This window comes from Apodemus sylvaticus, chromosome 3 (assembly GCF_947179515.1).
Source record: "Apodemus sylvaticus chromosome 3, mApoSyl1.1, whole genome shotgun sequence".
NCBI classification, from domain to species: Eukaryota; Metazoa; Chordata; class Mammalia; order Rodentia; family Muridae; genus Apodemus; species Apodemus sylvaticus.
Window position 1 is genome coordinate 128,446,945 of NC_067474.1, and position 72,089 is coordinate 128,519,033.

Sequence of the window (72,089 nt, forward strand, 5' to 3'; positions counted from 1 at the left end):
TCGGAGCTCCGGGCCAACACATGTCTCACGCAGGAGACAGAGGGGTCAACCCTGAAGCTCAAAAGCTAGGGGTTTATATAGGAAAAGTCGAGGGGGTTTCACGCGCTTTTACATGATCGGTTAATTAATACACTGAAGAATTGGCACACAATTACATCGGCAGGTAGTACGTGCAGGAAGGCACATCAGCAATGTAGGAGAACAGGGAGGCTTATCTTTTGAGGGCCTGGTTAACCTTAAACTACATCAAAGAGGAGAGGGAGATGGAGTCCAGATGGCTCATGACTCAGTGGAGGTTGCTTAGGCAGTTTCCTTATCTTTATGGCCGGTTAGTTCCTGGAATGTTTTAACAACCTTGAAAGGACCATCCTGCTATTCTAACAACCTTGAGAGGGCCAGCCCACCTGGACTTGTCTGGGCTTGCCTGGGCTTGTCTTCAGCCTGTTACTGGTCTGGACCATGGATTCTGTGAGGTTTTAACTTCTTTCTATTTCTAACTTCCTTCATCCTCAATTTCTACATAATGGTGTTACTTCTAGAGTACTTAATCAATTATTACAAATAAATAGAACTCATTTCTAATTTTACAAATTTAAAATATGTGCATGTGATTAATGATACATTTTTAGGCATTCTAGTTGCAACCACTCTAACAGAAAAAGCAACTAAAAATGCTACATTTGTTTTCTATGCTTACATAGTCATTGCCTACATTAATGTCTATGCTTGCTGTTCCAACTGAAATTAAAACAGACAATGGAACTCGATATTTATTACAGTCATTAAACATTGAGATGTGTTTGACAATTTAATTGTTTATAATCCTCAAGGATGAGGTAATGTGGAAATTTTAAAATAATATTTTCTTAAAAAACAAAAAGGAGGAAATTATATCCCCGTGCGTATCATTTAAATTATGCTCCTATGTTTTTAAGAAAAGTTTAAAATTTGGATGCCAGGAGCTCCTTGCTACATGTCTGTAGAATCCTATAACTAGGTGAGATGGAAGAATCCACTTATTGGCATGGCATGATCCTGATCAGGTATGAAATATGGGGAAGAAGGTATGTTTGTGGGTTTTTTCCCACCAAATGCTGCAGAAGCATGCTAGCTGCCAGATACTGGGGTGGCATGCTGAAGATAATGCTGACTGTGGGCTTGCTGAGTGCCCTGACTGTTGGTTTCTGCGCAACTGTCCTGTCTGCTCGCCACGCTCGCTGAGGCGCATGCCGCACCGCATGCACAGGGATGCGGTGGAGCTGTGAGCCGCAATGAGACACACCAGGCCAAACAGTTCCACGTGGGGCTTTATTTAAGATAGGGAAGGGGTAGTGGGGTGGGAAGGAAGGAGAGAAAGAGGGAAGAGGGAAGAGAAAAGAGAAAAGAGAAAAGAGGAAGAAGCGCTGCCCAGTTATATACCAGTGGTGACGTAATTACAGGTAAAGGTAGGCTATGGAATTCTGGGTAAACAGCAGCTGTTGCCTTGGCAACAGACCTATACATTGTCTTGACTGTCGCTTGTATGGCATCACAAGCTTTGCAGGCCTCGGGTACCTACACTGACAATGGTGACCTTACTTGCCTATGTCCCAGATTAGACAAACTGCCTTGCTTCAAGCTTTTAGACCTTGTGGGACAGAAGATGGAGACTGGTAAACTTAGAAAAATCAATCTAAAGAGGAGTTATAACAACTCTTCTCTTTCCTTTAATGTGATCAGCTGACTCAATCATAGACTGGTCTAGAAATAAATCCAATATTGGAGATTGCAATTATGAAGATGGCTAATATTCATCTTCAGCCAGCTGAGTTAATTTAAAATATAGTCTCCACTCCTCCTGAGAAGTAACAGCTTATCTCTTGATTCACAAAGCTACCTCCCCCACCCCAGAGGTCAGGCTTTGAGTTTGAAAGTCACTAATTTGCAACAGAATAGGATACCTTGGGGACATCTGCGGACAAGTTAATCCTGTTCCACTTTTAACTCTTGACCTTGTTTGTTAAGCAGACTGGCTGTCTCAACCCAGGCTCACAAGGATTGTGTCTGTTAAGGACACTTGCCCAGCCCGTGGCTTCAAATCCTTTGCAAGTTGATCTCCTTTCAGGAGCCACATAGAATTCAGATCTATGTGTGTCTGTTGCAAGCAGACATGGGCACTAGTGAGAGGTGCAAGGCAAAGCACTGCAGGGGGAGAACTATGTTTTCTGTCTCTGAGTTCCCAGGAAGCACATGTGATTGCATAGAGGTTGCCATCGAGATGCTGTCCTTAAAATAATAACAAGGAAGCCTAAAACCTCTCCTCCACAAAAAAACTCCATAAAATATTTGAGAGGAATCAAGGTCACTGTTTCCTTTTCCTGGTTAAGGCCCACCGTCTTTTGATGGATGCTTATCCACTTGTCTGCTACCTCATCTTCAAACTAACAAGAAGGGAGGAGATGTATAGAGCCATATTGGGTTGTCATGCCACCTAGTAGGAACTTGACAGCTTCTGTTCAAGGGACTCAGTTCAGTGTGGCTGCAGGCAATTACACTACCTGTCTGTTTCTGTACTGATACCATTCTGTTTTTATCCCTAGTGCTATGTAGTACAGCTTGTGGTAAGGGATGGTAATGCTGCCAAAAGTTTTCTTATTGTTGAGAATAGTTCTTGCTATCCTGGGTCTTTTGTGGTTGTTATACCAGATGAATTTCAAAATTGGTACTTTTTTAAGATTTATTTTATTATATGTAAGTACACTGTAGCTATCTTCAGACTCTCCAGAAGAGGGAGTCAGATCTTGTTAGTTATAGTTATGAGCCACCATGTGGTGGCTGGGATTTGAACTCAGGACCTTCGGAAGAGCAGTCGGCATTCTGAACTGCTGAGCCATCTCTCCAGAGAGCCAAATAACCCTATTAAAAAATGGGGTACATCACTAAACAAAGAATTTTCCCCTGAGGAATATTTAATGGCTGAGAAACACACCTAAAGATATGTTCAACATCCTTAGTCATCAGAGAAATGCAAATCAAAACAACCCTGAGATTTTACCTCACATCAGTCAGAATGGCTAAGAACAAAAACCCAGGAGAAAACAGGTGCTGGTGAGGATGTGGAAAAAGAGGCACACTCCTCCACTGCTGGTGGGGTTGCAAGCTGATACAACCTCTCTGGAAATTAGTCTGGTGGTTCCTCAGAAAACTGGGCATAATACTACCAGAGGACCCTGCTATACCACTCCTGGGCATATACCCAGAGGATTCCCCAGCATGTAATAAGGGTACATGCTCCACTATGTCCATAGCAGCCCTATTTATAATAGCTAGAAGCTAGAAAGAACCCAGAGGTCCCTCAATGAGGAATGGATACAGAAAATGTGGTATATTTACACTATGGAGTACTTACTATTCAGCTATTAAAAACAATGAATTCATGAAATTCTTAGGCAAATGGGTAAAACTGGAAAATGTCATTCTGAGTGAGGTGACCCAATCACAAAATAACGCACATGGTATGCACTCACTGATAAGTGGATATTAGCCTAGAAGCTCAGAATACCCATGAAACAATTCACATATCAAATGATTCCCAAGAAGAAGGAAGGAGAGGCCCTAGTCCTGGAAAGGCTCAGTGCAGGAGTGTAGGGGAATAACAACTGGGAAAAGGGAAGGGGTGATTGGGGGAGGGAAGAGGGCTTATGGGACTTTCAGGGAGGGGGAATCCAGGAAAGAGGATATCATTTGAAATGTAAATAAAAATATATCGAATAAAAAAAAGAAAATTGGTCATTCTCAATCTGTGAAGAATTTAGTTGGAGTTTTTTTTTTCGATATAATTTATTTACATTTCAAATGATTTCCCCTTTTCTAGCCCCCCACTCCCCAAAAGTCCCGTAAGCCCACTTCTCTTCCCCTGTCCTCCCGCCCACCCCTTCCCACTTCCCCGTTCTGATTTTGCAGAATATTGCTTCACTGAGTCTTTCCAGAACCAGGGGCCACTCCTCCTTTCTTCTTGTACCTCATTTGATGTGTGGATTATGTTTTGGGTATTCCAGTTTTCGAGGTTAATATCCACTTATTAGTGAGTGCATACCATGATTCACCTTTTGGGTTACCTCATTTAGTATGATGTTCTCTAGCTCCATCCATTTGCCTAAGAATTTCATGAATTCATTGTTTCTAATGGCTGAATAGTACTCCATTGTGTAGATATACCACATTTTTTGCATCCACTCTTCTGTTGAGGGATACCTGGGTTCTTTCCAGCATCTGGCAATTATAAATAGGGCTGCTATGAACATAGTAGAGCATGTATTCTTATTACATGGTGGGGAATCCTCTGGGTATATGCCCAGGAGTGGTATAGCAGGATCTTCTGGAAGTGAGGTGCCCAGTTTTCGGAGGAACCGCCAGACTGATTTCCAAAGTGGTTGTACCAATTTGCAACCCCACCAGCAGTGGAGGAGTGTTTCTCTTTCTCCACACCCTCTCCAACACCTGCTGTCTCCTGAATTTTTAATCTTAGCCATTCTGACTGGTGTAAGATGATATCTCAGGGTTGTTTTGATTTGCATTTCCCTAATGACTAATGAAGTTGAGCATTTTTTAAGATGCTTCTCCACCATCTGAAGTTCTTCAGGTGAGAAATCTTTGTTTAACTCTGTACCCCATTTTTAATAGGGTTGTTTGGTTTTCTGGAGTCTAACTTCTTGAGTTCTTTATATATATTGGATATTAGCCCTCTATCTGATGTAGGATTGGTGAAGATCTTTTCCCAATGTGTTGGTTGCCGATTTGTCCTCTTGATGGTGTCCGTTGCCTTACAGAAACTTTGTAATTTTATGAGGTCCCATTTGTCAATTCTTGATCTTAGAGCATACGCTATTGGTGTTCTGTTCAGAAACTTTCTCCCTGTACTGATGTCCTCAAGGGTCTTCCCCAGTTTCTTTTCTATTAGCTTCAGAGTGTCTGGCTTTATGTGGAGGTCCTTGATCCAATAGTTGGAGTTTTGATAAATATTCCTTTGAAACAGTAGATTGCTTTGGGTAAGATGGCCATTTTTGCTATGTTAATCCTGCAGATCCATGAGCATGAGAGATCTTTCCATCTTCTGAGGTCTTCCCCAATTTCTTTTTTCAGACACTTGAAGTTCTTGCCATATAGATTTTTCACTTGCTTGCTTAGAGTCACACGAAGATATTTTATATTACTTGTGAGAGAAGTGAAGGGTGTTGTTTCCCTATTTTATTTCTCAGTCCATTTATCTTTTGATTAGAAGTGGCTACTGATTTCTTTGAGATAATTTTATATCCAGCCATGTTGCTGAAATTATTTATCAGCTGTAGGAGTTCTCTGGTGGAATGTTTGGCTCACATAGCATCTATCATATCATATGCAAATAGTAATATTTTTAATTCTTCCTTTCCCATTTGTATCCCTTTGCCCTCCTTTTGTTGTCTAATTGCTCTGCCTAGAACTTCAAGTACAATATTGAATAGATAGGGAGAGATTAGGTAATCTTGTCTGATCTCTGATTTTAGTAAAATTGCTTCAGGTTTATCTCCATTTAGTTTGATGTTGGCTATTGGTTTGCTGTATATTGCTTTTATTATGTTAAAGAATGAGCCTTGGTTTCTTGATCTTTACATGGCTTTTTACATGAAGGAGTACTATATTTTGTCAAGATTTTTAACAGCTAATGAGACGATCATGTGAGTTTGTTTATATAGTGGATTATGTTGATGCATTTCTCTATATTTAACCATTTCTGCATTCCTGAGATGAAGCCTAACTTGAATACAGTGAATGATAGTTTTGATGTGTTCTTGGATTAGGCTTGCAAGAATTTTGTGGTGTATTTTTTGCATCAATATTTATAAGGGAAATTGGTCTGAATCCCTCTTTCTTTTCTGGATCTTTGTGTGGTTTATGTATCAGAGAAACTGTGGCTTCATTGAATGTATTAGGTAGTGTTCCTTCTGTTTATATTTTGTGAAATAGCTTGAAGAGTATTAGTATTAAGTCTTCTTTGAAGGTCTGATAGAATTCTGAAAGAAAACTATCTGGTCCTGGGCTTTTTTTGTTTGTTTGTTTGTTTGTTTGTTTGGGGATTTTAATTACTGTTTCTATTCCTTTAGGGGTTATGGGGATATTTAGATTGTTTATCTGATCCAGATTTAACTTTGATACCTGGTTTCCATTTAGAAAATCATCTATTTTATCTAGATTTTTCATTTCATTGAGTATAGACTTTTGTAGCAGAATCTGGTATTTTTTAACTTTTTCAGTTTCTGTCATGTCTCCACTTTTATTTCTGTTTTTGTTCATTTGGATTTTTTTCTGCGCCCTCAGGTTAGTGTGGCTAAGCATTTATCTATCTTGTTGATTTTCTCAAATAATCAGCTCCTGGTTTTGATGATATTTTTATACTTCTGCTTATTTCTACCTGTTTGATTTCAGCTCTAAATGTATTTCTAGCTATCTACTCCTCTTGAGTGTATTTGCTTCTTTTTGTTCTAGAGCTTTCAAATGTGCTGTTAGGCTGGTAGTGTTTGCTCTCTGCAGTTACTTTATGGAGGCACTCAGCTATTAGTTTTCCTCTTAGCACTGCTTTCATTGTGTCCCAGAAGTTTGAGCATGTTGTGTCTTCCTTTTCATTAAATTCTAAAACGCCATTAGTTTTCCTCTTTATTTCTTCCCTGACCAAGGTATAGAAAAAGCAATTCTCAAATTTATTTGGAATAACAATACCAAAATTGAAAAAACTATTTTTAAAAATGAGAGAATTTCCAGGGGAATATGGTCCATGACCTCAAGCTGTACTATGGTGCAATAGGGATAAAAACAGAATGATGTTGGTACAGAAACAGACAGGTAGATCAATGGAATAAAATTGAAGACCCAGAATTAAACACACATATACACACACCAATGATCAGCTGACCTTTGATAAAGAAGCCAAACCCATGCAGTGGGAAATAAAAGTGTATTAAATAAATCATGCTGGTTCAAGTGGCAGTTAGCATGTAGAAGAATGCAAATTGATCCATCCTATCTCCCTATACAAAGCTCAAGTCCAAGTAGATCAAGGACCTCCACATAAAACCAGATATGCTGAAGCTGAATCTAATAGAACAGACAATGGGGAAGAATCTTGAACATATTGGCAAAAGGGAAAATTTGCTGAATAGAACACCAATGGCTCAGGCTCTAAGATCAACTACTGACAAATGGGATTTCATAGCATTGAAAAGCTTCTGTAAGGCAAAGGGCACAGTCAAGAGGACAAAATGCCAACCGACAGATTGAAAAATGATCTTTACCAACCTTATATCTGATAGAGGGCTAATATTCAGTATACACACACACACACACACACACACACACACTGACACAGACATGCACACATACTCACACATGTTATACTCCATAGAAACAAATAGCCCTATTTTAAAAAATGGGGTACAGAGCTAAATAAAGAATTCCCAATTGAGGAATACCAAATGGCTGAGAAGCACCTAAACATTTGTTCAACATCCTTAGTTATCAGAGAAATACAAATCAAAACAACCCTGAGATTCTACCTCACAGCATTCAGAATGACTAAGATCAAATACTCTGGTGACAGCAGATTCTGGCTAGGATATAGAGAAAGAGGAACACTCCTCTGTTTCTGGTGGAATTACACACTAGTCCAGCCACTCTGAAAACAGATCTGGAGGATCCTCAAATCTGAAGGCCCTGCTATACCACTCCTAGGCATATATCTAAGCAATACTCCAATGTATAACAAGGACATGCACTCTACTATGTTCATAGCAGCCTTATTCTAACAACCAGAAGATGGAAGCAACGTAGGTATCCCTCAACTGAATAATGGATATAGAAAATGTGGATTTATACAATAGAGTACCTCTCAGCTATTAAAAACAATGACTTCATGAATTAGCAGGCAAATGGATGAAACTAGAAAATACCAAAAGACACAAAAGAACATACATGGCATGTACTCACTGATAAGTGGATATTAGCCCAAAAGCTCAGAATGCCCACGATATATCTCACAGATCATATGAAGCTTAAGGAGAAGGAAAAACCAATCTGTATATGCTTCAATCCTACTTAGAAGTGGGGGAAATATAATCATGTATGTTGTGGGAATATTATAAAAAAAGAGTGGCTAATTCCTGTGCTACATCAAGCTACTCTCTGCCTATGCAGGAGGGCTAGGCATACCCTAGCGAGAAATGGCTGGCCTTTTCTTATCTCCTGGAGACTCTCTGACTCAGGGCCCCAAAATCTCTCCACTGAGCTCACTAGGTTCTCACTGGAGGGTCTCTACCACACAAGCCACATGGAATGACTACCCACCTTGAGGTTAGCTGTAGCAATACCTAGTAACCCAGTAAATTGACATTCTAGAAGCTTGTAATTAATCAGTCAGATTTATATATCTATGAATTCTCAGTGTACAAATTGCTCACACAATAAATTCAGGGCCAATTGGTGATACATGCTGCCCACCTAGATCAGACAAGTTAGCCCTATTATTCTATCCCTATAAAATATTATAGCTACTTGTGGCTAGTTAAAGCCCCGAGGAATCTGAAACATCCTATTCATCTTCCATCTTGACTTCTTCCCACTCTTTCTGTGTCTATTCCTCTCTCTGACACTCTTAGCTCTGCCTCCATTCTCCCTGTCCAAACACAAGATTCTTTTATTAATATTTAAATTAATTAGACAGGGACAATTCTGCTACACACTACAAATAGAGGGAGGGACCTGAGAGGGAGAGAGGAGCAGGATGGAAAATGGGAAGGCATGATTAAATATAGGAAGAGACAGAAAAGTACAGAGGGTCAGAAAATTGAACAGAAAATTGAATAAGTAGCAGTGGGAGATGGGGAACTGGAGGTAGACTAAAAAGTCACAGATGCAAGGATAGTAAGATGTTCCCAAGACCAATGAGGATAACATCAACTGAAGCACCCAACAAAGGGGAAATAGAACCTGTAGAGACCATATCCAGTAGATAAGCATGGCCCCCATTTGAGAGATGGGGCCACCCACCCATCTCAACATTTTTAACCCAAAATTGTTCCTATCTAAAGGAAATGCAGGGACAAAGAGTGGAACAGAGACTGAAGGATCCACACTTAGGGATCCATCTCATCTGCAGACACCAAACCCAGACACTTGCTGATGCCAAGAAGTTCTTGCTGACAAGAGCCTGGTATAGCTCTCACCTGAATGGCTCTACCAGATCTTGACAAATACAGATTCAGATACTCACAGCCAACTACTTGATTGAGCCCTGGGACCCTGATGGAAGAATTAGCAGAAGGAATAAAGAAGCGGAAGGGGATTGTAACTCCATTGGAAGAATAACATTATCAACTAACTGAAATATCCAGAGCTCCCAGGGACTAAACCACCAATGAAAGAGTACACATGGGGGGTCCCATGGCTCCAGTTATGTATGTAGCAGAGGACTGCCTTATCTGTTATCAATGGTAGTGGAGACCCTTGGTCCTGTGGAGGCCTGATATTCCACTCTAAGGGGATGCTAGAGTGGTGAGATGGGAATGGGTGGGTGGGTAGAGGAGCTCCATCATAGAACAAAGGGGAGAGTGGGTGGTATTAGCAGTCCATGGAGGCGAAACCAGGAAGGGGGACAGTATTTTTAATGTATATGAATAAAATAGCCATTAAAAAGGAATTATATTTACAATGTCCAGTCCATTTGTATTTGGTAATCTTGGAGAAAGTAATCTACTATCTCCTCTATTCAAACTTTCACATTCTCTACTTTTACATCTTTCATTTTTAATCTTTAATAAGGAAAATTCTAAGACTATAACTCTCCATTCTTCATATGAGAGACCTGAGAAGGATTAATATTACCTGAGTAAATAGGAAATGCAGAGCAAGCAGCTTCCAAAACTACAAAAATGGCAGAGGCTTCTCACTACCTGAACAGTCACCCAGGTTCTTCTGTGCCAGTGGGGCATCTAATCTTTTAGCCAGCAGGCTCAGAATATCTGACAGACTTATCTGTGAAGTAGGAATTTTTAAGGCGTGGCCTACCTTGTCTCATCAAATTGGACAGTTGACATTTCAGTATCCTGCTTACCCACAGTTTGAAGACAACCAATCTATACAAAGTTCATCTAAATAGACAAATATTGCTTGTTTATGGCCATTCACTTTATACAGTAGGAGGTAAAATGAAGTTTATTTTTGTAATTAACTAAGCAAGTACATAACAGGACTACAATGAAGATTATTAACTTATATTTCTTAATAGTCCTGAATAGGTTACAATAACAGCTCTCATAACAACTAGAACTTTACATCAAGTTTTTTAAAGTGTTGCATATATACAATGCCTTGAGCAAGAGTTAAAACATATATAGTATGTTGTAAAAAATACAACCTTGAATTTCTATAAATATACAAAATCTCATAGCAATGTAACATATGAGAATTGTTCCTATCTAGTTTAAAACATAGATGCAATAATCTACTTTTCTTTGCCTTATATATTTATCCTCCCACCACATTTTTTCCTTTCATCCTTTTCCCCCTTCTTCTCCCTAACACTTGATAGGAAGGGTAGAGGGGAGAAAGAGAACAGGAGAAAATGAGATCACTGAATTTAACCACCTTTACTTTACTTTTTCTCTGCCCATGACCTATAACAACTTGTAAACAACCTCCATAAATCCATAAATGACAAGAAGCATCCATAACTGACCAACTAACCAAAAACTTCCCATTACACTTCTCATGAATGGGGAAGACATATACTTTAAATTGTTTCCTGCTGGCTGGGGGGGGGGGGGTGGCATCTTTTGGGGAACCTTCAAAAAATTGAAATACTGGCCATGTCCTGGGAAAGCCAGCTGTTTCAGTTGCCATTGAGGCTCTGTGTGATAAGAAAATGCAGGGCTTAACTGAAGTCCTGTTTAAAACACTCTCTTTTGCTGTTCCATATTCGCTAGCCACTTTGGAGTTATCCTGGATGCAGTAACTGAGGTACTCTGAGGTTGGATCCTTGGGCTACTTGTTTCATTTTCATTTGTATCTGAACTCTTTACTCTGAAAACACACAAATTTTAAAGATAATGTACATCTTTGCATTAACACAAGTATGAAATGTTCAGTGTGCACAAATCAGCAAAAGATATTATGATTCTCTGCTCTATATTTAAGGAGAGAAAGGCAACAAACTTTATCAGTCCTTTTGCACTGTACTGAGAATTAGATAGCCTAAAAGATTTATTGCTTTCAGCAAGAATATGTCTCAGCTAGTCTCCAGAGCTGTTTCCATGTAAGGAGATCAGCATTTCTCTCATGTATTTTGTTGTTCTTCTGGGTCTCTTTTTCCATGTCAGGAACCAAGATTTTCCCTGCTCAAATCTAATCTTCATTAATTTTGAAGCAATCCACAGTTGTTCATCTCCTGTTGAAATGAGAACAAATCATCTCCCACAATGCAACACATTTTCTGACTTCCATTCTTCAGTTAACTTATCCTTATAATATACAGGCTAACTTAATGCAGCAGGCCTTTATAAAATCAAGTGTTTTTTAGCAGCTGTGCTACTTATCTAATTGACATTTAAAACTATAAAGTCAATAGATTATTATTTAATCTAGCTGTGGGTAATCTCATATTCCTATTGTTTTATGAGCATTTCTTGAAAAGTACAGTTAGAATTTTCCACAACTGCTTGACCTTTAGGATTGTAAGGTATATCAGTAATATGTCTTATAATAATTAAAGAATTGTTGCATTTTACTGAATACATATATCAGAGCATTATGAGCTTTAATATGTACAGGTATCTCTAAGATATACAATTCTATAATTATACATATTTCCTAATAAATGTCTAATTACAGAATTGACCTTTCCAAAACTCAATACTGAATCCCTCTGAAATCCTGATAGGTAGCAATTGTATGATGCAAAATATTTACTGTCTCAAACCTTGAAGAATGAAACACACCCATCTGCCAAATTTCATTTCTTTGCTTACATTTAGGGTTACTTACTTGATTATATGAAGAACAAGTAGGACATTTTTTTTTCTTTTTTTTTTTTTTTTTTTTATTTGATATAATTTATTTACATTTCAAATGATTTCCCCTTTTCTAGCCCCCCCCCACTCCCCGAAAGTCCCGTAAGCCCCCTTCTCTTCCCCTGTCCTCCCTCCCACCCCTTCCCAATTCCCCGTTCTGGTTTTGCCAAATACTGTTTCACTGAGTCTTTCCAGAACCAGGGACCACTCCTGCTTTCTTCTTGTATCTCATTTGATGTGTGGATTATGTTTTGGGTATTCCAGTTTTCTAGGTTAATAACCACTTATTAGTGAGTGCATACCATGATTCACCTTTTGAGTCTGGGTTACCTCACTTAGTATGATGTTCTCTAGCTCCATCCATTTGCCTAAGAATTTCATGAATTCATTGTTTCTAATGGCTGAATAGTACTCCATTGTGTAGATATACCACATTTTTTGTATCCACTCTTCTGTTGAGGGATACCTGGGTTCTTTCCAGCATCTGGCAATTATAAATAGGGCTGCTATGAACATAGTAGAGCATGTATCCTTATTACATGGTGGGGAATCCTCTGGGTATATGCCCAGGAGTGGTATAGCAGGATCTTCTGGAAGTGAGGTGCCCAGTTTTCGGAGGAACCGCCAGACTGCTTTCCAGAGTGGTTGTACCAATTTGCAACCCCACCAGCAGTGGAGGAGTGTTCCTCTTTCTCCGCACCCTCTCCAACACCTGCTGTCTCCTGAATTTTTAATCTTAGCCATTCTGACTGGTGTAAGATGAAATCTTAGGGTTGTTTTGATTTGCATTTCCCTAATGACCAATGAAGTGGAGCATTTTTTAAGATGCTTCTCCGCCATCCGAAGTTCTTCAGGTGAGAATTCTTTGTTTAACTCTGTACCCCATTTTTTAATAGGGTTGTTCGGTTTTCTGGAGTCTAACTTCTTGAGTTCTTTATATATATTGGATATTAGCCCTCTATCTGATGTAGGATTGGTGAAGATCTTTTCCCAATTTGTTGGTTGCCGATCTGTCCTCTTGATGGTGTCCTTTGCCTTACAGAAACTCTGTAACCTTATGAGGTCCCATTTGTCAATTCTTGCTCTTAGAGCATACGCTATTGGTGTTCTGTTCAGAAACTTTCTCCCTGTACCGATGTCCTCAAGGGTCTTCCCCAGTTTCTTTTCTATTAGCTTCAGAGTGTCTGGCTTTATGTGGAGGTCCTTGATCCATTTGGATTTGAGCTTAGTACAAGGAGACAAGGATGGATCAATTCGCATTCTTCTGCATGCTGACCTCCAGTTGAACCAGCACCATTTGTTGAAAAGGCTATCTTTTTTCCATTGGATGTTTTCAGCCTCTTTGTCGAGGATCAAGTGGCCATAGGTGTGTGGGTTCATTTCTGGATCTTCAATCCTGTTCCATTGATCCTCCTGCCTGTCACTGTACCAATACCATGCAGTTTTTAACACTATTGCTCTGTAGTATTGCTTGAGGTCAGGGATACTGATTCCCCCAGATTTTCTTTTGTTGCTGAGAATAGTTTTAGCTATCCTGGGTTTTTTGTTGTTCCAGATGAATTTGATAATTGCTCTTTCTAACTCTGTGAAGAATTGAGTTGGGATTTTGATGGGTATTGCATTGAATCTGTATAGTGCTTTAGGCAAAATGGCCATTTTAACTATATTGATTCTACCGATCCATGAGCATGGGAGGTTTTCCCATTTTTTGAGGTCTTCTTCCATTTCCTTCTTCAGAGTCTTGAAGTTCTTGCCATACAGATCTTTCGCATGTTTGGTAAGAGTCACCCCAAGATACTTTATACTGTTTGTGGCTATTGTGAAGGGGGTCATTTCCCTAATTTCTTTCTCAGCCTGTTTATCCTTTGAGTATAGGAAGGCCACTGATTTGCTTGAGTTGATTTTGTAACCTGCCACTTTGCTGAAGTTGTTTATCAGCTGTAGGAGCTCTCTAGTGGAGTTCTTTGGGTCACTTAGGTAGACGATCATGTCGTCTGCAAATAATGATAGTTTGACTTCCTCCTTTCCAATTTGTATCCCTTTGACCTCCTTATGCTGTCGAATTGCCCGAGCTAGTACCTCAAGTACAATATTGAAAAGATAAGGAGAAAGGGGGCAGCCTTGTCTGGTCCCTGATTTCAGTGGGATTGCTTCAAGTTTCTCTCCGTTTAGTTTGATGCTGGCTACCGGTTTGCTGTATATTGCTTTTACTATGTTTAGGTATGGGCCTTGAATTCCTGTTCTCTCCAAGACTTTAAGCATGAAAGGATGCTGAATTTTGTCAAATGCTTTTTCAGCATCCAATGAAATGACCATGTGGTTTTGTTCTTTGAGTTTGTTTATGTAGTGGATTGTATTGATGGATTTCCGTATATTGAACCAACCCTGCATTCCCGGGATAAAGCCTACTTGATCATGGTGGATGATCGTTTTGATGTGTTCTTGGATTCGGTTGGCAAGAATTTTGTTGAGTATTTTTGCATCGATGTTCATAAGGGAAATTGGTCTGAAGTTCTCTTTCTTTGTTGGATCTTTGTGTGGCTTTGGTATCAGCGTAATTGTGGCTTCGTAGAAGGAATTGGGTAGTGTTCCTTCTGTTTCTATTTTGTGGAATAGTTTGAAGAGTATTGGTGTTAACTCTTCTTTGAAGGTCTGGTAGAATTCTGCACTGAAACCATCTGGTCCTGTGCTTTTTTTGGTTGGAAGACTTTCTATGACTCCTTCTATTTCTTTAGGCTTTATGGGACTGTTTAGATGGTCTAGTTGGTCCTGATTTAATTTTGGTATTTGGTATCTGTCAAGGAAATTGTCCATTTCCTCCAGATTCTCCAGTTGTGTTGAGTACAGGCTCTTGTAGTAGGATCTGATGATTTTTTGGATTTCCTCAGTTTCCGTTGTTATATCTCCCTTTTCATATCTAAGTTTGTTAATTTGGATATAATTCGAAGACCACATGAGGTTCAAGAAGAAGGAAGACCAAAATATAGATACCTCTTTCTTAGAAAGGGGAACAAAACTGGGCAGTGGTGATGCACACCTTTAATCCCAGCATTTTGGAGGCAAAGGCGGGCAGATTTCTGAGTTCGAGGCTAGCCTGGTCTACAGAGTGAGTTACAGGACAGCCAGGGCTACACAGAGAAACCCTGTCTCGAAGAAGAAGACGAAGAAGAAGAAGAAAGAAGAAGAAGATGAAGAAGAAGAAGAAGAAGAAGAAGAAGAAGAAGAAGAAGAAGAAGAAGAAGAAGAAGAAGAAGAAGAAGACCTACAACAACAACAAAAACAACAACAACAAGAACAAGAACAAGAAGAACAAAAAGAAGAAGAAGAAGAAGAAGAACAACAACAACAACAACAGGACAGCCAGGACTACACAGAGAAACCCTGACTCGAAAACCCAAAAAAAAAAAAAAATGTTTATAAACAATTGGTACTTGATTTGGGGGTATCTGTTTTTAATTTCTCCCAAAAATTCAGTGCTAGATCTTTGCCAATCCTTACTCATAATGCCATAACTTCAGCATTAGTATAAAGCTCTAAAATCTCTGCTGGGTGGTCTGGTACTATTAATTGACAAAGTCTTATTTTTCCTTTCAAAATCAAATCAGAAACATTTTCTACATAGGTTTCTCATTTTTTGTTCCATTTTAAGATATTATCTCCTCTAAGCATAAGAATACTTGTGGGAGAATAATAAGTTAAAATAATGAAAATTCAATCAAACACTGGATCTCAGCAGTTCAGGTGTGCATCTATTTTTATTACTTATTTATTTATTTGCATCCCAAATATTGACCCCTTACCAGTCCCCCCTTTCAGAGTTCTCCCCCAATTCCTTATCCACTATGCCTCTGAGAGGGTAGGCCACCTGGGGAATCCTCCTACTCGAGGGCATCAAGTTTGTACAAGATTAGGTGTGTCCTCTCCCGGTGAGGCTAGACAAAGCCTCTGCTACATATGTGTCAGGGTCCTAGGACCAGCCCATGTATGCCTTTTGGTTGGCAGCTCAGTCTCTGAGATCACCCAGGGGTCCAGGTTAGTTGACACTGTTGGTCTTCCTATGGGGTTACCATCCCCTTCAGTTTCTTCAATCTTTCCCCTAACTCTCTCATAAAGATCCCTGACCTCAGTGCAATGATTAGCTGTGAGTATTTGCATCTGTCTCAGACAGCTTCTGAATAGATCCTCTCAGAGGACATCCATGCTAGGTTTCTGTCTACAAGCACAGCATGGTTTCACTAATAATACCAGGGACTGGTGCCCACCCACTGCACAGATCCAAGTTGGGCATGTCATTGGATAACCATTCCTTCAGCCTCTACTCCAGTTTTGTCCCTGCATTTCTTTTAGATAGAAGCAATTTGGGGTGGGATGTTTTGTAAGTAGGAAAGTGTCCCCATCCCTCCACTGATGGTACTTTCTGACTACTGGAGGTAGTCTCTGCAGGGTCCATATCCCTACACTTGAACAGTTTTGCTAAGGTCATTAAAATTGACTCCTGGTATTCTCCCCCATCCCAGATCTCTGGGACATTCTAGAGGTATTACCCACCCCTACCCTTACCCACTACATGCCAATACATTCCTCTATCCCCTACCCCTTACTCCTACCCCTTACTCCTACCCCTTACTCCTACCCCTTACCCCTGGCAGACATAAATGGCCATTCATTCTCCTTGCTGTTGGGGCTTCTCTTCTTTCTTCCTCATACATACCTGATACTGCCCTCCTTTCCCTCTTCCTCCACTCTCACCCTCAGGTCCTTCCCTCCCTCTGCCTCCCATGATTATTTTCTCCTCACTTCTAAATGAGATTCAAACATCTTTACTTAGGCCTTTTTTTCTCGTTTGACTTTTAAGATCTGTGTATTGTATCATGGGTATTTTGTACTTCTTGCTAATCTCCACTTGTTAATGAGTACATACTGTGTGAATGCATATCATTTTGTGTCTGTGTCTACTCAGGATATTTTCTAGTTCCATACACTTGCCTGCAAAATCATGATATCCTTGCTTTAAATAGCTAAATAGTACTCCATTGTGTAAATTAACCACATTTTCTGTATCCATTCTTAGGTTGAGTGAACATCTGGGTGCTTTCCTGCTTCTGTATTTTACAGATAAGGCTGCTATGTACATAAAGGAGAGCATGTGTCCTTATGGTAAGGTGGAGCATCATTTGGGTATTTTATATTACTTGTGGCTATTGTGATGGGTCTTGTTTCCCTAGTTTCTTTTTCACTCCATTTATCATTTGTATAAAGGAGGGCTACTGATTTCTTTGAGTTAATTTTATATCCAGCCACTAAGCTAACGTTTTTTACCAGCTGTAGGAGTTCTCTAGTGGAATTTTGGAGTCACTTATATATACTATTATATCATCTTCAACTAATTAAATTTTGATTTATTCTCCTCAAATTTGTATCCCTTTGATCTCATTTTGTTGTCTTATTGCTCTGACTAGAAATTCAAGTACTATATTAAATATATAAGGAAAGAGTGGGCATCCTCGTCTTGTCCCTGATTTTAGTGGAACTGCTTTAAATTTCTCTCCATTTAGCTTGATGGGTATTAGTTTGCTGACTTTGGTTTGTGAGATTTTATTGAGTGTTCTTGAGTCACTGTTAATAAGCAAAATTCATCTGAACTTCTTTTTTCTTTGATGGGTCATTGTGTGTGTTATATATCAGGATAACTGTGGCCTCATATAGTGAATTATGTAATGCTCCTTTTGTTTTTATTTTGCGGAATAGTTTGAGATAATTTGGTATTAGCTGTTCTTTGATGGTCTGGTAGAATTCTACACTAAAAACATTGACCCCTGGTCTTTTTTGTTTGGAAAGTTTTTAGTGACTGCCTCTATTTCTTTGGGTGTTAAGGGGCTGTTTAGATAGTTTAGTCGATCTTGATTTACCTTTAGTACATGCACTGTATCTGTCTAGAAATCCATCTATTTCACTTAGATATTCTAATTTTGCTGAGTATAGGCTTTCATAGTAAAACCTGATCTTTTTAAATTTCCTCTTTGTCTCTTGTTACATCTCCCCTTTAGTTTCTGATTTTATTAATTTGATAGTGTCTCTTTGTCTTTTAGTTAGTTTTGACTACAATTTGTCTATCTTGTTGATTTTCTCTAAGAACCAGCTATTGGTTTTGTTGATTCTTTGTATTGTTCTCTTTGTTTCTTATTGGTTGATTTCAACCATGAGGTTGTCTATTTCCTGTCAGCTACCCCTATTCAGTATGTTTGTTTCTTTTTGTTCTATAGCTTTCAGGTGTTCTGTTATTTGCTAGTATAGCACTTAGTGCCATAACATTCCCCTTAACATGCATTCATTGTGTCCCATAAAGTTAGGTACGCTCTGATTTCATTTTCATTTAGTTCTTGAAAGTCTAATTGATTTCTTCCCTGTCCAAGTTATCATTGAGTAGAGAACTGTGCAGTTTCCATGAGTATATAAGCATTCTTTTGTTTATGTTGTTGTTGAAGTGCATCGTTAGTCCATGATGATCTAGTAGAATACAAGGATTTGTTTCAATCTTATTGTATCTATTGATGCTTGTTTTGTTTCTGATTATATGATTGTTTCTAAGAAGAAGGCATATTCTTTTGTTTGGGGGTAAAATGTTCTGTAAATATCTCTTAAATCCATTTGGTTCATAATTCCTGTTAGTTTTATTGTGTCACTGTCTATTTTCCATTTTTATAACCTTTCCATTGGTGAGAGTGGTGTGTTTTAGTTTCCCACTATCATTGTTTGGGGTTCAATGTGTCTTTTGAGCTTTAGTAAAGTTTCTTTTATGAATATGTCTGGGCTTGCATTTGGGACATAGATGATCAGAATTGAAACCTCATCTTGTCCTTTGATGAATATGAAGTGTCCTCCCTAGTTCTTTTGAAATCTTTTGGTTGAAAGCATGTTTATTAGATATTAGAATGGCTACTCCAGGTTATTTCTTGTTCCATCTGTTTGGAAAAACTTTCCCTAGGTTTTTATACTGAGTTAATGACTATTTTGTTACTGAGATGTATTTCTTGTGTACAGCAAAATGATTATTCCTGTTTATGTATCAAATCTGTTGTCTGGGGTTTTTTTTTTTTCTCCTTTTTAGTTGGGGAGAGTGTTGAGTTTATTATTGTTAAGAGATATTAATGACCAATGACCGTTATTTCTTGGTATTTTGATGTGGGTGGTAGTCAAGTGTATGTGTGTTGTGTGTATGTGTGTGTGTGTGCATACATATAAAAATATTATATGTTGAGTACATTTATGTTTATCATTTGAGGGCTGACAACTTGGTATTGAGAAATCAGTTAGGGAATTCATCCTCAAACAAGACTAATTCTTTTGAAGTTTTCTCTCTAGAGATAGGTTTAAGATTTTCCTCTTCCCCAAAAGCGTGATTATTAGTGTTGTCATTGTTCTGGTGATATTTAGGCAGCTAAATTTTGGTATCAATGGCATAGCTTCTCTGTCATTTCTAGAAGACACAATCTTATAATATATCCTCTGGCTCTTACAATATTCTAAAATATTCTAAGAGCCTTACATATTGGAGTTATGTTGTAGATGTTTCCATTTGGAATGGACATGGCATAATCAGTTGTATACATTTTGACCAGTTCTCTGTAATAGTCCTCTGAAGAAAAAAAAAGGTGAGAACTATAGTTATCTCTGAGTATAAGAAAACATATTTAGAATGCAATTAGGAATTATGCATGTCTAGTAAAGTGGAAGTGATAGATTCTTCTCTAAGCTCCATGACCTCACTAATCCTATGCAGTTAGCTCAATTTCCAGTACCAGATATGATTTTCCTCTTAGTGAGTAGGCCTTAAATTCAATTAGAGAGCTGTTGATTACTGCCAAGTTATGAGTGTCCAATATTGCACATTTTGGGATATTATTCTTTAATCTTCATGACTATTGTTCATTAATATCATGGCTGGATAAGAGTACTGATGTTTTCCTCTATGGCAGCTTACATAACATCTTATGGCACTCTCAATGGTATTCCACAGGGAGGGAATATTGAAGTTAATTGCAGCTTAAATCTCCTAAGACTTGTTTCTAAAGTACATGATGTCTCCAGCAATAGGGACTCCGCTTCAATTTCTTGGAGACAACCAAGGGAGACAGCAATAGCCTATATTGTTCAGTAGTCTCTTGGGACATTCCTATTGAAAATCTCAAAATGAGGCTTCTCATGCCAGGTGCTGAGCATTTTCATAGATGTTCTATAGTTCTTAGGGAAGCAATTTCAACTTATGTGGCATATCATTATTTAAGATATAAATATACATAGTAAATATATTGTTTATAATTTTAGGTAGTGTAATTCCTCAAGGCTGTTTCAAACATTATTAGTGCTATTTATCCTTCCTTCTCCACTGTTCCATACAGACTATACTCTCCCTTCCCTATTCAAAAGCCCCCTCCCCATGTTTCATTTCTTCCATCATACCATTTGTGCATTTCTACTCTCATCTGTAGACCATGCAATGATCTATTTTATTCTTGTTTCTAATGTTACTCTGGGTTATATATATCCCACCTGAATATTTGGAGCTAGGAACCACAGATGAAGGAAGAACAAATCTGGGTCTATGTTTTATCTTCTTCTAGTTCCTCTAGTTCCTCCACTAACCTGAAAGTCCTAATTTAATTGTTAATTTTTCTTTACTATAGAATAAGATTCTGATGTATATTAGGCTGTTTCCATGTCCTAGATATTATGAATAGGGTGGAAAGGGACATTGTTGAACAAATATCTGTGCTGTATATAGTCAAATCCTATGCACATATTCCAAGGACTGGTAAAGCTTGGAGATGTGGTAGATTTATTTTAATTTTATAAGAGTCCTCCACACTGACTGTACCAGTTTGCTGTTCCACCATGAGTGAATGGGAGTTCCAGTTTTCTTACCCTCACCAACATTTGCTATTGTTTGTTTTCTTGATCTTTGTTTGTCATTCTGTATGGTGTGAAATGAAGTCTCAAATCCATTTCACTTTCCATCCACCTAATTGCTAAACATGATAACCCTTTAAGCTACATCTTACCCAATTTGATTCCTTGTTTTTAAAGCACACTTTTCAACTCAAATGGCTGTGAAGCACCTAAAGAAATGTTCAACACCATTAGTTATCAGGGAAAGATTTCACCTCACACCACACAGAATGGCTAAGATGAAAAACTCAGGAGACAGCAGATGTTGGCAAGGATGTAGAGAAAGAGGAACATTCCTCCATTGCTGGTGGGATTGCAAGCTGATACAACCATTCTAGAAATCAGTTTTGCTGTTCCTCAGAAAACTAGATATTATACTACCTGAGGACCCAGCTACACCACTCCTGGGCATATACCCAGAAGATGCTCCAATACATATAAGGACAAATGCTTCACTATGTTCATAGCAACCTTATTTATAATACCCAGAAGCTGAAAAGAACCCAGATGTCCCTCAATAGAGGAATGGATACAGAAAATGTATATTTACACAATAGAGTACTACTTAGCTGTTAAAAACAATGAATTCATGAAATTCTTACACAAATGAATGGAACTAGAAAATGTCATCCTGAGTGAGGTAAGCCAATCACAAGGACACACTCATGGTATGCACTCACTGATAAGAGGATATTAGCCCAATAGCTCAGAATAAACAAGATAAAATTCACAGACCACAAGAAGCTCAAGAAGAAGGAAGACCAAAATGTGGGTGCTTTGTTTTATCTGAGAAACAGAACAATATCTTTACAGGAGCAATTATGGAGACAAAGTGTGGAGCAGAGACTGAAGAAAAGGCCATCCAGAGACTGTCCTACCTGACAATTCATCCTATAAACAGTCACCAAACCCCAACACTATTGTGATGCCAAGAAGTGAGTCCTGAAAGGAGCCTGATATGGCTGTCTCCTGAGGGGCCCTGCCAGAACCTTACAGATACAGAGACAGGTGCTAGTAGCCAACCATTGTACTGGAGGAGCTGAAGGAATTTGCTGCCTCATCTGAAGAAGGACAATGTAGGCCAACCAGACCCCCTAGGACTCCCGGGGACTAAGTCATGAACCAAGGGTACACATGGTTCCAGCCACATTTGTGGAATAGGAATTCCTTGTCAGACATCTGTGGGAGGAGAGGTCTTTTGTCCTATGAAGGCTGAATAGATGCCCCAGCATGGAGAAATAGAGGGTGATATGTGGGAGCGAAGGGGAATCCTCATGGAGGCAGGGGGAGGGAAGATGGGTTAGGGGTTTTCTGGGATGAAGGAAAACCAGAAAGTAGAATAACATTTGAAATGTAAATGAGGAATATATTCAATAAAAAGTGGGGAAAAAGAAAACACTCTTCAGGTATATAGATCAGTTTTCAATTGAGTTGTCTGTTTGATCATGTTTTTACTTTTTATTTATTAATTCATGGTACACCCATTTGCTGCTCCTTCCTACCCTCTTTAACCTCATCTCATCCCTTCTCCCCCACTCCATGGAGAAGGTGGAGGCTCCCTTGACCATCCCCCACCATGGAACAACATGTTTATGCAAGGCTAGGCATTTCTCCTACTGAGGCCATACACGGGAGTCCAGATAGTGGAGGGTATTCTTAAGACTGGCAACAACCTTAGAGATAGTCCCTGCTCCAGTTTTGGGGAGATTCACTTAAAGACAGAGATGCACACATGCTACATATCTGCAGGGTACTAGGTCCAGCATGTATTTGCTGTTTGGTTGTTGATTCAGTCTCTAAGAGCCCCCAAGGTTCCAAGTTAGTTGACTGTTGGGCTTTCTGTGGAAATTCTATCCTCTTCACAGACCTAAAATCTTCTCCTAAGTCTTCCATAAGAGTCCCATAGCCCCATCCAATGGTTAGCTCTGACTCTCTGAATAGGTTTTAGCTGTTTAGTGTGGCCTTTCAAACAACAATCAGTCTAGGCTCCTGTCTACAAGCATAACAGAGTATCATTTATAGTGTCAGGGATGGTGCTTGCTCCTAGAATGGGTCTCAAGTTGGGCCAGTCATTGTAGATGGATTAATGTCTCTATAGCTCTAATGGGATTCTTCCCATTGGAGGTAGCATTATCGGGTTCCATATTCCCATGATGTGAGTCTCAGCTAAGGTCTGACCCAATGTTTCCTGAAGAACTTCTTGTCTTCCAGGTCTTTGACACATAGTCTAGATGCCCCCAACTCCCTATACCCCCAACCTGCAGATTTCCATTCATTGTTCTGGCCCTCTGGCCCTCCCTCCTGTCTCTCCCCCACATCTGATGCCAAACTCCCCTATTCCCCTCCACCAATCCTTAACCTGTGAGGGTTTAAAAGGAGAGGATTGGGGGTTAAGGGAGGTGTGTCTCGGTGGCGTGGGGAAGGAGATGCACAGGCAGGCCCTTGCCTGGTCACCTCTGCCCCCTGAGGGGCCACATACACAGGCATAGTATAGAATAGAGTTTATTTAGAGTAGGGGATGGGAATTAGTGGTAGAGAGAGAAGAGAGAGAGAGAGAGAGAGAGAGAGAGAGAGAGAGAGAGAGAGAGAGAGAGAGAGAGTAGAGAAGTGGAGTGGAGGCCGGCCATGACCACATGGAGGGGAGGGGAGCAGGAGAGCTCAAGGGGCAGAGAGGTGAGAATGTGGGAGAGCGGAGAGCAAAGAGTGAGAGGAGGGGCAAGTAGCCCCTCTTATAGTGGGCCATATCTCTGGGGTGGGGCATACCTGGCTATTGCCAGGTAGGTGTGGGATGGAGCTTAAACAAAACACCAACACAACCACCCATTTCCCTCCCTTACTCTACCTCCTATAACTATTATATTTTACCTTCTTAGTGAGATTCAAGCATTCTCACTTTGGGCTTACCTCTCATTTAGCTTCTTTTGGGTCTGTGGAATTAAGAGTTAGCATCCTTGTACTTTAAGGCTAATATCCTTTTATAATTGATTATATAACATGCACATTCTTTGGCTCTGGGTATTTTCTAAAGATACATCCATTTGCCTGCAAAATTTATGGTGTCTTTAATTTTTAATAGCTGAATAGTATTCCAATTTGTAAATGTACAAGATTTTATTTTTCCATTTTCAGCTGAGGGACATCTAGGTTGTTTCCAGTTTCTGGTTATTACAAATAAGCCTGCTATGAATATAGTTGAGCAAGTATCCCAGTGGTATAGAGGGGAATTTGGGGGGATATTCCCAGGAGTGGCACAGCTAGGTCTTAAGTTAGAACTATTTCAAACCACCATATTGACATTCAAAGTGGTTGTAAAAGTTTTCACTCCCAAAAGCTAGGGTAGAGTGTTCCCCTTGCTCCATATCCTCATCAGCATGTGTTATCGCTTGAATTTTTAATCTTAGTTATTCTGACTTGAGTAAGACTGTATCTCAAGTTCATTTATATTTTCATTTCCCTGATTACTAAGGAGGTTAAACATTTCTTTAAGTGCTTCTTGGCCATTCAATATTTTTCTACTAATAATTCTTGGTTTAGCTATATACCCCGTTTTTAAAATTTATTCATTTATTCAGTTTACAACCACCCATTCATCTCCTTCCAGTATCCCCTCATGCAAGTCCTTCCACCACTCTACCTTTCCTTTCTCTTTGTGAATCCCAACTCTGAGTGTCACACCACCCATACCTCCACTCCTGTCAAGTCACTTCAGGACTAGGTGCATTTTCTCCTACTGAGGCCAGACATGGGCTAAATAGGCAGACAGGAAACAGGCTAAGGGATAGCCACTGCTCAAGTTGATGGAGACCTTGCCTAAAGACCAAGCTTCTCATCCGCTGCATATATGCAGGAGGCCTAGAGCAATCCATCCTTGCTCTTGGATTGGTGTTTCAGTCTCTTAGAACTCCCAAGGGTTCAGGTTGTTTGACATTTTTGATTTTCCTGTGAAGTCTCTGTCCTCTTTGTGCCCCTCAATCCTTTCTCAACTCTTCTGTAAGACTCCCTAAGATCGTTCAAATGTTTGGATATGAGTTTCTGTATCACTTTTCATTGGCTGCTGGTTGGAACCTTTCAGATGACTGTTATGCTAGGTAACTGTCTACAAGCAAAACAAAGTATCATTAATAGTGTCTGGGATTGCTTCTTGCCCATGGCATGGGTCTCAAATTGGGGCACTCATTGTTTGGTCATTTCCTCAGTCCCTGCTCTATCTTTGTCCTTGCACATAATGTATAAACAACACATTTTGGGTTTAAGGTTTTCTGGGTGAATTGTTGTCCTTATGTCTCCATTGGAGTCCTTCCTGACTACAGGAACTAGCCACTCCACAATGAATAGCCTCTACTTCTAGGAGTCTTAGCTAGAATACCCCCACCATAGACTCTCTGAGGAATTCTGTAGAGTTCTTCTCTGACGGTGTTATACTGCCCTGGATTTTATTGTTTGTGTTCTTTTAAAGGACTTTACCCATCTAAAATGTTTCGGTCTCTGGATGTTGCTGATTTAATAGGTATTGGGGAAGGCCTAACCTCAATGATCCTGATGTGTTAGGCTTGTGGTGAATATCTTTGTGTTGTAAGTTTACAGATCAGCACATTGATGAAGGTGAGTGGAGTAGTGTCCAGAGAACATAGGTTCAGCAGGAATATCAGCGTGCTCACAGGAACTGAGCTTGCCCCCACAGGACTCAGCAGACAGGAAAGATTAGTTCAGGAAGGGAATAAATTGCATGGTTCTGGGACAGAAGGTCTGATGAAGGTGGGTATATAGGTGGCAGGAAAAATAGTGATTTGGTAGAAATTGTAGCCTTCTCAAAGCAGCTGAAAGTGCCCTAGAGGACTCTGCTTTTTTCAGTTCATTAGTCAGAGTATTAATCCTCTGGTGACATATAGTTAGCAAAGATTCTCTTCTACTATATAGGTTTTCCATTCAGTTGAGTGAGTGTTTCCTTAGCTACACAGAAGAATTTTAGTTTCTGAGGTCTCACTTGTTAATTATATAGGTCATTTGGATTATATCTATTTCCATAATTTATTCTTCTCACATCGCTGGCATTGATGGCTATGCTAACTAATTTTGTCTATTTAACAGAAACAGACTGCCCCTTCCCCCCTCCAGCATTTGAGCTGGGCTTTCAGCCTCTGCTCTGATCATCAGTTCTCAGCTTGTGAAATTCCTGGCCTTTGTTCTTTATAGAACAATACAGCTCTCTGCTCTCACCTGGAAGCCACAGCAGCCTCACCTAGAAGCATCCCTGATCTGCTAGACTTGAAGTGCTCTGATCTCAGCAGGCGACCTGCTGAGAATGGAGCCAGCAAGTTCTGGGATTTCACCTCGAAGTCTGGGAGGAGGGGTTTTCCCAAGCTATATATTGACTATCATTCATTAAAGTTTCAGTCTTGATCAGCAAAACATTGTCTTGACTCAATTCTCTTTTCGCTGCTTCCCCATCCATCCTTCAGTTTCTCTTTTAGCAAACAGTTCGCAGTAGCAACAGAATACAACAGAATGGCTCCCAAACGTGTGGTTGGACTCAGAAAAGTTCCTAAAGGTGACCCTGTCTTCATGAAGCTTCGCAGAAAACGGAAAAAGATGGTATCCTGCACAGTGAGCAAAACAGGTGCTAGAGGATATGGACTAAGTAAAGCAGCGCCGACCCAACGCTGAAAGGCTTAGGGACAAGACAGTGGAAAATGAGGCAAGAACTTTATAGGCATTATGTCCACAGCTATTAAGAGCTATTCAGGTGAAAAGAAAAGGATTTAAAAATAGGCATATGTCTGCAGCCTCCAAGAGCTGCTTTAAGAAAGTTTGAAAAACGAGAAAGAAGGGAAATGGATGTAATTGCATAACAAGCAGGCTTCCCTTTCTGTGTACCGTTGTTTGTCCTTGGTGCGCACCATGTGCCTACATGTATGTTTATTCGTGGCATTGCGTGAATGACTGTTTAATTGTTCCATGTTTAAAAAATATTGATAAAGATTTCATCTGTTGGTGGTCTATCTCTTGATCTGGCTGGCCACTCGCGCTCCGTGCTGGCAATGTGGGTGTGCATAGAGCCGGGCTAGTGGAGGAGGCAAGGCCATCCTGGGGATGGGGGGCAGCCAGGCTGCCATGGCTGTTGCCTGCAGCTGAGCGCGCTGGCTCTGGCTCTGGCCGAGGCTAGTGCTGCGCGGGCTAGAGCTAGCAGTGAGGCCAGGGTGGGCATAAGCAGGAGTTTGTGCTAACACTCAACAGTGGGGCAACTCTAGACACAAGCCGAGCCCTTCCCATAAATCTGCAGAGCCAGTGAGGAGTCCTGCCTCAGGGTGTAGCATGCATAGGCCCAGGTGCCTCCCGAATCAGCTACAGCCTCCTAAGGGCCTGAAAACGCCTGAAAACACCACCCTAAGGGATATGGTTTGCCGAGGTGCAACACCTCACCTTGTCCGCGCCTAGCAGCTGACTTAAAACTTGTGCAGACCAGAGGAGTCCGACTGTTTAATTAAAGCAAAGTATGAGTTTCTGGCCAGGAAAATATTTTGGCAGATTCATCCAGATATGATTCAAAATACAACTCAATTATAGCCTTACCTTATGTGGGAAAAATGTTTTGTCTCTGCTCCGGTAAAAGAAGCTAGGATGTTAGATTTTTAAATAAATTTTGTTTATGGAATTTTGTTACAGGCCTTGGCTCTTAACTATGGGGTTTTAAAATTTTTTAATACATGATTTTCAAAAGTTGTTAAAATAGGTTAATTGGCTAAGACATCACTTTAAGCTTGCCACAGGAGGACTTAAACCTCTGTTTTCAAGGTAGATACAAATTAACGGGCAAAGGATAGATAAGTTTACAGATAATAAAGGCTACTTTAATCAGCTGTTTATAATATATGTTCATTGCCATTCCTTGGCAAAGGGAACATTAATATAAAATCACCATTTCTCTTCTCCAAATAAAGTTTTTACATTCTTCAATAAAGATATTGATGTGCCGATAAATGTTATAAAGGTATTCTAAAAAATGTTTTAAGAGCCTAAAAAAACTTTTGTTCCTTGCTTCAAGCAGCAATCAAATTATTATTAATAGTTGATCTATTACATGACAAGCCTTTTTAAGCAAAATTAATAATTGCTATCCAAAAGATAATTTGTTGCAATTTGCTTTTATATTTCTACACATGCATCCCATGAAGAATACATCAACTATGGGAGTAAAATTTATATAATTAGATGACATGTTTATTCATTTGAGTTTCCCCCTTCTTCAGCACAAATAACTGACTTAGTTGCTATAGAGGCTATTTTTAAAATGTTAAAAAATCAAGCTTTTATTTATATATTAATAACATATATATATATATATATATATATATATATATATAATGGCTTACAATGCTTAAAATTATTCCTTAATTTTAATACTGCTAATTCTTAATTTTTACAATTGTTTATGCAAATATAATTCAAGTTTTAAAAGATATGATCTTTAAATAACTGTCTTCTGGATATTTGAGAGCTGATCCAAGGCTAGAGAGACAGCCGTGGGTGCTGGAAGCCGAACTCTTATATTTTATGGTTGTGACCCTAGAGAGATGGATCAGTCTTAAAGGCTAGGCCCTCAATCATAGAGTATGGGGAGCTCAGATCCCAGAAACCACATGGTGGCTCACAACCACCTATGATAAGATCTGATGCCCTCTTCTGGCATGTCTAAAAACAACTACAATATATATTATATATAATTTATATATAATTAACTTTAAAAAGGTACCGGAACAAAGACCCCTTAAGGCAAGGCACATAAAATTTGTATCCCAGACAGACTACATAGAAACAATTGGCTATAGAAACAAATTCTTTATATCATCAAAAAGAGTAATGGCTTAAAAATAATTTTATATTTTTGTACACATCAAATTATAAAGACCTATTCTTGGTGTCCTCAATTTCTACCTCTACCACATAATGGTGTTAATTCTAGAGGACTTAATTAATTGTTACAAATAAATGATTCTCGTATTTCTAATTTAAAAAATTAAAATATGTGCATATGACTATGATTCTTTTTGGGCTTTATAGTTATAACTGCTCTAGCAAAAAACAACTAAAAATGCTACGTTTATTTTCTATACTTACATAGTTATTGCCTATATTATAGTAAATGCTTGATGCTCCAACTTAAATTAAAACAGACAGTAAAAACTGGCCATTTAATGAATAAAAGTTATCAAGCATTTAAAATGTCTTTGACAATTTAATTCTTTATTATCCTCAAAGACAAGGTAACATAAAAATTTTTAAAACAATATCTTCTTAAAAAAAAAGAGAGGGGAAATTGTATCCCTGGGCATATCATTTAAATTATGCTTGTATATTTTTAAGAAAATTTTAAAATTTGGATTCCAAGGAACTCCTTACTGAGTGTATATGACATCCTATAACTAGGCATACTGATGCCTAGGTGAAATGAATGAATTTATTTATTGGCATGTGACATAATCCTGACTTAGTATTGGGGGAAAAGGCATGTCTATGTTTTTTCCACAAAATGTTGCAAAAGCATAAACCAGCTGGTACGTATAACTAATTCAAAAGTATTCTCAAAACTGCTTCTCCCATAGTTTGGAAGGTAGGCTCCTTTGTTCTCTGGTAGTTAATTTGAAAGTCAGGCCTTGTGCCCCAGTCACAAATTTACAATCGAATTAAATACCTTGGGCCTTCCAGAGATAACCCAAGCAGTTTTTTCCCCCTTTTAATCTCTTCTTTTGTGTTTCAAGCAGGTCTCTCTCTCAGATAGAGCTCAAGGCTTCCAGGTCTCAAAGGTGGGCTGCTATGTAGGACAGCGAGCTCACATTCACAGGACATTTACAGAACCAAATGGATCTCCAAAAAGGGAACCACCTAGAATTCAGATCTATGTGTGATTGCTAACTAAGCAAGCATGGGCATCAGTATGAGGTGTGAGGCAGGGCACTGCAAGGGAAGGAAATATTCTGGCTCTGAGTTCCCTGAAAATATACCTGATTGCATAGGGGTTGATGTCGAAGGGCAGTCCTTAAATGATAAGGACGCTCATTACCCCCCTGCAGAAGACATCATATAATATTTAAGAGGACTCAGGTCTCTGTTTACCCCTCACTGATTAATGTCCACCATCTTTAGACAGATATATTTATCCTCTGGTTCTTTTAAAAAAATATATAAAAGGGGGGTGATGTGTCCCTTCCCCCCTCTAGCATTTGAGCTGGGCTTTCAGCCTCTGCTCTGAACATCAGTTCTCAGCTTGTGAAATTCCTGGCCTTTGTTCTTTATAGAACAATACAGCTCTCTGCTCTCACCTGGAAGCCACAGCAGCCTCACCTAGAAGCATCCCTGATCTGCTAGACTTGAAGTGCTCTGATCTCAGCAGGCGACCTGCTGAGAATGGAGCCAGCAAGTTCTTGGATTTCACCTCGAAGTCTGGGAGGAGGGGTTTTCCCAAGCTATATATTGACTATCATTCATTAAAGTTTCAGTCTTGATTATCAAATGTCATCTTGACTCAATTCTCTTTTCGCTGTTTCCCCATCCATCCTTCAGTTTCTCTTCTAGCAACCAGTTCGCAGTAGCAGCAGAATACAACAACAGACAACCAGCTTCTCCATCCTAAGCCTGTAGCCCATATTCTTAGTTCATTTCATATGTAAAAAGATGCCTTGAATTTTCAATAATTAATAGGTCACTTGTCAAAAAGAGCAGACAGGTTTACCTTGCTATACATATATTATAATTAAATCAAAATTTTAAATTTTAGATGAAATTTTTATACAATTTTGGGTTGTGGCTCTTTGAATGCTAGATCTATCCGAAGAATTCCATGATTTGTATTAACTGGAATCTTCAAGCAGTGTCCCAAAAATGTTGCAAGAATCAAGAAACAATATTTTATTGAATATACAGCTTTACTTGTTCTTAACTTTAAGATCTCACTTCAGACTTTCTGAAAAACATCAATACATTTATAAGTTGTCATAAAATGAGTAGATGTTTGAGATTTGGATAAGACTCTATCTTTTAAAAGTCAACCAGGATTATTCTTAGGTGACCTACAAACACTCTAAAGTCATATGAACATTACTACTCTAATTAGAACAGGGTTTTCCTATCTCTGATTATAACTAGAGTCTAACTGACTAAAAAAATTAATGAGAATCTCAATCAAAATATTCTCATTAATTTATTCAGTAGGTGGAGATAACAAGGCATGAAGTTACCTCTTATTTGCAAGATTAAAGAAGTTTTTCACCAAACTGAAGTCTCACATATGTAAATATAAAACAAGAAAATTCATGTAACTTTAGAGCTAGTAGATTTGAAATTGATTTCTGACATCCAGATTAGTAAAGATACGGTTATTATGCATTTTTATTCTTCTTTCTACTATACATCTTAATTTTTAAGTTAGATAATTACACATTATCTATAGATTGATCATTTTCCATTTAAGTTGTTATGTATATCTTTCTAAAATATAAATGACACACCCAATACCACTATAATTCTCAAGTATCTTACATAAATTTTTGAAGAGACGGTACACAAATAGAGATGTACAACTATGCCAAAAAAAAAAAAAAGAATAACAGGTAAGGTTACAAAAGAAATATGAGACCCAAATATTTCATAAGAAAAGCAAGCATTAATTAATAGCCTTAAAACACTTTGATTTTGAAACAATTTATTCACAGGAATTAATAAGTTATACATGAAACTTTAATTTTTTCAAACATTATTTTTAATGATGACTCTTAAATTATTTCACTTCCTTTTTAGCTCACCACCAACCAGAAAAAGTGAGAAAGAATAGAGGAGGAAGTACACTTATTAGAAAGGCTGCCTGGAACAACTCCTCTCTTTATTGTCTAGAAATCAGCAGTTCAATTCATATATCAACAGTAATATTATTTCTCCTGTGTCTGCCTCAGGGAAATGTTCCCTTACAAGTCTGCCTTAATCTTTCATCTGGGTCCCCTTCAGTAAAACACCCCTTCATGTGTTTGCCCCAACAAAATGCCACGCAACACAATTGAATTTCCAAAGAACCCACTTCACATACAAACAAAACTAAATATAAAAATAAACCTAGAATTAAATAATATCTTAAATCTAGTGCACTTAAGAGATATCTACTGAACATTCTGCCCAAACACTAAATAATATACTTTCTTGTCCATATTTCACTAATTTTCCCCCAAATTAGTACACAAAATAAGCCTCAAAAATTATATGAGCATTAAAATGATAGCTTCAATTCAATTTGATCACAGAGAAATAAGCTGGCTATCAGCAACAATAGAAATAAAAATGTATTCTATGGTATCTTCAGTTGAAGATATCATAGAAAGCATTGACTCAACAGTCAAAGAAAATGCAAAATGCATAAAGCTGGTAACCCAAAACATCCAGGAACTCCAGGACACAATGAGAAGACCGAACCTAAGGATTATAGGCATAGATGAGAGCGAGGATTTACATCTTAAAGGCCCAGTAAATATCTTCTACAAAATTGTAAAAGCGATGATATTCCATGATCAAACCAAATTACACAATATCTGTCCACAAATCCAGTCCTACAAAGAATAATTGATGGAAAATACCAACACAAGGAGGGAAACTATACCCTAGAAAAAGCAAGAAAGTAATCTTCCAACAAACCCAAAAGAAGATACACAAACATAAAAAAAACATCAAAAATAACAGGAAGCAACAATCACTATTCCCTAATATCTCTTAAGAACAATGGACTCAACCCCCCAATAATAAGACATAAAGAAATATTTCTCATTTCTTCAGTTTTATCAGAAAATGTTTGTAATTCCCCTTTTAATTAATTTAGTAATGTTTTTGTCTACCATTTTATGTGCATTATTTTTCATGATAATCTTCAGGGTTTTTTTTAATTTTTTTAAATTTTCTTTTATTTACATTGCAAATGATTTCCCCTTTTCTGGGTTCCCACTTCCCGCAAGTCCCATAAGCCCTCTCCCGTCCCCCTATTCTTCCACCCACCCCTTCCCACTTCCCTGTTCTGGAATTCCCCTATACTCTTGCACTGAGTCTTTCCAGAACCAGGGGCCACTCCTCCATTCTTTTTGGACATCATTTAATTTGTGAATTATGTCCTGGGTATTCAAAGTTTCTAGGCTAATATCCACTTATCAGTGAGTGCATACCATGATTGATCTTTTGAGACTGGGTTACCTCACTTAGTATGATGTTCTCCAGCTCCATCCATTTGTCCAAGAATTTCATGAATTCATTGTTTCTAATGGCTCAATAGTACTCCATTGTGTAAATATACCATATTTTTTGTATCCATTCCTCTGTTGAAGGACACCTAGGTTCTTTCCAGCTTCTGGCTACTACAAATGGGGCTGCTATGAACATAGTTGAACATGTGTCCTTATTGCATGCTGAAGAATCCTCTGGATATATGCCCAGTAGTGGTATAACAGTGGCCTCAAGAAGTGACATGCCCAATTTTCTGAGGAACCACCAGACTGATTTCCAAAGTGGTTGCACCATCTTGCAATCCCACCAGCAGTGGAGGAGTGTTCCTCTTTCTCCACATCCTCGCCAACACCTGCTGTCTCCTGAGTTTTTGATCTTAGCCATTCTGACTGGTGTGAGGTGAAATCTCAGGGTAGTTTTGATTTGCATTTCCCTAATGATTAATGATGTTGAACATTTCTTAAGGTGTTTCTCAGCTCTCCGAAGTTCTTCAAGTGAAAATTCTTTGTTTAGCTCCATACCCCACTTTTTAATGGAGTTATTTGGTTCTCTGGGTTCTACTTTCTTGAGTTCTTTGTATATATTAGATATTAGCCCTCTGTCGGGTTTAGGGTTGGTGAAGATCCTTTCCCAGTCTGTTGGTTGACATTTTGTCCTTTGGCGGTGTCCTTTGCCTTACAGAAACTTTGTAGTTTTATGAGGTCGTATTTGTCAATTCTTGATCTTAGAGCATAAGCTATTGGTGTTCTACTCAGGAACTTTTCCCCTGTGCCCATGTCCTCCAGGGTCTTCCCCACTTTCTTTTCGATTAGTTTCAGTGTGTCAGGTTTTATGTGGAGGTCCTTGATCCATTTGGAGTTGATCTTGGTACAAGGAGATAAGAATGGATCGATGCGAATTCTTCTGCATGCTGACCTCCAATTGAACCAGCACCATTTGTTGAAAAGACTATCTTTTTTCCACTGGATGCTTTCAGCTCCTTTGTCGAAGACCAAGTGAACCATAGGTGTGTTGGTTCATTTCTGGGTCTTCAATCCTATTCCATTGTTCTGCTTGCCTGATATTGTACCAATACCATGAAGTTTTTATCACTATTGCTCCGTAGTAGAGATTAAAGTTTGGGATATTGAATCCCCCTGAAGTTCTTTTACTGTTGAGAATAATTTTAGCTATCCTGGGTTTTTTGTTATTCCAGATGAATTTGAGAATTGCTCTTTCTAGCTCTATGAAAAACTGGGTTGGGATTTTTATGGGAATAGCATTGAATCTGTAGATTGTCTTTGGCAAGATGGCCATTTTAACTATATTAATGCTGCCAATCCACGAGTATGGAAGGTTTTTCCATTTTCTGAGATCTTCTTCGATTTCCTTCTTCAGAGATCTGAAGTTCTTGTCATATAGGTCTTTCACTTGTTTGGTTAGAGTCACCCCAAGATACTTTATGCTGTTTGTGGCTATTGTGAAGGGGGTCATTTTCCTAATTTCTTTCTCACTCTGCTTATCCTTTGAATATATAAAGGCTACTGATTTGCTTGTGTTGATTTTGTAGCCAGCCACTTTGCTGAAGTTGTTTATCAGCTGTAGGAGTTCTCTAGTAGAGTTTTTAGGGTCACTTAAGTATACGATCATATCATCTGCAAATAGTGATAGTTTGACTTCTTCCTTTCCAATTTGTATCCCTTTGACTTCCTTCTGTTGTCTAATTGCTCTAGCTAGGACTTCAAGAACTATATTGAAAAGATATGGAGAGAGGGGCAGCCTTGTCTAGTCCCTGATTTTAGTGGGATTGCTTCAAGTTTCTCTCCATTTAGTTTGATGTTGGCTACCGGTTTGCTGTATATTGCTTTTACTATGTTTAGATATGGGCCTTGAATTCCTGTCCTTTCCAAGACTTTTAGCATGAAAGGATGCTGAATTTTGTCAAATGATTTTTCAGCATCTAATGAAATGATCATGAGGTTTTTTTCTTTGAGTTTCTTTATGTAGTGTATAGCATTTAAGGATTACCTTATATTGAACCATCCCTGCATCCCTGGGATGAAGCCTACTTGATCAAGGTGGATGATCGTTTTGAGGTGTTCTTGGATTCGGTAGGCAAGAATTTTATTTAGTATTTTTGCATCGATATTCATAAGGGAAATTGGCCTGAAATTCTCTTTCTTAGTTGGATCTTTATGTGGTTTTGGTATCAGCGTAATAGTGGCTTCCAAGAAGGAGTTGGGTAGTGTTCCTTCTGTTTCTATTTGGTGGAAAAGTTTGAAGAGTATTGGTGTTAAGTCTTCTTTGAAGGTCTGATAGAATTCTGCACTGAAACCATCTGGTCCTGTGCTTTTTTTGGGTTATGGGTCTGTTTAGATGGTCTATTTGATCCTGGTTTAATTTTGGTAATTGGTATCTGTCTAAGAAAATGTCCATTTCCTCCAGATTCTCCAGTTGTGTTGAGTACAGGTTTTTGTAGTAGGATCTGATAATTTTTTTAATTTCCTCGGTTTCTGTTGTAATTTCTCCGTTTTCATTTCTAATTTTGTTAATTTGGATACATTCTCTGTGCCCTTTGGTTAGTCTGGCTAAGGGTTTATCTATCTTGTTGATTTTTTCAAAGAACCAGCTTTTGGTCTTGTTGATTCTTTGTATGGTTCTCTTGGTTTCTACTTGATTGATTTCAGCCCTGAGTTTGATGATTTCCTGTCTTCTCCTCCTCCTGGGTGAATTAGCTTCTTCTTGTTCCAGGGTTTTCAGTTGTTCCGTTAATCTTCTAGTGTAAGCTCCCTCGAATTTCTTTTTGGAGGCACTCAAAGCTATGAGTTTTCCTCTTAGCACTGCTTTCATTGTATCCCATAGATTTGTGTATGTTGTGCCTTCATTTTCATTAAGTTTTAAGAAATCTTTGATTTCTTTCTTTATTTCTTCCTTGACCAAGGTATCATTGAGTAGAGTATTGTTCAGTTTCCATGTGTATGTGGGCTTTCTGTTGTTTTTACTGTTACTAAAGACCACTTTTACTCCATAGTGATCTGATAGGAGGCATGGGATTATTTCAATCTTCTTATATTTGTTGAGGTCTGTCTTGTGACCAACTATATGATCTATTTTAGAGAAGGTACCATGAGGTGCTGAGAAAAAGGTATATTCTTTTGCTTTGGGATAAAAAGTTCTATATATATATATCTGTTAAGTCCAATTGGTTCAAAGCTTCAATTAGTTTCATTGTCTCCCTGTTTAGTTTCTGTTTTCCTGATCAGTCCATTGGTGAAAGTGGAGTGTTGAAGTCACCCACAATTATTGTGTTAGGTGCAATGTGTACTTTGAGCTTTAGTAAAGTTTCTTGTATGAATGAGGGCACCCTTGTATTTGGGGCATAGATGTTCAGGATTGAGAGTTCTTCTTGTTGGATTTTTCCTTTGACCAGCAAGTAGTGACCTTCCATGTCTCTTTTGATGACATTAGGTTGAAAGTCAATTTTATCTGAAATTAGAATGGCAACTCCGGCTTGTTTCCTGGGACCATTTGCTTGTAGAATTGTCTTCCAGCCTTTTACTCTAAGGTAGTTTTTGTCTTTGACATTGAGATGTGTTTCCTGTATGCAGCAAATTGTAGGGTCCTGTTTACATAACCAGTCTGTTAGTCTATGTCTTTTTAATGGGGAATTGAGTCCATTGATGTTAAGAGATATCAAGGAGTAGTGGTTATTGCTTCCTAACATTTTTTATTTTAATTTTATACGTGTGTGGTTATCCTCTTTGGGTTTGATGAAAGAAGCTTAATATCCTGCTCTTTCCAGGGTATAGTTTCCCTCGTTGTAATGGTGCTTTCCCCCTATTATCCTTTGTAGGGCTGGGTTTGTAGAAAGATATTGTGTAAATTTGGTTTTGTCATGGAATATCTTGGTTTCTCCATCTATAGTAATTGAGAGTTTCGCTGGGTATAGTAATCTTGGCTGGCATTTGTGTTCTCTTAGAGTCTGCATGAGCTCCGCCCAGGATCTTCTAGCTTTCATGGTCTCTGGTGAGAAATCTGGTGTAATTCTGATAGGTCTTCCTTTATATGTTACTTGCCCTTTTTCTCTTACTGCCCTAAGTATTCTTTCTTTGTTTAGTACATTTGTGGTTTTGATTATTATGTGACGGGAGGTATTTCTGTTCTGGTCCAGTCGGTTTGGAGTTCTGTAGGCTTCTTGTATATTCATGGGCATCTCTCTCTTTAGGATAGGGAACTTTTCTTCCATAATTTTGTTGAAGATATTTGCTGGCCCTTTAAGTTGTAAATCATCACTCTCATTAATACCTATAATCCTTAGATTTGGCTTTCTCATTGTGTCCTGGATTTCCTGGATATTTTGGGTTACAAGCTTTTTGCATTTTGCATTTTCTTTAACTGTTGAGTCCATGGTTTCTATGGTATCTTCGGCATCTGAGATTCTTTCTTCTATCTCTTGTATTCTGTTGTTCATATTTGCGTCTATGGTCCCTGATTTCTTCCCAAGGTTTTCTATCTCCAAAGTTGTCTCCCTTTGTGCTTTCTTAGTTGTTTCTACTTCTGTTTTCAGATCCTGGAAATTTTTGCTCAGTTCTGTCATTTGCTTGTTTGTGTTTTCCTCTAATTCTTTAAGCGATTTTTGTGTTTCCTCTTTCATGACTTCTGCCCGTTGATCAAGGTTCTCCTGTATTTCTTTAAGTGATTTTTGCGTTTCCTCCTTATTGGCTTTTGTATTCTCCTGAATTTCTTTCAATGATTTTTGTGTTTCCTTTGTAAGGGTTTCTAATTTTTGATCCATTTTCTCCTGAATTTCTTTAAGTATGTCCTTCATGTGTTCCTGTACTAGCATCATGACCAGTGATTTTAAATCTAAATCTTGTTTTTCTGGTGTGTTGGGGTATCCAGGACTTGCTAATGTTGGAGAATTGGGTTCAGATGCTGCCATAATGCCTTGGTTTCTGTTAGTAACGTTCCTACATTTGCCTTTAGCCATCTGGTTATTCCAGGGGTTAAATGGTCTTATTGTCACTGGCTGGTGCTTCAACCTACTGTGGATCTTAAAGATTATCTCTGTACCACTGGATGACTGGGTTTCTTCTGGCACAGATTACTGATATGCTGGCTTCCTCTTTTGTGCCTTTGGAGCCCTTCTCAGTTTTGCCTCAAGCAATGCTATACTTAAGTTGTCAAGGTCAACCAGGTGTTCTCTGTCTGCTCTATTATGGAGGGAAGAAGTTGTGGTGGGGGTCACTCCCTCTGTTGATTCTCACAGAGGACACAGGTCCTGCAATGACCTGGCTTGCAGATGAACCACCTATGTGCTCAGTTCCTGAGTGCAGGCAGACCCCTGGCAGTTTGCACCACCAGAAATCTAAAGCTTAGGGTGATACAGTACCTAGAGATCCTTTTTTGTCCCTGCAGACAGCAAATATGGTCGCGGGGCTTCTCTTCTTCCACAGCTTCCTGGGCAGGACACGGGGCCCGAGCCCAGCGAGCTGGCAGACAAAAGCCGCCTACGTGCTCAGTTCCTGAGTGCAGGCAGACCCCTGGCAGTTTGCACCACCAGAAATCTAAAGCTCAGGGTGATACATTACCTAGGGATCCTTATGTGTCCCTGCAGGCAGCAAGTATTGCCGTGGGGCTTCTCTCCTTCCACAACTCCCTGGGCAGGATACGGCCCCCAAGTCCGGCGGGCTGGCAGACAAAAGCCACCTACGTGCTCAGTTTCTGAGTGCAGGCAGACCCCTGGTGGTTTGCACCACCAGAAATCTAAAGCTCAGGCGATAATCTTCAGTTTTAATATGTCTTTCTATATACTTCCTCTATTGTATCAGGAATGTCTTCAATCTAAATCTTTGATTTTATCACAAATGTTATAATTCTACCTTCACTTAATTTAGAAAAAGTTTTTATATCTACCATTTTTTATGTAAATTTTCCATAAAGTAGTCAATTTTAACGTTTGTCAATTTATTTCTTGAAGTTTGCCAGAAATATATTCTATGTAAATTTTCAATGTTATCTGAAAATGTTTATAATTCTGCCTTCAATCAACTTGGAAGTGTCTTTATGCCTATCATTTTACCTGTATAGTTTCCAGGATAATCTTTAATTTTAACATGTTTTTCTATATATTTCTTCAATTTTGTCAGAAATAATTTCCATGTAAATCTTCAATTGTATCAGAAAATGTTTATAATTCCACTTTCAATCAACTTAGGAATACTTTTATACCTACCATTATTATATTTATATAAATTTTTCCATGATAATCTTCAATTTTAGCATGTTTTCTACATTTTTCTACAATTTTATCAGAAATATTTTCTACATACATTTTCAATTCTATCATAAATTGTTTCTATCCCATATTTCAATTAATTTAGCAATGTTTTATGTCTACCAATTTACTCTTTAATTTTCCATGAAAATTGTCAATTTTTAAGTGTTTATCTGAAATATTTTCCATGCAAATCTTTAATTTTATCATAAAGTGTTTCTACTTCCCTTTATTTCCCTTTTCAATAAATAAAAAAAAATTAAAAAAGAAGTAAAAATGACAGACTGTATGCAAACTTTGGGAAGGTAAACAACACAATACTAAATAATAAATAAGTCATGAAAAAAGCTCTCTAGAATTGGATGATAATGAAAATGCAACATTTATCCTCCAGTAGCATGAAGAACACTTTCTAGCACAATAAATGTTGGTCAGTAGGGGTGAAGTATCTAGCTGAATACAATCTACATATCTCCATTCTCAATGGCATTAGTAAGTATTGTCTTCAGAAAAAGAGACTTGTTTATCAGGTGTAGGAGTTTTAGGGTGAAGTTTTTTTGGGTCACTTAGGTATACTATCATATCATATGCAAATAGTGATAGTTTGACTTTTTGCTTTCCAATTTGTATCCCTTTGACCTCCTTATGTTGTCTAATTGTTCTAGCTAGAACCTTAAGTACTATATTGAAAAGATATGGAGAGAGGGTACAGCCTTGTCTAGTCACTGATTTTAGTGGGATTGATTCAAGTTTCTCTCCATTTAGTTCAATGTTCCCTACTGGTTTGCTGTATATTGCTTTTACTATGTTTGGGCATGGGCCTTGAATTCCTGTTTTCTCCAAGACTTTTAGCATGAAAGGATGCTGAATTTTGTCAAATGCGTTTTCAATATCTAATGAAATGAGCATGTGTTTTTTTTTTCTTTGAGTTTGTTTATGTAGTGGATTGCATTGAAAGATTACCATATGTTGAACCATCCCTGCATCCCTGGTATGAAGCCTACTTGAGCATGGTGAATGATCATTTTGATGTGTTCTTGGATTCGATTGGCAAGAATTTTATTGAGTATTTTTGCATCAATATTCAAAAGGGAAATTGGCCTGAAGTTCTCTTTCTTTGTTGGATCTTTGTGTGGTTTTGGGATCAGCATAATTGTGGCTTTGTAGAACAAGTTGGGTAGTGTTTCTTCTGTTTCTATTTTGTGGAATGGTTTGAAGAGTATTGGTGTTAGGTCTTCTTTGAAGGTCTGATACAATTCTCCACTAAAACCATCTGGCCCTGTGCTTTTCTTTTCTTTCTTTCTTTTTTTTTTTTTTTTTTTTTTTTTTTGGTTGGAAGACTTCCTATGACCCCTTCTATTTCTTTAGGGGTTATAGGACTGTTTATATGATCTATTTGATCCTGATTTAATTTTGGTATTTGGTATCTGTCTAGTAATTTAAGGACAGTCTCTCAATGTCAACCCCCATGCAGCTGGACGTGCTTTTCAGGGAAATTCGGAGACAGGATTTTTTTCCTTTTCCCTTGCAGTGCCTTGCCTCGCACTTCAACTGATGCCCATGTTTGTTATATTAACAAACATGTATAGTTCCGAATACTATGAAGCCTCCTTTTTGAGGAATCTACTGGTAGAGTAAATGCTCTGTGGATAAGAGCTGGTTGGCTATAATAACCACCCATCTTCAACCTGGGGGCCATTGTTGAAGGAGCTTATCTTCTGAGTGTTATCTGCTTGAAATATAAAAGGAGATTAAGCAAAAAAACCTGTTTGGTCAGTATCGGAAATCCCAAGACATTTAGTTTGTTGAAAATTAGTTTCTACAGGCAAGAAGCCTGGCTTGTAACTTAATTTGCAAGAACACAAAGGAACCTTACTTCTCAAGTAAGTGGCTTAGGGAAGCCATTTGAATTAATTATACTTACCAGCAGCTTTTAGGGTGTGTTTACCTGTCGGACCAATCTCTCTGGCAGCCAGCGTGTACCGTCTTTTTCCTGAGAGAAAATGTAGACGGACCCTCTCCCCCAGATTAAAATGGGGTCTGGGCCATTCTATGTATTATTTAAAGGGTCCCGCCACTTAACCATGGCGTAGGAATTGGAAGTAGCTGGGTGCCAGTGTCGGTCTGTTGCAGACTGACCTTTAGCATTCGTTTGGAGAAAATTTAAAACAAATAAAACAAAGGCAAGATGTGATTTAGGGGACCTAGGAGGATATAGGTTCCCCTTCTTAGTTTTAAGAAGCCAGTTTTTAAGGGTGTGGTGAGCACGCTCCACGATTAGGTCTTCTCTGGCAGGCTTTCTTCTTGAGATTTTTTAATTTCTTGAATAATATCTAATTTTTTTAAACCTCTTTTATCTATAATATCTTTTAAAAGTGTCTAGAGGCAGAGAGTAATATTATCTGCCTTGGCTGTCTTTAACAAATTACTAATTTTTTCTCAAGTTCTCTCATTTAACGTTCGTTTTTCTTGGAACCAAAGACAGTAAGAATATATCTGGTCTAAGAAATCTTTTAATCTTTTTTTTTTCAAACCCTATCCCTTTCGCCTAAAGTAACTCTTGAATGTTGTGGGCGCAAATTTTACGCGAACTTTCTTGTCTCATTTTTCTCTATCACTCAACCCAAGCGGCCACTGTGCTGGGCCAGTATAATTTTGTTTGTTAAACCGTATCTCTCTGTACTCACAATAGGATAAAATTTTATACTAGCGCCAGCATTTGACTTCTATGTTGTTTGCCGTGTGGATACCATCTTCTTTTTACTTTTTCTGTGAAGCTTTGTCAGATAGGGTCACCCCAGGAAATTCTCTCGTATCAGGTCTGCCCCACGTTGGGTGCCAATATGTAGGCCGCCAGCAGCCACATATGAACCGGGTTACCTGGAAGAGAATTTTGAGGTTAACGGGAAGGGGGAGGCAAGAGAGAGATGAGTCAAGGCGACAAGCCAGTCAAGACTAACTTTAATATTTCTATGACAAGATTTATAGTCTTAGGGGAATAAGCCAACCCCTCCCAGGGGCCGGTCACATCAAAAGGACAGGCCGAGAAGTCTTCGGCTCCAGATCTCAGCGGGTCGCCTGTTTCCAGCCTGGCGAGGTCTCTGTTGGGTGTCAGGTGAAAACCGCCTTGAGGCAATGACGGTGCCTTGTTGTTCCAAGGAACAAAGGCCGGAGGTAGCCCATCGGAAGAGTGGGGGTTGCCAGCCAGCTTAATGTTGTGGGGGGAAGAGACAAAAATGGCCGTCTTGCCAAAAGAAATATACAGATTCAATGCAATCCCCATCAAAATCCCAACTCAGTTATTCATAGACTCAGAATCAGCATTCCTCAAATTCATCTGGAATAACAAAAAACCCAGGATAGATGAAACAATTCTCAATAGTAAAAGAACTTCTGGGGGAATCAGTATCCAAGGACCTCAAGCAGTACTATAGAACAATAGTGTTAAAAACTGTATGGTATTGGTACAGTGACAGGCAAGTAGATCAGTGGAATAGAATTGAAGACCCAGAAATGGACCTACACACCTATGGTCACTTGATCTTCGACAAAGGAGCTGAAAACATCCAGTGGATAAAAGATAGCCTTTTCAACAAATGGCACTGGTTCAACTGGAGGTCAGCATGCAGAAGAATGCAAATTGATCCATTTTTATCTCCATGTAGTAAGCTCGACTCCAAGTGGATCAAGAACCTTAACATAAAACCAGACACACTGAAACTAATAGAAAAGAAACTAGGGAAGACCCTTGAGGACATGGGCAGAAGGGAAAATTTCCTGAAGAGAATAATAAAAGCTTATGCCCTAAGATCAAGAATTGACAAATGGGACCTCATAAAATTGCAAAGTTTCTGTAAGGCAAAGGACACTGTCAAAAGGACAAAATGGCAACCAACAAATTGGGAAAAGATCTTCAACCTTACATCAGACAGAAAGCTAATATCCAATATATACAAAGAACTCAAGAAGTTAGACTCCAGAGAACCAAATAACCCTATTAAAAATGGGGTACAGAGCTAAACAAAGAATTTTCACCTGAAGAACTTCGAATGACTGAGAAGCATCTTAAGAAATGTTCAACATCATTAGTCATTAGTGAAATGCAAATCAAAACAACCCTGAGATTTCACCTCACACCAGTCAGAATGGCTAAGATTAAAAATGGCATGACACTTCCGAAAGACCCTGCAATACCACTCCTGGGCATATACCCAGAGGATTCCCTGGCATGCAATAAGGACACATGCTCTACTATGTTCATAGCATCCTTATTTATAATAGCCAGAGGCTGGAAAGAACCCAGATGTCCCTCAATGGAGGAATGGATACAGAAAATGTGGTATATTTATACAATGGAATACTACTCAGCAATTAAAAACAATGAATTCATGAAATTCTTAGGCAAATGGTTGGAACTGGAAAATATCATCCTAAGTAAGGTAACTCATTCACAAGAGAACACACATGGAATGCAGTCACTGATAAGTGGATATTAGCCCAGAAACTCTGAATACCCAAGACACAACTCACATATCAAATCATTCCCATGAAGAAGGAAGGAGAGGGCCCTGGTCCTGGAAAGGATTGATTCAGTGTGATAGGGGATTACCAGGTCAGAGAAGTGGGAGGGGGTTGATTGGGGAACAGGTGGAGGAAAGAGGGCTTATGGGACTTATGTGGAGGGGGGAACCAGGAAAGGGGAAATCATATGGAATGTAAACAAAGAATATAGAAAATAGAAAAAGAAAAAGAAAAAGAAAAGGAAAAAGAAAAAGAAAAGGAAAAAGAAAAAGAAAAAGAAAAAGAAAAAGAAAAAGAGACTTACCATCCTCACAGAGAGAAACCAAGTAGCCTTCCAATTAGCTGTGATGTTTGGATGGTTCCAGGAGACCATTTTGAATAATGGATGAAACTAAAATAATTTACCCAGAGTGAGGTAGCACAGACCCAAAGTGAAAACTATCATATGTTCTCCCATATGTGGATGAAGTTTTTAATATTTCAATATGTGTCCTAAAATTTGAATAAACATAAAGATTATTTACCTAGTAAGAAACTAGGGTGAGGAGAGAATGTTCAATAAAGAAGACTTCCCATGGCATATTGCTATACCCATATATCAGTGCAAAGTATAAGCCCCATCAAAGAAACATTTTGCAGTAGATAGTAATTAACACAAAAAACTCAAACTGGTCAGTATTCAAGGAATAATCAACTTTGGAATAATCAGTTCTAAAAGAGATAGCTATATCACACCCCTCTCCTCAAGGCTCAGGTATCTAAGTAGAAGAGGAGGCAGGAAGATTGTGAGACACAGAGGCGATGGCTGACTTCAAGGAAACAGAGTGCTCAAGACACAACAGAGCAGATGAATATATGATGTCACAGAGACTATAATAATATATGGAAAGCCTGCATAATCTCTAGAAAAAATTCCAGCATGAAACAGTAGACAAAGGGTTCTATCCATACTCAAGGAGATATAAGCAATTGAGAGCTTCACAGGGAAAGAAACTCAGTTTTCTTCAATGGAATGGCACTAAACATGTAACCTACACTCTAGGGCATGCCTCTAACCAGGAAGTAGTCAGCAGAAACTGGACTCTGTTTTCTCATTTCTTCCTTCCTTCCTTCCTTCCTTCCTTCCTTTCTTCCTTCCTTCCTTCCTTCCTTCCTTCCTTTCTTCCTTTCTTCTTTTTGTTCTTTTTTTTGAAAATTGGAGATGAAGTTGCGTGAAGAACAGAGAGGTTAAGGGGATCTGGAGGAGTCAAGGTAGTGGAGAGATGATCAAAATACATTACATGAAGTTCTCAAAGGCTAAATAAAAATATTGTGTTTTTTCAGTCCAGGGGTGTGACTTTTTTAAAAAATGGTTATTTTATTTCTTTACATTTCAAATGTTATCCCTCTTTTTTATTTCCTCTCCAAAACCCCCTTAACCCACTCTACTTCCTTTCTGCTTTCTATGAAAGTGCCCCCACCCACCTACATACTCCTGCCTCACCACCCTAGCATTTCCCCATGCTGGGACATCAAGCCTTCACAGGACCAAGGGCCTCCTCCTTATTGATGTCAGATAAAGCCATCCTCTGCTACATATATAGCTGGAGCTATGGGTCCCTCCATGTGTATTCTCTCATTGGTAGATTAGTCCCTGAGAGCTCTGAGGGGTCTGGATGTTTGATATTGTTGTTCTTCCTATGGGGTTGCAAACCCCTTCAGCACCTTCTATCTATCCTTACCCTAACTCCTCCATTGGGGTTCCCATGCTCAGTCAGATGGTTGACTACAAACATCCACAAAGATATTTGTAGGGCTTTAGCATATCTTCTCAGGAGACATATATATCAGGCTCCTGTCAACAAGTACTTCTTGACATCAGCAATAGTGACTGAGTTTGTGTCTGCAGATGGGATGGATTCCTAGGTGGGTCAGTCTCTGGATGGCCTTTCCTTCAGTCTCTGTTCTACTCTTTGTCGCTTTATTTCCTTTAGTCAAGAGCAATTCTGAGTCAAAATTTTGAGAAGGGTGACTATTTTAAAAGATTTTAAAAATAAGAAAAAGTAGGAAGCAAACAGAGTACCAGGATTCATTAAATTTTCCTTGATGATTTTGACCACAATGTGACCAGCAACCTCAGGATCCTGCTACCATGTCAGCATACCTCCATACCATGATGACCTTTGATGGAACTGTAAGCCAAAACAAGTCATTCCTTCAAGTTGGTTATTGTCTGGTATTTGATCATAGCAACCTGAATAGTAACTCATACATACTAATTTTATGTGGGTGTGAGTATTTGTGTGCATGCAAGAAAGTTACTGGAACATTTCACAAAAGAGTATATAGAGACATAAATATATGAATGTAACATAACTAATACACATGTTAAACTTATATTCATAATTATATGTATGTATATAAACATATTTATTGTCTTATACTTCTATGTATATTGCTATACACATATAAATATACATGATTATTTTTATCATGTATATGGGGTATGGAGCTAAACAAAGAATTTTCACATGAAGAACTTCAGAGAGGTGAGAAACACCTTAAGAAATGTTCAACATCATTAATCATTAGGGAAATGCAAACCAAAACAACCCTGAGATTTCACCTCACACCAGTCAGAATGGCTAAGGTCAAAAACTCAGGAGAAAGCAGGTATTGACGAGGATGTGGAGAAAGAGGAACACTCCTCCACTGCTGGTGGGATTGCAAGATGGTGCAACCACTTTGGAAATAAGTCTGGCGGTTCCTCAGAAAACTGGGCATGACACTTACTGAGGACCCTGTTAGACCACTCCTGGGCATATTTCCAGAGGATTCTTCACCATGCAAATAAGGACACATGCTCCACTATGTTCATAGCAGCCCTATTTGTAGTAGCCAGAAGCTGGAAAGAACCTAGGTGTCCTTCAGCAGAGAAATGGATACAAAAAAATGTGGTATATTTACACAATGGAGTACTATTGAGCCATTAGAAACAATGAATTTATGAAATTCTTAGACAAATGGATGGAGCTGGAAAACATCATACTAAGTGAGGTAACCCAGTCTCAAAAGATCAATCATGGTATGCACTCACTGATAAGTGGATATTAGCCTAGAAACTTTGAATACCCAAGACATAATCCACAAATTAAATGATTTCCAAAAAGAATGGAGGAGTGACCCCTGGTTCTGGAAAAAATCAGTGCAAGAGTATAGGGGAATTCCAGAACAGGGAAGTGGGAAGGGGTGGATGGAAGAATAGGGGGAGGGAAGAGGGATTATGGGACTTGCGGGGAGTGGGAACCCAGAAAAGGGGAAATCATTTGAAATGTAAATAAAAATATATCAATTAAAAAAATAAAAATAAAACAAAAATAATAAATACATAAATATATACAAGTAAATGTAAATAATTATTTTTAAAAGTATTTTATAGTATATTTTACAGCATATAATATGAATTCTTACATTTTTATGATTCTTGTTATCATATATATGTATATACATACATATATATGTAAAATGTGTGTGCTTACTGTATATGTTGTAATATATTATACATGTACATACATATATGCATTTACATAAATAAATAAGTATTTGTATGCATACTTTATAAGTTACTGTTGTCATTGTTCTGACCAAATATCTGCTAAGAATAAACATTATATATACATATATATACATATATACGCTTTTAAGAGTTTTCTTTTTATAAATTCATAATTTTACTTCCAGCAGTTCACCACTTATTTTACCTCCCCAATATCTCTCCTATTTCATTCATTGTAAACTATTTTATGTGTTTTGATTCCTTCACATTTTATTTTGTATTCAAAATTAGATTATTCTATTACCCTGAAAAGTTGTTGGGCTCCTATGCTTCATTGGGCTAACTGATTGTTTTGTTTCTTGAATGTTGCAAGCCATTGTCTTCTCTCTAAAAGTTGAATTAAGAGTCTTTTTCCTGTACTGTCATAAATCAAGCCTTTTCCCATGCCAAATAAATTAATCTTATCTTTTTTCTAGCACTGAGTGTATGACAGATATGAGACAGATTTTGTTTTGTTTCTTCCCTGGATGACAGAAACCTCATTAGTACTTAGGCAATATGAGGAGCAAGCTATACAAAGGTTTGCCATGTCAGTTGATGCAATCAGTTCACTAATAATTTCTTTGCAAAAGTGAACAAATTATCAGGCTGGAGAAAGCATACAGTCAAATTTCGAGGACAAAAAAGAGTTAGGTGTTTAGGTTTACACATAGTGTCTAGCTGGCTCTGGCACATTTTTTTTCTGCATATAACAACAATAACAACAAACAAACCTGAACATTCTCAGAAATCCAGGTGACCCAACTGGGATTGTCTGTCAGACAGTGGAGAGCTGACTTGCAAACATTAGGCTCAAGTAAGTGTCAAGATATAAGATTATGTGCCTATTAGTCTATTCATGAAGGTTTCTTCTATCATTTCCTATTTGTTGCTTAAAACACTGAAAAAAATATTTTACTTGCATTTCAAAGGATGCTGCAGAACTGTTCTTGAAAGATTTTGAGATCTCAAAGTTCAAAGGATAAAGTTTGAGTAACTGCTGGAATTTTTTTTTGTTGTGTTTTCCTTAGGCATTTCTTGTGTTGTATAGAGACACAGCAAATGTTGGCTCTATTTCTGGAATATAAGGTTAGATAAGAAAAAATACATTTATTCTTCTGCTAGATTCTCAGACACAGAGTCATAAAACTGGTTTCATCCCATAATTTTCTTTGAAAGGTAACTGATTCTTTTGGTTTGGGGCTGTTTGTTATTATGTTTTTTACTTTCTTAAATAGTCTATCAAAAAAGGAGCTTGCATATTCTTACACAACCAAACAAGTTCTTAAGTTAATTTTATAGGAGAAAATAGAATGGTTGTCACTAAAAGTTAAGAATAGAAAGCACAATGGGAGATTAGAGGGGAGCTTAATTATAGGAATCAAAAGATATTTATTTAGAAAAAATAAGCTCAGTTAGTTTAAGTACTCTTTACAATAATCTCTTATGCTTGTCAAATGACAGAAAGAGCAAAGTTTGAAGGTATTATACCATATTTAATGAAATGTGATGGCTATTATTCAGATGTGAGCAATATACATATCAATATGGTGATCTGGAGAGATCGCCCAACAGTCAAGAGTAGTTAATAGTACTACAGAGGACAGAAACTTGCTTCTCCTCATCCATATCTTATTGTTCACAACAACTTATAACTTTAGTTTCTGGGGCTCTGACAATTTTATGGTCTGCATAGGAGGTTCCTGACTTTAAATACAGCACCATCCTGCTGATAATAGCAGAAACAGTGACAATGAATCCCTTCTTCTGTTCTTTTTTCCATTTTTATTTGGTTATTTTATTTATTTACATTTCATATGCTATCCCCCACTTCCAGGTTTCCTTTTGCAAACCTCCTATCCCATATCACCTGTCCCATTCTTCTATGAGGGTGCTCCCCTACCAACCCACCCATACCTGCTCACCACCCTAGCTTTCCCCTATGCTGGGGCATCAAGCTTCCCCAAGACCAAGGATCTCTCCTCTCATTGGTGCCAGATAAGGCACTGCTCTCCTACATATGCAACTAGAGCCATGTGTCATCCATATGTACTCTTTGATTGGTGGTTTAGCCCCTGAGAGCACTGGGGTTGGGGGATCTGATTGATTGATATTGTTGTTCGTAATATGGTATTGCAAACCGCTTCATCTCCTTCAGTCCTTCCCCTAATTCTTTCATTGGGGTCCCCATGCTCAGTCAGATGGTTGGCTGAGAGCATCTCCATCTGTATTGGTCAGGCTTTGAGAAAGCTTCTTAGGGTGCAGCTATACTAGGTTCCTGTCAGCAACCACATCTTGGCATCAGAAATACTGCCTGCATTTGGTGTCTGCAGATGGGATGGATCCCTAAGTGGGGCAGTCTCTGGATGGCCTTTCCTTCAGTCTCTGTTCTACTCTCTTTTTCCTGCATTTCTTTCAGACAGGAGCAACATTGGGTTAATATTTTTGGGATGGGTGATGAGCCCATCTCTCAACTGGATGTCTAACAACTGGATATGTTCTTTACAGGTTTTATCTCCTTTTTGTTGGGTATTTTGGCTAATCTCATCCCTGTTTGGTCCTGAGAACTTCTCACTTCTTTGGCATCTTGGACTTTCTAGTGGCTACTCCAAGTTCTCTTTCCCCCACTGCTACAGACCTATGTTCAAATTCTTGACCTTCTGTACTTCTCTCCTGTCTCCTCCCACACCTGATTCTGCCCTTCTTTTTCTCCTCCCTCTCCTCTCTCTTACTCAGGTCCCTCCCTTTCTCTACCTCCTGTGATTCCTCTTCTTTCTTTTCCATCAATTAATTTATTTATTTACTTCACATTCTGATAATACCTCTGCCTCCTCTCCATCCAATCCCATGCTAACATACTCCTCCCCTTTTAGTTGGTATGGCTAAGGGTTTGTTTATCTTGTTGATTGTCTCAAAGAACCAGGTCTTAGTTTCCTTGATTCTTTGTATTATTCTGGTTCTTTCTAATTATTTATTTCAGCCTTAAGTTTGATTATTTCCTTCCATCTATTCTTCTTGGATGTGTTTGCTTTTTTGTGTCCTGGGGCTTACAGATACACTTTTAAGATGCTAGTATGAGATAGTTCCAGTTTCTATATTAAGGCATCTAATGCTATAAACACTCCTCTTAACACTGCTTTCATTGTGTTCCTTAAGTTTGGGTATATTGTGCCTTCATATTTATTGAACTCTGGAAAGTCATTAATATCTTTATTTCTTCACTGACACAGTGGTCACTCAGTTTCCACTGAAAGGTTTTGAGTTTCCATACGTTTGTAGGCTTTCTGTTGTTTTTGTTTTTATTGAATTTCAGGTTTTATCCATCATGGTCCGATATGATACAAGAGGTCATCTCAATTTTGTTGTATTTGTTCAGGTTTGCTTTTGTGTCCAACTATATGGTAAATTTTAAAGAACATTCTATGTGATGCTGAGAAGATATAATTTATTGTGTTTGTGTGATATGTTTTGTGCATATTTGTTAGGTCCATTTATTTGATTGATAACCTCTATAACATTCATTATTTCTGCTTATTTTGTCTCTATAACCTGTTCATTTGTGAGAGTGCAAAGTGGAAGTCTCCCACTATTAATGTGTGGGATTCAGTGTGTGATTTAACCTTTAGTAATGTTTATTTTATGAATATGGCTACCCTTGAATTAGGAGTATAGATTTTCAGAATTGAAGTGTCCTGGTGAATTTTTCTTTGGTAAGTATTAAGTATACTTCCCCATCTTTTTTATTACTTTTGGTTGAAAGGCTCTTTTATTAGATATTAGAATGGTTACTCCAGCCTGTTTCTCAAGTCTGTTTGCTTGAAAAACCTTTATCCAGCCCTTTATTCTGAAATAGTGTTTGTCTTTGTTGCTGAGGTGTGTTTCTTATATCTAGCAAAATGATGGATACTGTTTCCACATCTCTTCTATTATCCTGTCTCTTTTTGTTGGGGAATTGAGTCCATTGATATTGAGAGATACTAATGACCAACAATTGTTAATTCCTGTTATTTTGATGGTGGTAGTAGTAATGTGGGGGCGGAGGTGCTCCACTTTTTGGGGTTTGCAAGTGTGGGTTATTTATTTTCTGTGTTTTCCTGGATGTAGTTTGCCTTCTTGAAGTTTTTCTCATAGTATCCTTTGTAGGGCTGCATTTGGGATAGATGTCTAAAGTTGGTTTTGTCATAGAATAGATTGTTTTTTCCATCTGTGGTGATTGAAAGTTTTGCTGGGTAAGTAGTCTGTGCTGATAACTGTGGTCTCTGAGAGTCTGCAAGACATGTGCCTGGGCCTTTCTGTCTCTGTTGAGGAGTCAGGTATAATTCTGATGAGTCTACCTTCATATGTTACTTGGCCTTTTTCCCTTGCAGTTTTCTAAATACTATTTCTTTCTTCTCTACATTTCTTGTTTTGATCATTCTGTGGTGGTAGGATTCTCTTTTCTGGTTCAGTTTACTTGGCATCTGGTAACCTTCTTGTATGTGTATAGCCATATCTTTCTTTAGGTTGGGAAATTTTTCTTCTATTATTTACTTGACAATATTTTCTCGACTTCATAGATGGGAATCTTCTCCTTCTTTCATAACTATTGTTTTAGGTTTGGTCTTTTCATAGTGTCCCAGATTTTTTGGATGTTTTATATTAAGAACTTTTTAAATCTAAGCATTTCTTTGATCCTACCTTCTACAGTTGATTATTTCTTCCATCTCTTGTATTCTGTTGGTGATGTTTGCATCTGTAGTTCTCTTCCCTGGGTTGTCCATCTCTAGGGTTCTCTCAGTTTGTGGTTTCTTAATTGCATTTATTTTCATTTTTAGGTTTCAACATTTTATTTATTTCCTTCACCTGTTGCATTGTTTTTCTTTAAGGGATTTACTCATTTCCTAAAGGCCTTTATCATCATTATGAGATTTGATTTAAAGTCATCTAATTGTGCTGCATTTGTGTTAGGATATCCAGAGCTTGTTGTAGTAAGATAGACGGTCTCGGGTAGTGTTGTATTGTTCTGGCACTTGTTGATTGTGTTCTCATGCTGGCTGTTAGCCTCCTGGTTAAATTTGTTGTTAGATTAATGTTCCTGAGGTCAGCAGAACTTCTCAGGGAAGCAGCAAGAGCCATGAGAGAGACAATGTATCACATGAAAGAAAACATAGCTCACCTCTACTGGCTGAGCCCTACATGAACATAGAAGGCAGGCTATTTCAGAGAGGAGTCTAAGCTGGATGTTCCTATAGCCTGACAGGCTTCCCCCAAAAGGCAGAAAGAGCTATGAACTTGAAAATGGAGATAAGGGAACAGTGTGCAGTTTACCATTGTTGCTTCTGTTGTATATTTCAAGTACAACCAAACTGTTTATGACATGTTTTTGAATTATGACTAAAACTCAATGTAAAGGGGCTTTCTTCAGATATATTTAAAAGGGCATCTTACAAGTTTATTAAAACAGATCACATGACCTTAAAATCTTTTTTAAATTTTTAATTGGATATTTTATTTATTTACATTTCATCTCATCCCCTTTCCCAGGTTCACCTCTTCAAACCCCCTATCCCATCCCCCTACCCCTGCTTCTATGAGGGTGCTCCCCCACCCACCACCCACTCCCAATTCACCACCCTAGCATTCCAGTACACTGGAACATCAAGCAAGGGCTTCTTCTCCCATTGATGCCAGATAAGGCAATCCTCTGCTGCATGTGTAGCTGGAGCCATGGGTCTTCTTTTGCTGGTAATTTCATCCCTGGGAACTCTGGGGGGATCTGGCTGATAGATATTGTTGTTCTTCCTAAAGGGTTGCAAACCTCTTCAGCTCCTTCAGTCCTTGCCCGAACTTCTCCATTCGGATCCCCAGACATAGTCCAATGGCTGGCTTCAAGCATCTAAGTCTGTATTTATCAGACTCTGGCAGAACCTCTCAGGAGACAGCTATGTCAGACTCCTGTCAACAAGCATTTTGGCATCAACAACAATGTCTAGGTTTGGTGTCTGTATATGGGATGGATCCCTAGGTGGGGAAGTAGCTGAGTGGCCTTTCCTTCTCTCTCTGCTCTACTCTTTGTCCCTGTATTTCCCTTAGACAGGATCAATTCTGGGTTAACATTTTTGAGATGGGAGGTGGCACCATCCCTCAACCAGGGGCTGTGCCTAACATCTGGATATGCTCTCTACAGGCTCTCTCTCTCTCCTTTGTTCAGTATTTCAGCTAATGTCTTCTCCATTGGGTCCTGGAAGCCAAAAACAATACAAAAGCCAATACAAAAAACAGTGGATAGATTCAACACAACACTAGCCAAAATCCCCATAGCACTCTCAACAGAAATATCCTAGAATTCATATGGAAACATAAAATACCAAAGATAGCCTAATGCAATCCTAAGCAAAAGCAACAATGGAGGGATTATCATTTGAGATTTCCAATTATATTATAGACATATTGTACTGGCTGGTTTTATGTGTCAGCTTGACACAGGCTGGAGTTATCACAGAGAAAGGAGCTTCAGTTGGGGAGGTGCCTCCATGAGATTGAACTGTGGGACATTTTCTCAATAAGTGATAAAGTGGGGAAGGTCCCTTGTGGGTGGTACCACCTTTGGGCTGGTGTTATTGGGTTCTATAAGAGAGCAGGCTGAGCAAGCCAGGGGAGCAAGCCAGGGGAGCAAGCCAGTAAGGAACATCCCTCCATGGCTTCTGCATCAGCTCCTGCTTTCTGACCTGCTTGAGTTCCAGTCCTGACTTCCTTTTGTGATGAACAGCAATGCAGAACTGTAAGCTGAATAAACCCTTTCCTCCCCAACTTGCTTCTTCTCATGATGTTTGTGCAGGAATAGAAACCTTGACTAAGACAAATTGGTACCAGCGTAGTGGGGTATTCCTGTGACAACCTGACCGAGTTTTGGGGAGGACTGGGGAAGGACTTTGGAACTTTGAGCTAGAAAATCATTAGAATATTAAGAGCTCTGTGGAAAGTTCTATAGGAGCTTGGAAGACAATGTTAAGAACAATGCAGAAGATGGAGGCCTGGCTTGTAAAATTTCAGAGGGAAGATTAAAGACTCTTAAAGTGGCCATATTTTTATTGTGAAGATTCTGTGGTGTTGGTTAGCTGGGGCTGAAGAATCAGCTATAATTAACAAGATACCAGAACCACTAAAGCAAACCTTCGTGTTACTGGGACTATTGATGCTGGTTAGCTGGAGCTAAAAAATTAGTGGTGATTAAGAAGAGACCAGCATCACTGAGATGAAATCTTCTGGGAAGTGTTTTCTGAGAGCACAGAGAGTATAGCCACAGTTGTATTTTGTGCTGTGGCTAGACTGTGTAAGAGTCACCCAGATGGTACTGGTTTTGAAGGCATGAAGGGGTCATGAAGAGCAGCTGAGGCTCTTGGCACAGTGAGAGGCCATGGGAGGCCATTGGTGAAGGTGAAGCCTCAGTTGCAATTGATGGCCCAGGACTTGAAGAGGTCATGCATAGGAGCAGAGGTTTGTCACCATGAAGAGAGCCTATGAGAAGCTATTGGTGAAGCCTAATTACAGTGGAAGATAGCAGTGTTTTGGAGATACCAGTACCATGTGATGACCAGCAAAAACAGCAGCAGCAGTGGAGTATAGGCAGCTGGAGCCTAGAAGACAAGGTGTGTTCTAAAAAGGGCAGAGCTGGAGAAGTGACCCAAGCACTTGGAGGAGCATGGAAGACCATGAGTTGGATCCCAGACATTGAACCATTGGAGTTTGGGTTTTGCTTTTGGTTGTAACTGTGCCCTGATATGTTTCCCTCTTGAAGAATGAAAGCATTTTAGTGGAGCCCACAGTTAAGAGACTGAAATTTTTAAAGACTATGAATTTTAAAGATATTGGACATTTTAAAGTGATTGAACTTTTAATATGTAAAGACTGTGGGACTTTTAAAGTAATTTAGATCTTGGGGATGACAAAGAAAGTAAGGGTTGAGGCTTAATAGTGATGTGTTTGCGTGTCAAGTTGACAAGGGGTCAGTTGTCCTGGCTGGTTTTGTGTGTCAACTTGACACAGGCTGGAGCTATCACAGAGAAAGGAGCTTCAGTTGGGGAAGTGCCTCCATGAGATCCAGCTGTGGGGCATTTTCTCAATTAGTGATCAAGTGGGGAGGGCCCCTTGTGGGTGGTACCACCTTTGGGCTGGTGTTATTGGGTTCTATAAGAGAGGAGGCTGAGCAAGCCAGGGGAAGCAAGCCAGTAAGGAACATCCCTCCATGGCTTCTGCATCAGCTCCTGCTTCCTGACCTGCTTGAGTTCCAGTCCTGACTTCCTTTTGTGATGAACAGCAATGCAGAACTGTAAGCTGAATAAACCCTTTCCTCCCCAATTTGCTTCTTGGTCATGATGTTTGTGCAGAAATAGAAACCCTGACTAAGATACATATCTTAATAAAAAACAGTATAGTACTGGTACAATATCTGAATTATAGATCGATGAAGCAAAATAGAAGATCTAAAGATAAGTACATATAGCTACAGCCCTCTGACATTTGACAAATATGCCAAAATCATACATGGAGGAAAGATAGTATCTTCACCAAATGGTGCTGGGAAAATTGAAAAAGTATGAAATTATACTATCATTTACATTAAAAGTAAGTCCAAGAAGATCAATGACCACAGATTGAAATCTGAAATGATGGACCTATTCAAATAAAAATGGTCAATATCTTACAAGCCATAGATGTAAGAAAGGGCTTTCTGAATGAGAATCCATGTGCCCCAGATTAAGAGCAATAATTAAATATAACCTTGGAAAACTAAAGCTCTTTACTTAAAGAAACAATCGCTCAACTGAAGAGAAAACCTACATAACAGGAGAGCTTTGCTAAATATATGTGTCAGAGAACTAATACTCTGAATGTTTAAGGATCTGAAAAAACAGAGCCAAATAACTCAATTAAAAAATGACCTATATATCTTAAGACAGAGTTCTCAAAGAATAAATCAAAATGGGTAAGGGTTTCATGTTTATCATTTATATATAAATTTAAACATCTTTGAGATTTGATATAATACCATCCAGAATGGCTAAGATCAATCAAACAAGCAATAACAAGTAGTGAGTATGTAGAAAACTGTAACTCTCATTCACTCTTGGTGGAACTGTAAACTGGGGGAGAATTCTTTAAAATTAAAATAAATCTACTACATCACCAAGCTTTACCAATCCTTGGCATTTTCTGAAAAACTTGACCATATACAGCACACATACTTACTCAACAATGTTCATTTATACCTACTCACAATATCTAGGAACAGGAACAACCTAAATCTTCTTCAACATATTAATGGGTAATGAAACTGTGGTGTATATACACACTACAAAATGTTATTATGCTGTAAAGAAAAATTATCATTTAAATCATGAATTTCAGGTAAATAGATGGGAGTACTAAGAAGATAACACATGGACCCAGAAAGACAAATGCCACATGCTCTCTCTTCATCTGTGGTTTCTAGCTCCAAATGAGTATATAACCTACAGTAACTTCAGAAACAAGAAGAAATGGAAATATACAAATGATATGGGAGAGGAAATGGAAAGAATGGGGAGGGAGATTTCAAATAGGGAAGGGAGAGAGTAGTCAGTATGGAACAGTGGAGAAAGAAGGATAAATAACACTAATAATGTTTGAAAGGTCTTTAAGAATCATATTATTTTATGTTTACCTAAAATTACAAGTAAGGTATTTTCTATGTATATCTAGCCTTAGATGAAGATATGCCACATGAGCTCTTTTCCCAAGAGCTATAGAGTATCTATGTAAACCCATAGCACCTGGCATGAGAAAACTCATTTTCAGTTGTTTGTCAGGGAAGTCCCAAGAGACTTTGAAGCAATATAGGTTATTGTTGTTTCCCTTGGCTGTCAACCAAAAGTTGATGGAAAGTCCCTATTGCTCGAGACATCATGTACTTTGGACACATGATACAGATTTGAGCTGGATCCAAGTTGAATGTCTCCTCCCTGTAGAATAATATTAAGAGTGCCAGATGATGCTATGCAAGCTGCCAAATGAGAACACAATCAGTACTTCTATCAACCATGATGTCAACAAACTATAATCAGAACTAGCATGGAAAAATATCCCAAAATGTACAATACTGGTACACATATCTTGGTAGTAAACTATTGCTCTCTAATTTATTTAAGGCCCACTCCCTAAGAGGAAAATCACATCCTGTACTAGAAATTGAGCCAACACTCCAGTATTAATTAGGTAATGGATCTTAAATGAGAATCTACCATTGTCACTTTACTAGATCAGCATAATTTATAATTGTATTTTCAATATGTACTCCTGTACACAGAGATAGGTATCCTGGCTGCTCAGGCCCTGGGTCCAGGTAGAAGCCTGGGAGGCCAAGATCTGAGCAAAGTTCCCCTTGGGCTATGACTGTTAATTGGGTCTGTCAGGTGGATTTGTTCTTTTCGAGACAGGGTTTCTCTGTGTAGCCCTGGCTGTCCTAGAACTCACTCTGTAGACCAGGCTGGCCTCGAACTCAGAAATCCGCCTGCCTCTGCCTCCCAGAGTGCTGGGATTACAGGTGTGCACCCCCACCACCTGGAAATTCTATGATTTTAAAAAAATGTAATACTTCAGTAACAAAAGGTTATCCAAAGAGAACATGCTCACAGATAACTTAGATGAGTGAGCCCCAATAAGACATGACAATAAAGATGGGCAGTATTGTTGGTGGAAAGGAAGCAAAATTCTATTCTACAGGTTTTGAGTAAGCATCCTAGCTCACAAGGACTTGAGAACCTGGAGCCAATATGTGTATATATATATATATATATATATATATATATATATATATATATATCCAGACATCAACTGAGAGACCAGACAGAAAAGAGCCTCAGAATGAGAATTATGAGTCAGGACCAATTACTCAGCCAGGCAGGATTCTAAGCTTGGTCACAGAAGGCACTGAAACTAATCACATCTGGACAGCAATATGCCTCTATAAGTAAAGTTTCCTGCCACCAAACCTGAAAACTTGAGTTCAATCTTGACTCACAGTCTGGAAGAATAAATCTAACTTCTGCAGGTTTTCCTCTTGCCTCTACATGCATGACCACATATGTACAAATATATATGCTCACACACAAGGAAATAAATAAATGTAAAATTCAGAACTTTTAGAACTAAAAAAGCAACTGGTTTGGGGGGAAAAATACACTGTAGGCAAAAGTAGATGGCATTGCCAGTCCTTCCCTTTACTGAAGTGGCTTTATTCCTAAAATCATAGAACTAGTCAGAAGCCCATAAATTATTCTTAAACTTAGGAAAAATAAACCCCAAGAAGGAATAATGACATACAAAATGACATGGTAAAGTTTTAAACGTCACACCCAAAATACTGTGGAATTTGAAAGATTTGACATTTGTCACACTGGGGATATGAAATAAGGTGTACACATTGCACACTCTCTTGAAGCAGTAGAAAGCATTTGCCTTCAACCCCCCCCTCTGTTCTTTGATCTTCTTCACATGGATAAAATGTCATCAGCCAAAAGCAGTATCTTGAGAGATACCAGATGTGGGAACTGGAGTGATGGCTCAGTGGTCAAACACACTAGATCATCTTGCATGGCAGCCCTAGATTATAGAGCACTACTAGTTTGGGAGATCTTGAAAGCTTGTAAATTGTAAACTTGGGACATAAAATAAACATAACATTTATAACACCATTCAATATGAGAGCTGAGCATTACAAAAATGGCACATGAAACTGAACACTGGGTCTTCAATTCTTTTCCATTAATCTACCTGCCTGTCATTGTACCAAGACCATGAAGTTTTTATTACTATAGCTCTGTAATATAGCTAAAACCCCAACTATAGCTTGGGGTTTTAACTCCCCTGACCTCAAGCCATACTACAGAGTAAGAGTGATAAAAACTGCATGGTATTGGTACAGTGACATGCAGGTAGATCAATAGAATAGAATTGAAGACTCAGAAAAAGAGCCCTCACACCTATGGTCACTTGATCATTGACAAAGGAGCTAAAACCATCTAGTAGAAAAAAGACAGCATTTTCAACAAACGGTACTAGTTCAACTGGCAGTCAACATGTAGAAGAATGTATATTAGTCCATTCTTATATCCATGTACAAAGCTCAAGTCCAAATGGATCAAGGACCTCCATATAAAACAAGATGCACTGAATCTAATAGAAGAGAAAGTGGGGAAGAGCCTGGAGCACATAGACACAGGGAAAATTTTGTGAACAGAACACTAATAGCTTATGCTATAAAATCAGAAATTGACAAATGGGACCTCATAAAATTCCAAAGCTTCTATAAAGCAAATGACATTGTCAATAGGACAAAATGGCAATCAACAGATTGGGAAAAGATCTTTACCAATCCTACTTCTGATAGAGAGCTAATATATAATATATATAAAGAACTCAAGAAGTTATACTCTAGAGAAACGAATAATCATATTAAAAATGGAGTACAGAGCTAAACAAATAATTCTCAACTGAGGAATACTAGATGGCTGAGAAATACTTAAAGAAATGTTCAACATCCTTAATAATCAAGGAAATGCAAATCAAACCAACCCTGAGATTCCACCTCACACCAGTCAGAATGGCTAAGATCAAAAACTCAGGTGAGAGCAGATGCTGGCAAGGATGTAAGGAAAGAACATCCCTCTATTACTGGTGGCATTGCAAGATTGCACAACTACTTTGAAAATCAGTCTAATGGTTCCTCAGAGAATTGGAAATTGTTCTACCTGAGGACCCAGATATACTTTGAGAGACCACTAACAATTAGCCTAGACAACTTAGTGTAACTTAGAAATTAGTGCAACTTAGAAAACTGTCAACCTGTTGGCTTCAAAGATGGGCACTCCCTCTGCACTCCCTCCAGCTGCAAGGGCAAGCACTCCCCTTGCTTCAAGGACCCATCTCAGTTCAAAGTAACTGTGTTTGCCCAAGATAACCTGTAATCTTCTGCTGAGCCATGAATTGCAGCTGATCTCCCCATTCCTTATGACATAGATCACAGCCTAAGCATCCCCTCCCCTCTTTTCTTTATGGTCTGTTTCTTTAGAACCTCCCCCCGCCCCCCCCCCCCCCCCCCCCGCGGCAGCTGCTCAGGGTCGAACTCCTTTGTCCTTGCTCAGGACATGGGAGTGGCCCAGTGCACTGGAAAATTAAACCTCATATATTTGCATCAAGAACAGTCTCTCGTGAATTTGGGGGCATCGTCCTATCCCAAGACTTGAGTGAAGACTTCCCAGGATTTGGGAGTTTTTCCACTTCTCCTGGGCATATACCCAGAAGATGCTCCAACATGTAATAAGGACACATGCTCCACTATGTTCATAACAGCCTTATTTATAATAGCCAGAAGCTGGAAAGAACCCAGATGTCCCTCAATGGAGGAATGGATACAGAAAATGTTGTACATTTACACAATGGATTACTACTCAGCTATTAAAAACAATGAATTCATGAAATTCTTAGGTAAATGGATAGAACTAGAAAACATCATCCTGAATGAGGTAATCCAATCACAAAAGAACTCACAAGATTCTTTTGCTCAGAATACCCAAGAAACAACTCACAGACCACATGAAGCTCAAGATGAAGGAAGACCAAAGTGTAGATACTTTGATCTTTATTGGAAAATGGATCAAAACACCCATGGCTTACAGCCAACCAATAGAATGAGCATAGGGTCTCCAGTGGATCAGCTAGAGACAGGACCCAAGGAGCTGAAGAGGTTTGAAGCCCTACAAGAGGAACAACAATATGTATCAACCAGTATCCTCCAGAGCTCCCATGGACTAAACCACCAGCCAAAGAGTATACTTGGAGGGACCCAAGGCTCCAGCTACATATTTAGCAGATGACCATTTCAGACACCAATGAAAGGAGAGGCCACTGGTCCTGTGAAGGCTTGATTCCCCAGAATAGGGGAATGCAAGTCAGGTAATTGGGGGTGGGGGAGGGTAAGTAGGGGGAGGGGTGTGATAGGGGGTTGTTGGAGGGGAAATGAGAAAAGCAGATACCATTTCAAATGTAAATAAAGCAAATATCTAATAAAAATTATGGATTAAGAGTGCCGCGGTTGCCCAGTAAAACCTGTAAAAGTATTTTTACAGACAGAAGCGAGAAAATGTCTCCTGAGAAGAACAGAACTTCCTCTTCCATTCAGAAGCTGAAAATCTCAAATGGCAATTCTGATGGCCAGGACATAGTATAACCAAGCAAATATAGATATGTAAGAATCCATCTTGCAGCCAAAAATTTTTGCTATGCTTTGCTCCAACCATTTATGTTATTATGGTAGAAAAGGCATTCCAGAAATTCCAGTCACAAGTTCTTTTTTGGTTTTCTACTCATTGCCTTTCAGGGCAGGTGGATTCCAAACAATAGGCCAGACTAAGGAGATTTACAAATGAAGAACCTTTTAATACTAATGGCTGTTGGACCAAGTAGTAAGAATTTACATTTGAGTTGGTACCTAGTTCCATAGCTACCTTCCCCCACAAGTTAAACCAGTTCTGCCTTTTACTCTTGATTTTGCTTGTTATGCAGATAGACTATCTCTACTCAGGGCCACCTGAATAGCAAGGGAGGTTTATGAGGAACTGCCTTTTGTTACAGGCTCCACCCAGGGAGTCCTTGAGCAAAACAACCTACTTAGCTTATCCAGGTGTGAGTGATTCAGGATACAATTCATAATACTCACGAAGACTCAATTTAGACTCAGAGAGACAGTAGATACTTTTTACCGAGAGGCAATAGATATTTTTTACTCAGAGAGACACTCGGAAGAGGAATGAGTTAGTTAATTCATCAAGCTGAGGGCTAGAGGCTGGAGCTGATCCAGCTAATCACCCGGGGCTGCTCTAGGCCCTGGGCTGAGGCTAGGGACTTCAGGGAACTGATTGCTGGGGGCTTTGGGGGCCTTACAGCAGCCCCGGGCATGGCACAGAGAAAAATGCAATGGTCAGACTAGGCAGAAGGATTCTTGAAAGACAGCACGAGCCAGGCAGCATCCCAAGCTCTACAATGCTGCCATTTTCGCCAGGAGGCTAGGCATGGGAACCATCATTCAGCTCCTGGGCCAGCGCGACAGCGAGACCAAGAAGAAGAAGCACTTTAGCTGCATGCTCTCTGGACTTTGGGTAAACACCCTGTATTGCCCACGAAAGCCTAGCTAGCCTTTTACAGATGTATATGATGCTTAATTTGAGATGTTAACTTGACTGGACTTTGGGAGATACCCAAAAAAATAAATTCAGATTTTAAACCACCTCTGTGGTCATGTCAACTTTTTCGTCCCTCCAGACCTATATCTTCCTGGACAAAAAATCCTGGGTATCCCGCGGCAGACTTCCATCAGTAGCAAAGCGGACTCCTCCCTACCTAAAATGTCTACTTAGGAATGCATTTGCATCATTGTAATCATAATAATGGGCATGGTTACAAGCACAAAGATGATCACAGACAGCTCTTAACAAGGACATGAAGGGTGCAAAAGCCCAACTTTGGACTACAGAAAATCTTGAGGAATCTTAAGTGGACCTCATGAAAGAAGATTAAAAATTGTAGAGAAAAGAAACATAGACACTGAGGCAAAAAACACATATGTGATTTTATCTAGGTTATATCCCTGATATAGCTACCAGGTTGTGAGATACGGAATTGCTGTATATGCTGTAAATGTCATATCTCTGTGATCAATATATATCCTTACCATGATATATCACTAAAAAGTCTTTCTTTCATCCATACTAACACCTGACTGAGGAAACATACCCTGGGAGCTAGCAATGGAGACACAACATAAGCCAAAGTCATTGCTAAGTGAAACTGCAGCAGCAGCAGCTCTGCCACATAAATGTGAGGCCAGCCTAATTAATTTCCAAAATTGTATTTAAAAAAACTCCAATTGAGCATTTCGCTTATTTTTGTTGTTGTCATTTAATGCCAAATGATGGTGCAAAGTAAGTAATGTGGGGAGAGGGTACTTAAAGGTCTATTGTTATCTGATAATTCACTAAATATACAAAACAAAAAAGTATATTGAAAATGGCAAGAGAGAAGCAATAGCACAAAAAAGGAAGATCTATGGCAGAACTACCCAGATGATGCCCAAGCCAGATAAAGACTCCACAAAAAACAAAAAAACAAAACAAAACAAAAAACCCAAAAAGCTAGATAGTTACTGGCCAATCTTTTTGATGAGCATACACTGCAGAAATTATCAATAAAATATTTCAATAGAGAACAGTCTTAAGGGGAAATTATTGCACAAATTATTGGCCAAACCAACCAAATGAAAATGAGAGAATATCAAAATACATAAATTAGAGATTAAAGAGTGATGCATTGTCATAGTTATTAAAAATTCAGACATACCTTTAAAACACCTATTCTAACAAACCAAAAAAAGTCTAAAAGAAACATATAAACTTCTAGGTGCATACTGTAAGACCCCCCCAAAACCGAGGGTGCCCCAGCACCCCATGCCTCGGAAGGCAACACCCAAATCTCTCATGAGAAACAGTCTTGATGCAATAACATGAGGATTTCTTTATTCCAGAATTCTGGGTTACACAGCCATACACCGCGCACGGTTAGAGGACTGTGGACCCCAAGTGCCAAATTGTGACAGCTTTTATAAGTTTACAACAAAGCCCACAAATCACAAACCAATCATTTCTTAGTATGGAGAGTCCATGAAATGCGAGCCAATCAATTTGTAACACTCCATAGTTTTTAGGCCAACCAGTTTAAATTATCAGAGACCGCACTCAGTGGACCAATTAGTTTCCTATTTTCTTGAATGTCTATATCTGCGTGAACTCCTGGATAGGGTTAATGGTGTAAGCAGTTTACAGAAGCAAGATAAGCTTAGCTCATTTCCAGGATCACCTATTCAAGGCCTTTTTGCTAGCTCTAAACAAAGAGCAGACTCTGGAATGTAACCTTTTACCTAGTTTCTAACAAAGAGCACAAAGAGTGGGCTCTGGAATATGAAGTGTTTGGGACTCCTTAGAAGGCTGGAGTTAGGCTGTATTTTCTATTCTTTCATTCCCCACTTCTTCTCTAGTTAGGAGTTCTAATCTTAGAACTATAGAACTAAATTTCTGATTCTATATATTCTGGATTGTCCTGCCCTAATCTCTGATATTGTTGGCGTAGCATAAGAATCTGCATAGCACTTATTCATTCCCTAATAAAAACTATTAACTGGTTAATCACACAAGTTCCAATTGTAAACAGAGTAAAATTACAAAGGGTCTTATCAAAGCAGAAAGCAGGGTGGCCAAGAGTATAAGATAAGAGCCTTTCCACCAAGTCTCAAGGTTTTCTGCACAGTGGCGTCTAACATAGACTGAATCTCCAACTTGGAAACGACCTGCAAGTCTCTTTCTCCTGAGTAGGCCTTCCATGCTCGCTGCCTCACCCACTCAAGGGTCTTGAGCCTAGAGAAAAAAAATGCCTGAAGAGCACAAAGGGTAAGAGAGCTATCTAATTAATATCAGTCTCTGTGGTCAATTTGGTGAGTTTCTGTCATCAGGATTTCAGCAACAGTTCCTGAAGCCTTCTTATACAGATCCAGTCACCTATCTGGAAGCAGTGAGGAGTCTCTGGCATGCCTGGAGCATTTAAGGCAAATCTCATATTGTGGGACACCTCCTGGGAGGGCCCAGTGAACACCAAAGGAGTTGGGGTATCAAAGATCTCTAGGGGGGGTCAGGTTAAAATGGTAGGGGCTCTTCAGAAACAAGGGGAGAGGCACCACCCAGCCTGAACCAGTCTCCAAGATCAATTTAGTTAAGGTCTCTCATAGGGTTTTGTTTATTTTCTCTACCTGCCTTGAGCCCTGGGGACAGTACTTCCAATAATGTTTCCAATTAGTCCCCAATATCTCTGTAAATTTCTGACTTACCTTAGAAACAAAAATAGAACCATTATCTGATTCAATTACCTTGGGCACTCTGAAACTCGGGAAAATTTCTTCTAACCTTGGCAGCTATTTACTACTTCAACCCATCTAGAGAAAAGTACCTATAAATGCTGGAAGATATTTTATAACCATATTCTCCTGCCTTAGCTTTTATAAAATCGCTTAATATATTCTAGGCTATTCTCTTCTAGGTCTTTTTCCCTGTTTACCCTTTACTGCATAAGCATTTACTTGCTGGCATATCTTACACTGTTCTATTATCTCTCTAGCCTAAAACCTGAGTCATAAATATATATGTTTGGTCCCTTAGCTGCCAGGGCAAGGTTTTTAATCCCCTAAATGAGTCCCTCTGTGCATTTGGCCTAGTGAGTCTTTGGCTTACTTTCTGGGGAATATAGTTCTCCCTTCTTGTGTGCACCTTCTCTTGGTAATAGTTGGTAGGGTGGTTAGCAATCTCAGTCCTTTTTTCAGTGAGGCTGTTTCTTAATTTTGTTCCATTTCCCAGCGGCTGTCTCTTACAGACCCATAACCAGTATAGGCTCCTGTGTATCCATTCCTGGAGCCACTTGCTCTGCCTGGTTATTGCCCATTGAGTCTTTTCCCTTTGGATGCCCTTGGCAGTGAATACTCACAGTGGCTGGCTTCATTAGGACATCTAAGAAGTCCAAGATTTCCTGTTGGTTTCCTCTGATGTGAACAGTCCTCTTGGCATATATCCCTGTGGATGTGGGCTGTGGCAAAGGCATACCTGTTATCCGTGTGGATGCTGATTTTCTTGTTGGTTCCAAGTTCCAAAGTCTTGGTGAGGTCAACAAACTCTACTTTCTGCCTTGATATGCCATGGGGTAAAGATTCATGTCACCCAGATGACATTTGTGTCATTCATTATAGATAAGCACCTGCTTATCTCTGTCCATCATGGAGAAGACTGCCCCTGTCTGTAGCGACTTTCAGCAGGGGTCGGTCTCTCTTTTGGGGCCAGTTAGCTGCAGCCCATTGGGCAGGAAGCATATCTGCCCCCTCTCCATTTTGGAGAGTATGTCTTACTCCAACAGAAAGTATTAACAGTCTAGGGTGACCCTAAATGAATGGGCTACCCATCCCATCCCTAGGTCCACTGTTCTTCGTGTAGTCCATGAATACATTTTGGTGCCAGTGGCTTCTGGGGCCCAAGATCTTTTCTTGGAAACAGCGCCATTGGCTTGAAAGACCGAGTGTTGAGCCCCTGTGTCCATCAAGAACTGAGTGGGTTTTTCATTCACTCCCACAGTTATCCTGAGTTGGGGGAGGTGGTCAGAAAACCCATCTCTCCTAGTCACTGTCTTCAGCCATTGCTAACACCTGGGTTTGCCATTTGGGGGCACTTTTCCCAAGACCTGGGAATTCCTGCTCCCATCTTCTATTTCTTAGAGCACACTCTGGCTCCGTAGCCTCTCTTTTTATAGTATGCACACTGGTCCTTTTTTGTCTCCCTTTTCTGCTTTTTCTAACTATTATAGCCAGGATTCTCTGTAGCATCCTTCCTTCTCTGTCATTTTCTTTCTTTCTTTTTCTCCGTTTCTTCTCCTCCTCTGTCTCTCTGTCTCAGCAAACTGTACTAAATCTCTCTACAGACTTTCTCAATAACCTACACTAAATCCTTCTACAGACCTTCTCAGCATCCTGCACCAAATCCCTCTAGCCTCTGAAGCTTTTTCCTACTAGCTCTGTCTATAAAAGCCATTGGCATAATATAATGGCTTTATATTCCTTGCCCCTGGATTCATAGCATGTATATTGACATAATGCCTCTATGAGCTGCTCTAGAAAAGCTGAAGGTGACTCATCTGGTCCCTGCTTAACCTTACCTACCTTGGTCAAATTTGTGGGCTGCCATGCCCTCGAGACCTGCCAATGGAGTCTGGTGTTAGTCTTTCAGGTGCCTCTTAACTTTTGTCTGAGGGAGGTAATCATTTTGGCTTCCTGTATTACAAATAAAACAGCCTCAAAGAGATTAATTAGTCTCCTGAGAAATATACCCTTAGTGAGAGAGCTACCATGGTATCAGGATAGGTGGTCTCAGGCCCTCTCTAAATATCAATTGAACATAATTATTACCATTTTGTAAATTATAAACTATAAGATAGACATAACACCTAGTTTATCATCCCTGTCAATTAAACAGAACCCTTTCATCTGTATTATCTTAAAAGACTGTCAGAATTAACACTTAATGTTGTATTCCATAGCTGCCTGCAGCTACTACGAACTGGGTTGCTGGAACTTTAATGTCAGTCAGACCTTTTAACAGTTTGGGCAAGCCCTTCCCCCCAGACCCCAGGCTGAGTTCCAGTGAAGTCCATCTGGTGGTCCTTGACTCTACTGCTCAGGCAGCTGGGTAAGTCACCTGCTTAATTCAGGAATTCATAGACCTGGAGCAACAATGAGCTTAACCTTCACTCTGAGCTTCTCTACCCTAGGTGGAGCAGGATCCTGACTAGCAAAGGAATCCATGCTCAACAAAGGCTGGGAGAAATTCACCTTGACCAATGGCAAGTACACTCTTTGAACTCCACCCTAGGATGAAAATTCCTACTGTAACCTACTTCCCAATTATGCCCTAACATCAGATTCCTGCCTGAAGCCTGGGATTGTCCTTGGCCAATGTCAAGTTCTTACAATGTAGCATGACTCCCCAATATGGCTTAAGAATATGGCAATACAACTTAAGAATTAACATTGTAAGAATTGACTCATGTCCTGGCTTTAAATGTTATGTCACCTGAAAATCATTTATTTAAATCTATATCAGCTTTCTCAGGATTAAACAGCTTGGGATGTCTGTGAGACTAACAGTCTTCAATACCATCAGAAATCTAAGAGTGACCAATATTAACTGAAAATATATAGAAAGCTTAACACAGCTTTTAAGACTGAAACATCATATATCATGGATTTTTGACATTTTTGAAAACCAACTATCTATGTAAAGTAATGTGGACTGTTGTCTGTTAAACTGTCTTCAGCTATTTCTGATTAAAACCTAGAAAACACCCTAACAATAAACTCAGAGCCTTATGTTTCTATTTAGCCCAAAACTCATAGGCTTAAACATCTCAGATCGGTAATACCAACAAAGAACTGGGTGTAAATCCTGTACTTTCAAATTTAGTATTTATACCAATGAAAACCTTGATTTTGTATCAAAATAAAACCTGTATCAAATAAGAACTTATGCCTTGAACTTAATAACAATTATAAAGATTTTTATCAAATGAAATTAATTTTATTTTCTCCCTATTTTAAATCTGACCATTTCTATATTCTCTAGAAGAACTGTTTCTTCAATCTGAACATGGATGTTGAGATATGAAGGGGAGTGGTATTTTCTGTAATGTAAATCTCAAAACAAGATTTTAGTATCACAAAGACAGATTTTTCATTTGATATTTTAGAATCTAGTCTACTGGAGGTCTCCCTTATTTTGACCTCTCTCCCAGAGGAACAATATAACCACAAAGTTTAACATCACATCGATCATAACAATTTAAACATGTTAAAATAAAAGAAATAAACCATTTGTACAAATTTAATGTACCAGAATACTCATACCTGCCACATTGAGCTTCTTGTCAAGACTTATATTCCCCACCAGTGGGTATCAGAGTCCAAGTATTTTGTCTCTCCTTTTGTTCTAAGTTGGTGCGCTTGAGTCACATGACCTGATTTTGGCACCACAGACAGAATTGCTTTTCAGTCAGGCTAAAGTCCAAATAATGTTGTCTGTCTAAGTCCAAGAATGCAAAACACGATACAAAACAGCACCACATAGACAGCCTGACCCTGCCACTGTCTGACCTCTAGATTCAAGAATATAGAGCAAGGAAAATCACACAATTTTCCCCTAGAGGGGCCCAGTTTCAGACACCAGGTGTCCCTGCACACATTGCAGGGACCAGATAAAACAGATTTCAGCAAAACATGGATTCCACCATTACTGACTTGCTGTTTATAGCTGAAAGAGAGCCTTATTTAGCTCTCTCCAGGGTCTAAGGCTTCCTCCAGACCCCCCCCCCACCCGCCGCAGTCTTGACTCTAGCAGCTGCCAGTCGAATGCACCGCACCAGACAGGTTCTCTGAGCCCCAGAAGCTTGCAAGCAAAACTGAAATTTTCAGAAAGACTTATAAACTCAGACCTTGACACACAGTGAGACAGACAGAAAACAAACTGTGGCACCCATCTAGTTGTCAAACTGTAGACAAAGACACACAAAACTGAAAAAAAACAGCTCACCTCCACTGAGACAGACAGAACCAGATCAGGAAACCAGATAGCTGTATGAGTTTGCCAATTCAGTAGAACTACTGTGTCCTCTCCGAAACTCAGATAGGAATCTTTCAGGGTCCCTGGAGTTCCCCCAAAACCCCCTGGAATGTCTCCCAGGGTTGCAGCTTGTGGTATACAGAGCACATCTACTCACCTTGGTTCTCTGGCTCTTCACGAACCAAGAAAACAGAGAAAACAGTTGCCCACCAAAAATGCGAGTCTCCTCAGATACAGATTCAGAAAACAGAGCAGTACAGACACTCAGGACACAGACATCGGCTGGCACACACATATTCCAGAGGGGATCCCCTTTACCTCCAAGTCGGTTCTCACATGTGAAGGAAAGTCACACTTCCCAGCCCAATGCACGAAGAAAATGTAAGACCCCCCCAAAAAACTGAGGGTGCCCCAGCACCCCATGCCTCGGAAGGTGACACCCAAATCACTCGAGAGAAATGGTCTTGATGCAATAACATGAGGATTTCTTTATTCCAGAATTCTGGGTTACACAGCCATACACCGCGCACAGTTAGAGGACTGTGGACCCCAAGTGCCGAATTGTGACAGCTTTTATAAGTTTACAACAAAGCCTGCAAATCACAAACAAAGCATTTCTTAGTATGGAGAGCCCTCGAAATGCGAGCCAGTCGATTTGTACCACTCCATAGTTTTTAGGCCAATCAGTTTAAATTATCAGAGCCCGTGCTCAGTGGACCAATTAGTTTCCTATTTTCTTGAATGTCTATAGCTGCGTGAACTCGTGGGTAGGGTTAATGGTGTAAGTAGTTTAGAGAAGCAAGATAAGCTTAGCTCATTTCCAGTTACCTTATGGGGCCAGGATCACCTATTCAAGGCCTTTTTGCTAGCTCTAAACAAAAGGCAGGCTCTGGAATGTGACTTTTTACCTAGTTTCTAACAAAGAGCACAAAGAGTGGGCTCTAGAATATGAAGTGTTTGGGGCTCCTTAGAAGGCTGGACTTAGGCTGTATTTTCTATTCTTTCAATACAACCCACAAAAATTAAACCATCACAAGAGTAAAACATTAATGGGCAACTAATAAGCAATAAGCTTGAGAAATTTATTTTTAAGTTTCAGCTTAAACGAGTTCAGGATCTACTTCTGACTTTGGAGGTCAGTCTGCTGCCATCTTCTCTCTGGTGATCAAGCAGGCAAGTACAGGCAGGAGGCAAGGGCCAAGAGCAGCAGAACATCTGGGTCTATCCAGGCTTCGCCTGCACCCAGGGGCTGACATCTCCAAGGACCTCTATGCACCAATCCTGCCAGAGGAGTACTGCTCTGCAGGGAGTGAGTTGACTCCCAGCTTTGGAGGTCAGGCCACCTCCATCTTCTCTCCAGTGAGCAAGCAGGCAGGTACAGCCAGGAGGCAAGGTCCAGGAGTGGCAGAACAACTGGGACAGAGTCAATCTAGGTTTCACCTGCACCCAGGAGCTGGGAAGCACCACAGCACTATGTGACAGGAGAGAGCTGGTCACCCAGGGTTGTGAGATAGGCTTGCAGGTTCACAGGAGGGACAAGTACCTACCAAAGATAGGAGGAACAACTAATATGGGAGATACCCAGCTGGCAAAAGGCAAACGTAGGAATGTTACCAACAGAAATCAAGGCAAATGGCAGCAATGAAACCAATTCTCCCACAACAGCAAGTCCTAGATACCACAACACACTGGAAAAGCAAGATTTGGATTTAAAATCACAGCTCGTGCTACTGATAGAAGGCTTCAAGATGCAGGTAAATAACTCACTTAAAGAAATAAATATAGGAGAACACAAGTAAACAGGGAGAAGCCCTTAAAGAACTACAGGAAAGCACAACAAAACAGGGGAAGGAATTGAACAAAACCATCCAGGACTTAAACATGGAGGTAGAAACAATAAAGAAATTGCAAAGGGAAACAAATCTGGACATAGAAAACCTAGGAAAGAGGTCAGGAGTCATGGATAGAAGAGTCAACAACAGAATATAAGAGACAGAAGAGGGAATCTCAGATGGAGAAGATACCATAGAAAGCATTGAAACGACAGTCAAAGAAAATGAAAAATGCAAAATAAACACCTAACCCAGAACATCCAGGAAATCCAGGACATAATGAGAAGACCAAACCTAAGGATTACAGGTATGGAAGAGAGTGAAGATTTCCAACATAAAGGGCTAGTAAATGTCTTCAACAAAATTATAGAA